General features: G+C 40.0%; 1 protein-coding gene across 2 annotated transcripts; it reads right to left on the bottom strand.

Moving 5' to 3' along the window:
* Positions 1-10069: 10069 nt before the first annotated feature.
* On the bottom strand, positions 10070-60938 carry Dipk2b (divergent protein kinase domain 2B). 2 transcript variants are annotated; one of them, XM_060374538.1, is made up of 5 exons: positions 60564-60938; positions 49074-49338; positions 17351-17524; positions 14218-14506; positions 10070-13098 (listed from the first exon to the last, which is right to left on the bottom strand). In XM_060374538.1, exons 1-5 carry the CDS (start codon positions 60797-60799, stop codon positions 12758-12760), a joined length of 1305 nt encoding a protein of 434 aa, XP_060230521.1. In that variant the 5' UTR covers positions 60800-60938; the 3' UTR covers positions 10070-12757. The 2 variants fall into 2 exon arrangements, with proteins under 2 accessions (XP_060230521.1, XP_060230522.1); XM_060374539.1 differs by having other exon boundaries at positions 10070-13094; positions 14292-14506; positions 60564-60926.
* Between the last annotated feature and the right edge of the window lie 3053 nt (positions 60939-63991).

The raw sequence follows: 63991 nt of genomic DNA, 5'->3' as shown, positions 1-63991 counted from the left end.
TTCAATTTGAATCCACAAGTCCATAGATGTGTAGATATACAAATAAAATAGTAAGTAGGGGAAACAAAAAGTTCTTTTCATACTAGGATTGTAACTAAGCAGTGGAAAAGGAAAAATAGAATTAGAAAGTCACTACTTGACAACTATTATAGTGACAGCAGATTCAGATAAGAATTATCAATGGATGCTTATATTTGTAGGTAGGAGTTTATGAATAGAGAATATTTTGATAGTTTCAAAGTATTACCTCTTAACTTCACAGTGGAGGTTTGAGAGTGGACGTCATCTTAACGACATGAACATCACCAATAATAGCATAAACTGACCTCATAAGCCACCTTATAGGAAGCAGTGAAGAAATTGCAGCTCCACTTCTGAGGTCTTCTTCAATTGAAAAACCCAAATTGAATCAGACCAACCCAATTGAACGACATTCTACAAAACAAGTAACCTTTCCACTTTAAAGACATTAAAGTCATGAAACACTTATATACAGGTAGAGAAATCATTTCAAGTTAGAGAAGTCCAGAGATATACAACAGCTATGTGCAATGTGTGGTCCAGGATTGAACTCTGAGACAGTAAAAAAAAAAAAAAAAAATGTTTGAAAGACGGTTTGGGGAAAATTGACAAAATTTGAAGAAGTGCTGGAATTGGCTAAGAGAGTTTCAGTGATATCACTCTGGTCTGGGTCCTCATACTGTAGTTATAGAAGCCTTTGGTTTTAGGATATGGACTCAAGCATGTAGGGACACATTTATAATCTCTCCAATATAGCTCAGAAAAGAGTGGGCTGTCAAAGGCAGAACACAGGCGGTCAACATTATCCAGGGAAGGAGAAAGGGAAATAGGTGAAAACAGAAGTGGCAGAAGAAAGCGAACAATGAGCAATGCAGCTGCAGGTTACCCGGAGGCATTTGGACTTTTCTATCAGCTTTTCTGAAGGCCTGAGAGAATTTCAAAATAATGTTGAGCCTCAAGACCAGAAAGAAAAGAAAAGGAGCAGGGAAACGAGGAAGATGACTGAGTGCTCTGGAAAGCCCATGGGGGTTTGTAGGATGTGACTTTTTGTTGGAGACATTACGAGTAGGTTATTCAAGGAGCTTCTGATGTCAGTTTCTGCCATTAGGTTCTGGGAACAGGGATCACTCCTATATTCTCCAGCCTTCAGGTATGGGAGAGGGTAGGGAATTTACAATCTTTGTGCATACACTTTCAGGTACTCTTTGTACTTACACTGTCTAGGGAAGGTATGTGTGATTTTTGTTGTTGTTTTTGATCTTTGAGGGCCTTGATTTTGGATCTGAAAACAAGATAGGGCAGAGATCCAATTGCTTCTAAAAGGAAACCTTAATCCAGACTCCAGCTACTTTCTGGCCCTCTTTTCTGATGTTGCCAGACCTGAACTTTTGGAGGGAAGGGATTTGTGGTAGGAACTAGGAACTGAACTGGTTCTCACATTCTTTGCTGCCAATTTAGTATCTTGTTTTTTTTTTTTTTTGGTCCTAAATTATTTGCTTTTTGGCTTCAAAAATTGTGATTCTGTTGTCTTCTCTCCCATGTTATCTTATCTTGTAGTTTTTTTTTTTTTTCAATGCAGTTTATTCAGGAACCTTGAACAATCATCCGACCCTGGGGAAAGCCAGCCTACAGCTTAAATAGCCTCTGGGTAGCCAGCCCCATCGTGCCACGTGGGCAATGCAGATAGGTCCACATACACGGAAGCAAGCCAGATCATCAGCCTTAGCCAAATATGGAGTTGTTTGTGACAGAGAGCATTCACCATCGGGAAGGTGGAAGGCGGAAACCAGCTCCATCTTTAAGGCGCAGCATTACGCAGCTCTCTACAGTTCCCCCTTTTTGTTTTAGATGCATCAGGCAAGAGTAGAGGTCTGATCTCTGATATTAGAAATAAATTGGGACTTTGTACCGATGTTCATTTAGGTGTCATCCACCCAAAGAGCATCAGACCCGTCTGATACCTTTTTCTCAGAGGCGGGACCTGGGGCATCAACCCGCATGCAATCAGACATGCTCTTCTCTGGATCGAAAGCGGCTGACCCTGAGTGCAGTGGTTAGCCTCGCATCCTGAGCATAACATTTTAGCTCCCATGCTTGGGGAGACTGTCCTGCTTCAATGGCTGTAAAGTTTATACCTATTAAAAATACCACTTAGTTCACTACATGATTTTTGCAGCTACTACTACTACTACTACTACTACACACACACACACACACACACACACACACACACACACACCTCTGCATTCTTGAAGACTTCCTTTGGATGGTATCCCAGAAGTGGAATTACTGGGTAGAGTGTGGCGTCCCTTTTACGGCTTTTTTCCTCTTTCCCCACCACTACACTTTTAAGGCTCTTGATGAACTTTGCTGAATTACTTTTCAGTGGGATGATGTTCTCACAAAGTTTCCATGACTTGCCTCTTTTCCTGAAATTTAGCCTGCCCTGGGTATGATCATTAAAAAAATAACATATTAAAATATTCATTTTTCCGCATGTAGACATCCAGTTGGTCCAGCACCATTTGTTGAAGATGCTGTCTTTTTTCCATTGAATGGTTTTGGCTTCTTTGTCAAAAATCGAGTATTCATAGGTGTGTGGGTTTATTTCTGGGTCTTCTATTCAGTTCCATTGATCCTCCTTTCTGTTTTTATGCCAATACCATGCAGTTTTTATTACTATTGCTCTGTAGTACAGCTGGAGATCAGGGATGGAGATACCTCCAGATGATCTGTTGTTGTACAGAATTGCTTTGGAGATTCTGGGTTTTTTGTTTTTCCATATGAAGCTGAGAATCATTTTTTCAAGATCTGTAAAGAATTGAGTTGGTATTTTGATGAGAATTGCGTTGAATCTGTAGATTGCTTTTGGCAGGATGGCCATTTTCACAATGTTAATCCTACCAATCCATGAGCACGGGAGATCTTTCCATCTTCTGATATCTTCTTCGATTTCTTTCTTCAGAGACTTGAAGTTTTTCTCAAACAGGTCTTTCACTTGCTTGGTTAGTGTCACCCTAAGGTACTTTATGTTATTAGTGGCTATTGTGAAGGGTGTTGTTTCCCTAATTTCTTTCTCGGCCCTTTTGTCTTTGGTATACAGGAGGGCTTCTGATTTTTTTGAGTTGATTTTGTATCCTGCCACTTTTCTGAAAGTGTTTATCAGCTGGAGGAGTTCTCTGGTTGAATTTTTGGGGTCACTCATATATACTATCATATCATCTGCGAATAGTGACACTTTGACCTCTTCCTTTCCGATTTGTATCTCCTTGATCTCCTTTAGTTGTCTTATTGCACTGGCTAGGACTTCAAGTACTATGTTGAAGAGGTATGAGAGAGTGAGCAGCCTTGTCTTGTCCTTGATTTCAGTGGGATTGCTTTAAGTTTCTCTCCATTGAGTTTGATGTTGGCTATAGGTTTGCTGTATATTGCCTTTACTATGTTTAGATATGTGCCTTGTATCCCTATCTCTTCAAGACTTTAAACATGAATGGGTGTTGGACTTTGTCAAATGCTTTTTCAGCATCTAAGGAGATGATCATGTGGTTTTTTTTCTCCTTCAGTTTGTTTATGTGATGGATTACATTGATGGATTTCCGTATGTTGAACCACCCTTGCACGCCTGGGATGAAGCCTACGTGGTCATGGTGGATGATATGTTTGATGTGTTCTTGAATTCAGTTTGCAAGTATTTTATTGAGTATTTTTGCGTCAATGTTCATAAGAGAGATAGGTCTGAAGTTCTCTTTTTTTTTTGTTGGGTCTTTGTGTGGTTTAGGTATCAGGGTGACTGTGGCTTCATAGAATGAATTTAATACTGTATCTTCTCTTTCTATTTTGTGTAATAGTTTGAGGAGAATTGGTGTTAGCACTTCTTTGAAGGTCTGGTAGAATTCGGTGCTGAAACCATCTGGCCCAGGGCCTTTTTTGGAGGGGAGACTGTGAATGACTGCTTCAATTTCCTTGGGGGATATAGGGATATTCAGTCTTTCTACCTGATCTTGATTTAATGTTGGAAGATGGAATCTATCAAGAAAATTGTCCATTTCATTTAGGTTTTCAAATTTTGTGGCATATAGGCTTTTGTAGTATGACTTAATGATTGTTTGAATTTCCTCAGTGTCTGTAGTTATGTCACCCTTTTCATTTCTGATTTTGCTGATTTGGGTAGATTCTCTCTGCTTTCTGGTTAGTTTGGCTAAGGGTTTGTCTATCTTGTTGATTTTCTCAAAGAACCAGCTTTTTGGTTCATTGATTCTTTGAATAGTTTTATGTTTTTCACCCTGCACAAAACTGAAGTCCAAGTGGATCAAAGACCTCAACATAAAACCAGATACTCTAAATCTGTTAGAAGAAAAAGTGGGGAATACTCATTGGCACAGGAGACAACTTCCTGAACAGAACACCAACAGCACAGGCTCTAAGAGCAACAATCAATAAATGGGACCTCATGAAACTGAAAAGCTTCTGTAAAGCAAAGGACACTGTCATCAAAACAAAACGACTGCCTACAGATTGGGAAAGAATCTTCACTAACCCTTTATCTGACAGAGGACTAATATCCAGTATATACAAAGAACTAAAGAAGCTGAAAAGCAACAAACCAAGTAATCCACTTAAAAAATGGGGAACAGAGCTAAACACAGAATTCTTGACAGAGGAATATCGAATGTCAGAGAAACACCTAAAGAAATGCTCAACCTCATTAGCCATCAGGGAAATGGAAATCAAAACGACACTGAGATTTCACCTCACACCCATCAGAATGGCCAAGATGAAAATCTCAAGTGACAACACATGCTGGAGAGGTTGTGGAGAAAGGGGAACCTTCCTCCACTGCTGGTAGGAATGTAAACTGGTACAACCACTTTGGAAATCTATCTGGAGCTTTCTCAGACAATTAGGACTAGTGCTTCCTCAAGACCCAGCTATACCACTGCTAGGTATATATCCAAAGTTTGCTCAAGTATACAAAAGGGAGACTTGCTCAACCATGTTTATAGCAGCTTTATTTGTAATAGCCAGAACCTGGAAACAAACCAGATGTCCATCAACGGAGGAATGGATAAAGAAATTGTGGTAGTTTTACACAATGGAATACTACTCTGCAATTAAAAATGAGGAAATGATTAAATCTGCAAGCAAATGGTGAGATCTAGAAAAGATCATTCTGAGTGAAATATCCCAGAAGGAGAAAGACAAACACGGTATATACTCACTTATATAGACCTATAAGATATGATAAATATAATGAAATCTATACACCAAAAAAGATAATCAAGAGAGCGGATATAGGGCAAGTTGATCAATCCTCGTTTAGAAAGACAGATGGGATGTGCATTGAACGTATGACAGGAGTCTACTGAGGGCATCTGAAAGACTCTAACTAGCAGTGTTGTCAAAGCAGATATAAAGACATGACCAAACCCTCGGCAGAGTACAGGGAATCATATGAAAGAAGGGGAGTTAGTATGATGAGGAAAGGATAGGAGCTCCACAAGGACCAAATATATCTGGGCACAGGGTCTTTTCTGAGACTGACATTCAACCAAGGACCGTGTATGGATATAACCTAGAACCTCTGCTCGGATGTAGCCTGTGGTAGCTCAATAACCAATTGGTTTCCCATAGTGAGGGGAACAAGGACTATTTCTAACAGGAACTCAATGGCTGGCTCTTTGACCTCCTCACCCCCCAAGGGAGGAGCAGTCCTGTTAGGCCACAGAAGAGGGCTTTGCAGCCAGTCCTGAAGATACCTGATAAAACAGGATTGGATGAATGGGGAGGAGGCTCCCCTATCAGTGGACTTGGAAAGCGGTAGAGAGGAGCTGAGGGAGGGAGCGTGGGATTGGGAGGCAATAAGGGAGCGGGATACAACTGGGATACAGAGTTAATAAAATGTATCTGATAAGAAAAAATAAATTTAAAAAAAAAATAAAATATTCATTGACAAGCCAAATACTACTGACTTACTTTTGGCACAATTCCCCTTAAAGAGTGATTTTCTTTTCTTGAGAATTGTTATAGGTACAGGCAAGATTGAAACAGACAGATTTGACTAAATGATGACAGTGGAGATGACAGGGTGGGGAGGTGGGAGTACGTTAAGCTGTGCTTGGCAGCTGCTCTCCAAGGGGCACTATGGTTTGTTAATATCAAGAAAATGATCTGGAGTGTGTATAGGGAAGCTCCAAGTCTCTGCTACCTTCAACTGTGGAACAAGCAGCCTTGGTGCAAGGATGGACATGTTCACATAAACAGATTAGATCAAAGAGATCCAGTAGCAATGGAAATGGAGTAGTAATGTTTCTATGCAATGAATAGTGCCCTATACTATACCTCCTGTGAAAGACCCAACTCCACTTATGATGCCAGTTTAGTTTCCATGTGTTTCTCATAGTTAGGGCCATTTTGTCACACAGATAATGCTTTGGCATTTTGAGATATGTTTTTTTTTTGTTTTTTTTTTTTTTTTTTTTTTTTTTTTTTTTGAGCAGCACAATCCTGATATGCAAGCCAACCTCTCTACATGGCGCTGAATTAATTTCTGCTCCAGAAAAGTAAGGTTTGAAAATAAAATAAAGTAAAATTAAAAAAACCTTTTGAGCCAAGAAGATGGCTCAGAAAGTAAAGGTTCCTGCTACCAAGGCTGACAACCTGAGTTTGATTCTAAAGGAGCCACACAGTAGGAGGAAAGAATTGATATCAACCTAATGTTGTGGTACACAAACACACACACACACAAACACACACACATCCCACAGGATTAACTAATAAATATTTTTGGAAACACTTTTTTTATTTTGGAATAATTTTATAGTTATAATAAAACTACAAATAGAATGCAGAATCCATTTATACTGTTCATTCAGGTTCCTCATATTAACACTTAACTGAAATCTTTACTGATACTCAGAAATAAATGTTGATAACAGCCTTATTTATAGACTTCTAGACCTTATTTGAATTCTACTAATTGTCCTACAGAGAAGGAGATAAGCTCCCTAGAGAGGTGGAGTTGGATTGGCAAGATCAACTAGGCCTTAGCCACAGTGTTGCCCATAGCTGGCTTGGCCAGAACAGTATAGCCCTTGTGTTCTTCTTAGACATAAACAATTTCTCAGATTGTCGATATCAAACAAGGCCCCTCTTTGACTAAGATGGATCAAGACAAAACAAGGACACTCTGTACTCATGTCTTAACACAACAGCATGAACATTGTGCAGACAAAATGACCAAGCATCTCGTGCTCCCACTAGGACCATGAAGAATCTATTTTCCTAATGGAACTCCAAGAACAGTTCATGCATTAAGACATACAATGAAATAGTTACTCCCAGTTCCTTATAGTATCAAGTTTAGAATGTTTCAGGTGAGCAGACATGTAAGTGGGTTTTTACATCTCTTCTTTTCTGCTCAAAAATTAGCCTTCTATAAATAGCTGTGGTGCTTTTCATCATGTGAGTTGGAGCGTATCATCATCCCTCTGCACAGAGTGTGGCATTCCATTGTTTGGATTACATTGTAGTTCATTCTGCCTCTGTCCTGTGTAGCCACCTTTATGATGCTTCCAACATTTGGCAATTCTAGTGCATAACTGTTTATTTGTCACAAATGATGTGCTTATTACTTGATTGTCACAAATATCATTCCTGCAAAGAATAACTTTCATATTTTGCAAGTGACTGTGGCAGGATCCAAAGGGGTACATGCTTTCTCCCAGAGCCAATTTTCCCTTGGGGTTGTCATGCTGGTATTAGGATCATAGTCCAGGCCTAAAGACATTTGGTCATCTGAGTGTAACAGACATGTTTTTGTCTTCTTCTTGCCTCTTTAAAGAGCTCTAATGTATGGGTCACTTGCATAGCATGCCTTTGCTGAACAATGCCTCCAACCTGCAACCTGTTTTTTTTTTTTTTGTTGTTGTTGTTTTTTGTTTGTTTGTTTTTGTTTTTAGAGAACTGTTTTATCTGCAAATGCTCTTGTCCCCTACTTAGGTGTAACCTTTTCCTTTGGCTTAAAGTTCCTTCAAGAGGGGCAAGCTGATAAGAGAATATCTTATGCTCCTGTGAGCTCAGCTGGGCCAATGTATATGGGCAACAGGGGTAAAGTAGGTGGAGAGCCATATCACCATGAACCAGCTAGGAGTCTGGTGCTCACTAGGCTAACATGCCCTCATTTTTCTTCACATAATGAGGACAGGTGGACTTGGAAAGGCTCCCCATACCACATTTTCTGGAAGAGTCCCTTCTGAGTTCACTGGAGGATTAAGAGGGAGGGAAGGAGGAAGGGATATAGGTTGCCCAGCTGTCTTTCATCAGTACTCCAGGGTCTGGACTGGAGAAACACTAAAAATGGTCACAGTCAGATTGTCTAATAGCCAGAGGTATTGTGGGGGTTCCCTGGGTAAGAATCAGGATTTTCTCCAAGATGGCACTGCATTCTTTATGGATAAAGCTCCGTTTTTTTTTTCTTCTTACATTTGCCTTCAAATAAAGGCATCACATCACTTAAAGGGGATACTATTTCTGCAAGAAATATTCCTCCCTATTTTATACACACAGAAAGTAAGTCCTGGAAAATGTAAACCAACATGGCCAAAGTTCCCCAGTAACAGGATAGTCATGACTTGATAAAAGCTCAGTCTGTTTCCAGAGATCAGAACTTTCCCCAAATTGCTCAGCTTCAACAAAGCATTTTTTTTTAATTCCAGAGAAGATGTTCAGGCTGAGGGGATCACCTGTATGCAGAAGCCAGATGTTGCAAGATCACAGGCAGGAGACTTTTTTTTTTTAAATAGAACACACATTTTCCATTTTATTTAAAACATTTTTACACACACAATACAATTTCTTACTTTCTCTATACTTTAAGACAACCAACATCAACCTGTAAACCTGGTTACACATTAGAATACAAGATTCCTTTTTAAAATATATATTTTGAGTGGGTTTGCTAGTAAGTGGTACAGGGGCTGTCTCTGACATGAACTCAGTGGCCTGCTCTTTGATGACCTCCTCAAGGGGGGGCGGTGCAGCCTTGCCAGGCCACAGAGGAAGGTGATGCATAGGCAGGAGACTTAACAACTGTCACACTTTACAAACCACTGAAAACAGCATTCTCCTGTTCAGACACGTTGGGCAGTTGTTATATACTTCTGATAACTGCAGCTGTCTGAGTCTGATCTCATATGCCTTTGGCATAGTATATTTCACTCGTGTCCAACACTTACTCCCCTTGGGTGTGGAGGAAAATGAGTCCCCAGTAAATTCCAGCAACACTCAATGCCAAGTGTAAGGAGAACCTGTATCTACAGTCCCTCCCCTTGGCCAGTGTGGTGAGCCTGTGACCTACACAGTAGAGGGCCACAGCTTAGCTTTGCTATCTCATCTTGCAACTTTTAGTTGTTTATGAATAGATTCAGCTCACATTTCCATTTTTCTTTGGGTCTCATAAATCATATAGAATGTGTAGCTTATATAACCTGGCAAAAAGCCTCCTCTCAAATCCCAGGGTGTAGAAAATAACTCTATATAATTTCATTCTGGTTGAAGTCTCTAGAGTATTGATTCACCTGTCTCTTGGCTATTAAGGAGTGGCTCTATCTGACTGGTAGTCAGTATAGTGTGTGAACAATGTATGGAAGGGCTGAAGAAGACAGTCATTGTTCTCCCTAGGAACACTTCCTTATTTCTGCTGTGTCCAGCCCTCCCTTGTTATGGTAAACACAACGTTCACCACATCACCCCCAGACTCAGGAAGCTCTGAGCTGGATGGCAAGCAAGACATAGATCTTCCTGAAATTACACTCAGATGAGGCATAAACATGTGGACAGATTCATCTCTGGTGGCTAGCAAATCAAGAAAGCCTCTGCATAAACATAAGACTGAGCAGTGTCTAGAGCTTCAGAGGAAGGAAGCCCTCAACCCTGATTTGTATACACCCTATACTTTCTTGTGCCAGGCCATGTTTTTGCTGTATTGGGGACTGAAACCAAAGCCCCAAGCATGCTAGGCAAGTGCTGTACTGGTGCACTGCATCCTCAGCTTCACTATCACTTTCCATTTACACACAGAGGTTAAATGTTGTAGGTGGAGCTCTCTGGAAGGTGCTACTCAACAGACTTGAGTGCATATTGGATTCCTACAAGTGCTAAAATAAACTTGAAGAATGTGGTGCAAACCAATAGAATTGCATTCTTTCACAGCTCTTGGGGCTTGCTGGGTTTAAACTTGGGTATCATGAGGGCCATATTCTTTTTGGGGGATCAGGCAGAAGGATTTGTTCCTTGTGTCTTTCCACTTCTAGTGACTGCTTGAGTGCCTTGGCTTATAGTTTCATCATTCAGTCCTCATCTCTGTGTTCGCATCACTGGTTCTTCTTTTTCAAAAGTCCCTCTGCCTCCCTCTTAAGAGGACTCATGGGCTGACACTTAGGACCTACCTAGATAATCCTGCAAGGTCCCAGGATCCTTAACCACATCTTTTCCCATGTGAAGTAATTGTCACAGCCTCTGAGGACTAAAATGTTAACATACTTTTCTGGAACCACCATTTTGGTCTCTCACTGGTACAAGTAGTTTAGTCAATACCTGTAGAAAAAAGTTCAGAGGGAAAGGAGGAGCAATGGAAATTAGACTATGATGCAGAGCCAGAAGTATGTTGGTCTGATGTGTGGAGAAATTTGGAATAACAATCGTCCATCAGAGTTGTAGCTAAGGGGGCCAAATTGGTCAAGGCATTATATCTTTCCAAGCCCAGTGACTCGGCATGGGCATGCTTTAGGACAGATGTGGCTTAGAGTGAAGCCACAGAGTGACCAAAGTAGAGTCCAAAGGGCCGACAGTCAGTGCCTCTTGCCAATGACACTCCTCTCCTTAGGAAAGATGTGTCCCTTATGAAGGGAAGCCTGGTTCCTCTGTTGCATGTCTACTCCAGATAGGTTGTAGCAGAAACAAAAGATGGCATGGAGCTGAGAGGATGTCATGTGGAGATAGCACCTAAGTCTGTAATCATGATGATGAGAACAAGTCTGCTTTGTCCTCAAAATGTGTGAGAAAGGGGACTTTTCAACCTCCTGACCTTGCAGTAAGTCACTAGATGGGGAGCCATTTCCAGACCACTCCAAAGTGTTATGCCCTGCTTAATGGTTATCTGTCCTCCTTTGGCCTGCACTGCAGATGTGCACACAGCTGCACAAAAACAGCATTTGCTTTCAAAAGGCAAAATCAGAAGGCTACTCAGTATACCACAAGACAGGATCCTTGGGGTTAAACTTTAAATATGTGAATGAAATTAGAATTGTAAAGTCTAAGATGAGAGTCTGAGACTGATGAGGAAGGCACCAGGGGAATGGATTGGTAGGGAAGGTTTTAGCAGTATACCAGCAAATCACTGCTTCCCTGAGTCTCTGTTTCCCTATGTGTATAGCGAGGCTTGTTAAGCCAGGTGTTCTGAATTCCAAGGTGCTGAAATAGAGGTAGAAAATAGGAGGTAGACTGAACAATCTCCAGGAGTAGAAGTCTTGCTGGGAGGCTAGGCAAAGGTCTTAGGCTAAATGATATCATGCATAGAGCCCTATAAACCATGTAGTTAAATATTTCAAAGGAATATCAAAGCAGTTGTTGAGTAAACTGTATTCCATTGGTTGACTTTGAAAAAAAAAAGTTGTTTCTATAATGACTTTTAAGGCTACATTTAGATGAGAGTTTTAGGACTCCTCATGTGGTAGGAAGAGAGCAGGCCATAGTCCCAGGTTGCAGGTACAATGAGCAATGGAACCTGTCCAGTGCCTCAGGATGCTGTGCCCTGAAATTGGTCTTTACAAGTAAGCTGTAGCCGCACTTGCTGCAGCCTGTTCTGGCTATCTCTGAACACACAGGGATAGTAAAACAGATCTATTCATGGGAGATATGAGGCTCCTTTAGTGTATGCCTCCATTTTGGTCTTGTAGACACCCAGACAGTCTTTCTTGCATTGCCTATCTTTTGAGGGTCAGACCACAGCATGAGTTGACCTTTTAGCTTTTCCTGTTTCTCTTCTTGCCTTGCCCATATGCATGTCCTCTAAAAAAAAACTCAGGTAATTGTGCTTTACACTTGCCTTTTAGAGGACCTGAGCAAGCACATTGACCCCAGTTGCCCTTGCTCACTTTTTACCTTTAGTGCCTTACCAGTTCTTGTGGTGATTCACTTCCACACATGTATAAGGAGTCCCTGGTACCTACAGGGTACAGTAGCTGCTCGTGTGTGAGCACATCCCTCTGGCTTATAGTATCTTCTCATAGATGCAAGAGAGTAGGACCTTAAGTTCCAGCAGCCTAAAGTCCTGACTTCAAAAAGCCTTCTACCTATAGCAACCTCACAACACGTGGAACTTTCTCACTTGCCTACCTGTGTATGCTTCTGGAACATGCTTTGTGGGATGCAACTGTATTTCTGTGCCCTTCATATCTCTATTTTCTTTAACTTGCGACAGTCTAACGGAGGTTCAAAGACATTGAGTGTTCACACCTGGGTCTTCCTATGTCTACCTCCTGACTCTGCCATGGTGTACTAGCCAGTGATACCAGTCATGTAGTGTCAGGGGTTCTCTCACTAGTTTTGAGTGTTTCTTAGGAAATGAATGTACTTAAATATTTAAAATTGAATGGCTTTTTACAATTTGGCAGCAACTCAACCAAGGACATGGAAGAGCTTATGGATTGTCCCTTCAGGCTAGTGAGGCCCCAGTCACTCAAAACCTGTCATTGTATTTGCAGTCTGGGTAACGGTAAGCAAATCTAGGATCACAGGTTCTCAGAGGTCTCAAGATGTCCTTCAGCCGACTGGTGGCTTCGAGAACTTCCAGGTCTGTGCTGGAATCCTTGCTACACAGGCTGAGAGCAGAGTCTATTTCCTCTTGCACAGGGGAGGGAAACTTTCCCCGAAGAAGTTGAGGCAGCAACTGCTGACATGCCAGCACTTGGCTTTGCTTCTCAGGGATAGTGTCACAGGAGGACATCTGGCCCTGGTAACCAGAAACCAGGCAGCTAAAAATGTCTTCGTTCTCTCCAGTCCTAGCAGCTGCTTGGCTGCCTAGAAAAGAAATCAAAAATATCAGATACTGTACAACCTATTCGTTTGTGTGTGTGTGTGTGTGTGTTAGGATGGGGTGTGACACTGCCAACTAGAATTGCTGAGTGAAATGGTTTAGTCTCGAAGTATTACTCTATCAGTGGAAGATTTAGGGATCAGAAACATAATAGCCCCTTCAGAGAAGAGCATTGAGTAACACTCTCCCACAATTAGGCGAAGGTCCAAGCTTGGGAAAACCACTGTTCCTGGGGAGCTGGACTCTAATTGCAGAAATCATAACCACATTGTTATTTTCCTATTATTACTAAATTAGGGAAGTAGGGATGGTATTAAGATTGGTTTGATTGCACATTTAGAATAAAAATTTGTGTGTGTGTGTGGGGGGGGGTCATGCCATCCAGAATATGCAATGGGACTGATCTTTGCATAGCTTGAATACTCTGTGATCAACCTTCCTTCTAATTTGATTCTTCTTAATAAAGGTAAAACAGGAAGAAAAGAGGTTTGGTTTCTTTGTTTTTGCTGAATTTGTTAAAAAAAAAGTGTCACAAACTGGAAAAAAAATCTTTTTTTTCCTATTATTGTATTATTGTGCTCTGCAAACTTGGTCACCTTGAGAAACTCTTGGTTAATAGACTCAAGAGCATTGGCTGAACCTTTGTAAACATTGAGAAACATTACTTTCTCACATATCTCATTTGCTTCTTTGTTTTTGTAATTTTCAAACATTACAAAGTGAGTGTGTCAACACTGCAAAGTGTACTAGTGTATCCGGCCAGGAATTATGTTTTAGGTTAGGGCTAAGAACATCTGAGGAGAAAAGCTTGAGGGAGAAAAGCTTGTGACTTGTGTGTGTGTGAGTGAAATAGAGAACTGCCCTGGGAGGGTTCACCTAGGTTTATACCACCATGGACAATGTTTGTCACAAGCAAGGCTATGTTCCCTTTTCCTTCAGAAATGAAGATGAAAAGAAATTGAAAAAGGGGTGAGGGGACATTGTTCTATGACCAATACTATTTCCAAAACCTGGATTAAGTGTGACCCTAGATCACTTCTCCTTAGCGTTGGTCACCCTGACATCCCCCTTGACAGCTGCTCTGTGAAGCTCATGCTGAGTACCTTCCTGCTTGTCGATGATGCCTAGTGCACTGGCATCCCGGATGAACAGATGCCCATTGTCAAAGATGCCAAACATGCCTGCATCAACATGGGTGAAGTAGAAGAAATAGTTTAAATCATTGCTCCTCAGGGATTCCAGGACCCCAAGGAGTTGGTAGGCAAGGTCAGCAGCTTGCTCTGGAGGTGCATCATAAAATTCTTGCAGTGGCCTGGTGCGGGTACTGATCAGGAATCTACCACAGGAGCCCAGGTACTTGGGCATTGGCCAGCCTTCTGCCCCAGGGAAGATCTGCCAAGCCAGAAGAAACAGGCATTAGACACAGAAAGAGAAATCTCATAGAGGCAGCTTTCTACTTTCACCCACAGCCCACATAAGTAACTTTTATTGCCAGCATGGATCTCAAAACATGCTGGCAAAACATTTCTTCAACTTTTTAATACCTTTTGGAACATGGTAAAGCTCCCACCCTTCTCCTACTTTTGTAGTGCATTGCTGATGGAAGAATTCAGGAAGGAGGCTGCTCTCATCTGTGCTGTGGATCAGATTTCACAACTTTCTCTAAGTAGGACCTGAGAATGCTAACCAACCTTCAGTAATTTTCAGTGGTACCCAGGATTCAGCAAGTATGTTTCTTTTAAGTTGTGTCATTTAAAAAATTTGACTAGTCTGCAATTTTCAAGATTTCATTGCTTAGAAGCCAAGGAAAAATAATTAAAGATCAACTTCAGGGTTAACTGCAAGACAAATAATAATAATAATAATAGTAATAATAATAACTATTACAAGCAAGGTATCATGTGTGTTTATAGTCCTAGCTGTTCAGGAAGCTGATACAGGAGGATTGAGGCCAGTTTGCTCAACAGAGCTCACGAATAAATAGAACAATGCAAGTACTTAGCTCTGGAAGAGGACAGGTATCATGCAGATGCCTGTCCCTTTGCTGTCCCCACTGCTAGGTTGAGCAAATCTGACTAGTTCAGGAAACTACAGGCTCAAAAATTCTTCTCAAATGGAGGGAAGCTTCTAGACAGACTAGCACTGATCTGGGAAAGTGTAGCCCATCCTGTCTCCTTGTAAGAGCACTCAACTTGTGGATTTGGGAGATGGAAAGTGAGGAGGGAATAGTAGCTGGATTTTTCTTGGCCATTTTGAAAAGTTTGGTTTTTTACACTTAATAAATGAGCTGCATCTCCATCATTACCACCCATCCATTTTTCCTCTACTTCCTCCTCTGTCCCCCTTCTTTCTCCAAAATTTATGCTCTAGTCTTTATTATTGCTACACATAGATACATATATTTATATACATATATCTTCATACATGTATATATAACCTACAGAGTTCATTTAGTGTTATTCATATGCATATGTGACCAGAGCTGACCATTTGCAATTGGACAGTCTATGTGGGATTTTGTCCAGAAAAAGACTTATTTTCCCTCTCTTAGTAGCCATTGACCACCTGTAGCTCTTTATCTCAGGCTAGGACCATGTGGAATACTCCATGTCCATGTTAGGATTTCAATTGTTGATCATTTTTTAAAATGAATCTAGAACTAGAAATGATAACAATAATTACAAATACCGCTCTACCCTTTGTTTACCTTCTTAAGTAAACAAAGTCTGGGTGATGCATCTTAGTAGCAGACTGCTTAGCTAGGCCCTTGGTCTCATCCCCAGCATGACAGAAAACAAAACAAAAAGTAGACATGATAGCACTCTCTCTGTGTCTGTCTGTCTCTCCCTCTCTCTGACAATTTTCTGCTATCTTCTACCCCCTTTAAGTCATGTTATAAAGAACTCATGCTCTTTGCTTTTTGAATTTTCTCTGTCTCAGAGGGACATCCTGGACTTACTGACCTTGTATAAATGTGTAAAGTCACACCTGGGTCCCATACCACATTCTTTTTGGGTAAAGCCCAGGATTATGTGTAGTGTCTCAGCCCCATGGTCACAGGCCAGGTTTCTCAGGAGCCAAGCCTTAGGATAACCAAGGTGGCAACAAAAGCTAGTATTGTGGGTAAAAGGCCTCCAAGAAGACCCCTGAGCATGCAGGGCAAATGGCAGCTCCTTCTCTGTCATTAGAATGTTTAGTGACAAAGATACTAGGCAGGTTTTAGCAGGAAGAGTACAGCTTCTGATGTCTCTGATGATAGACACCTTTAGGATTAGGTTTCATGGCTGACACTTTTTTTTTTTTTTATCTAAGCCCAAGCGGAGACAAAAATAACATTCTGGGGGGATTTCACAATGAGCACTAACTGATGGTGACTGCAAGTCTTCAGTACAACATCTGGCATGTAGCAAGAATCCAATAGTCTGCATTGTGTAGCCAGCCATTAGTTTTTTGGCTAATATTTAGGAACTGTCTTTGTTGTGGCTCCCTTCTTCTCTACCTGTATCTTTATATTATGGTACTTTAAAAATGGTCTCATTCTGTCACTATGTCCTGCTTTTCTTTCTTTTTTTTTTCCTCCTCCTTCCCTCCCTTCTGCCCTCTTACTACTCTTTCTCCTCTCCCACCCATCCCCCACCTTTAACTTGTCTTTCATTCCCCTTTCTTCCCCTTCAACCTCTGGTATCCTTTCTGTCTGTTATGGCATTTAGATGTCCTTACCCTTTGTCAGGGGGATTTAGCTGCACAAATTCTGTGGATGCCTCTTAACATGGTAAGTGTCTCTTTTTCACTAAGTGTCCCCAGGCCCCAGTACATCCATATTAATTTGACTGCTCTTCAGTTATGTCACTTCTAGTTTTTTCTTTTCTCTTCTCCAAACATAGCCACAGGGTGCATCTCTGGGTGGCTGTTTCACCAGACCCTGAGCTTGCTCAAATCTTACTTATCTTGGTGGCAGAGATAAATTTGCCTTCCTTCACAAAGCCCTTCTTGGCTGCCTCAACTTTTGAAGTTGGCTACTGTTCCCTGCTACCCACACCCTCAGCCCTACCCTCCCATACCTCTTTCCTCACTAGCTGCCAAGGCTGGCAAACATTTACCTGATGTTGTAAATGTACTGGTACAGATTCATGGCCCTAAGATATGCAGCAAGAAGGGGAGAAAAATCAACTTAAGGGAGGTGTCTGAGAGTCCAAGGTAGTAACAAAACTTGGGAGCTTGTGGGAGTCACAGTACCTGCAGAATGATGGGGTGTGCATTGACAGCCAGCGTGTAGAGGAGACGCAGCTTGTCACGGTCGGTGAAGTGGTCCATGAAAATGCTGCCAGCATCAGCCACTTCAGCATAGCGTCGAACCACACGATCCAAGAGTCTTTGTGAAGGGCAACGCAGGAAGGGACTTGGCAGGCCCTGCAGACACATGAGAGAGACCAAAGATGGAGAGGAGTTGCTGGATTCTTGTAAGTGATGTAGACACTGGAATGAGAGCCCAGGTGAGCGGTGCAGTAGAGATCCATGGATGGTTGAGAAAGATGTTAACCAAGAGGGTGGAGACCCCTGGGTGGGACACAGGAGACATAATGCTCCTGTAGGTTGGGGCAGGAGAAGGCATAGAAGGCTACACAGGAATGGGAGCACTGGGGGCAGGGAGGCCAGCTTTGCTTACTTGAAAGCTGAGCTTTCTACACCCTCATCCCCATAGCAAAGATAGCTTCAAAAGAGAATCAACAATACCAGACATACTGCTGTCCATGTGCTTCCAGTGAAAGCTCTTTTTCCATGACTGCCTCCTTAGAGAAGTAGGATAAAGCTGTCTTTGATGGATATAGAATGCCCAGTGTACGGACACCTCCTAATGGGGCAGTTGATAAAGTTAGCTCATTATCCAAATTCCCCCCAAGGATTTAGATTTGGAGATCTATCTGAAAGAGAGGGTATATGACAGAGCTATGAAGAAAGTACAAGATTCTATGAACCAAAGTGACTGGAGACTTAAAGAAATTTAGAGCAAAACAAAATAAATGAAACCAAACCCAACCCAACCCAAACCAAACCAAAACCAACCAGCCAAACAACCAAAGACACAAACAAAAAAATCCAAACAAGCCTCCGCTCCAAATAACAACAACAACAAAAATCACAATTGCTTCATTCCAGAGCTCAGGCTATAAGCTGCATGGTAAATTCTAAGTCAGGGATGGTGCTACAATTTGCCATTGTCCCTCAAATTTCATGACTGGAACTTTAATTCCCAAAGTCATATGCTAATGGTATTTGGAGGTGGGATCTTAGAGTAGTAATGAAAATTGAATAAAAAGTATAATCCCAATACTGGCATTAGTGGCTTTTTAAGAAGAGGAAGAGAAACCTAAGCTAGCCTGCTTGTTTTGTTTTATCATGTGATGCCTCTGCCTGGTTATGATACAGGATAAAAGCCCACACCAGATGCTAGTATCAAATTCTTGGACAAATTCTTTCCAGCCTCAAAAACCATTAGTGAAACAAATAGCCATTCTTTAAAAATTGGGCTGTGCTGTTCATGTATAGCAATAGAAAACAGACTAAGAAAGCATCACCACAAATTCCTTTTCCAGAGAGTAGGATCACTGACTCTTTGTTCACAGTCCCAGGGAAGCCAAGCAGCTTTACCAACCCAAGGAAATGTGGCTTTTCTGAGGCACTGAAGGAAACATAGTAGGTTAGAATAGGGAGTCCTGAACCTACTGAAACTTAACCTTTGCATCAGAGGGATAGTGGTAGCTTTATTTCATCTCTCAGCAATGAACCTTCAAAAATTCTTTTAAAGTGTTCAGCATCCTGGGTTCCAGAAAATCATATCATGTTTAAGCTAATTTATGTATTAATCACCCAAGGTGCTCCGAATGACTTTTGATGTTTCCAAAGCAAACTTTGCCCGAAAGGTAAAGATTTGTCACTGTTGAACACATCTAAGTATTTGTTTTGATAGCCATATAAATGTATAAGAGAACACAAGTTATTCTCAGAAAGAAAATCTAAGACCAGAGGTGTGGCTTTTTATCCTAAGACTAGGAGTTGGCTTTTCTTGGTAAAGTCACTTCCAACAACTGGGTTTGGAATGTTAAAAGAAATGTCCAACAAATAAAGTTTTATTCTGTGTGAACCTAGCTGTTCTTAAGCTCGCTTAGCTTCCAGGAGAAGAAGAGACAACTTTAATTTTAATAAACCTACTTCCAGTTAAACACTTGAACACCTTTTATATGATTTTGCTGTTAAGGATGCTTGTAAAACAGAGCTGAGGTTAATCATGCATCACAGTTAATCAGTGGGCTATCACTAAGACAATGACAATTTAATAATTGCCTCCTCTTTTGTTTTGTGAAGAAAAATAACTGACAGTTTTGTGCCTACTCTAATTTTGTTCTTTTACTATAGTACTTTTGGGTACTCCTCTGAAGTGCCAATACAACAGGAAGTGTTTTGATGTGTCAATTTCTATCTATAAGTATCTGCTAACATAGTGATGGTTTTGAAGTAACCACATGGATGATTTTAAATATTTAGAAATCTAAGAACATCCTTGTTACAGCTCACGCAGAGCTCATCATCTTAGCTCACTGTTACATGTAATAGAGGAGGGAGAGGAAGCTGTAAATCATTTCAATTCTGCTTTGAAGTCCATAAGTTAGGGCTGGCTTAAAATAGGTGTCTTTCCCCTTAGGAAGTTGCTCTGTGCTACTTAGGCTGATCAAACCAGATTCCTTGAAATTAAGTCACTGGTACAAAGTCAACTGCAAAGGATAAGTGCAGAAGAGGGAATGAGACCAGTGCTAGTGTCTAATTTGGAGTTTGTCTTAGATCATGTTAGAGTGGATAGCATACCCAGGACAGTTGAGTAGACGTTAACGTTGTATTCAAACACCTGAATGACTTGGGATGGGGTAAATAATATGGGAAGTATTCCTAACATTACAAGTTCAGTCTCTCAAAGATGTAGTTTCTATGGAGACGGGTCCTCTCATTTCTGATGACATCTTTTCCATAGGCAGGGTTTCTGTTTGTTTAGGTTGTTGGTGCTTTGCAGAGACTCTAAGTTGAACCCTGATAGAGTGTCCCATGAAGAGCTGAACTTCTGTTCCATTTTGGTTTCTGGGGAGGGTTCACAGGAGAGGAGTCACAAGGAGACACTTGAATGTGTGGAGTTGCATGGTGGATTTATCCTTTTTCCTGCTTCAATCAGAGCCTTCTAACACATTTTTGTTTTACTGTTGACTGGCCAGTTCCTGTTTGACCTTGCCCTCCACTGACCTGAAGAGGGATTTCTTTTGTTGTTGTTGTTTTTTCTTTAAGATTTATTTATTTTACTAAGTATAAAATGTTCTGCCTGCATGTATACCTGAACACCAGAAGAGGGCACCATATTTTATTATAGATGGTTGTAAGCCACCATGTGGTTGCTGGGAATTGAACTCAGGACCTCTGGAAGAGCAAGCAGTGTTCTTAACCTCTGAGCCATCTCTCCAGCCCAAGGAGGGATTTCTTCTTGGATGGGTAGACAACATTCACTTCAAGCTTGGCTTTTCAGAATGCAATATGATAAATAGTTACAAGCACATTTTTTTTACAGCCAAGCTGCTGGGGCTCAAATTCCAGATTTGTCACTTAACAACTGTATAGTTTGGGAGAAATTCTTCATTTTAAATGTAACTGAAAATTAATTATTAAGGGGATTATTTCTTTTTAAAATTAATTTATTTCTTTTATAAATTACAGTTTATTCACTTTGTATCCCAGCTGTAGCCACTTCCCTCCTCCCATACCAATCCCACCATCCTTTCCTCATCTACACCCATGAACCTCCCCAAGTCCACTGATATGGGAGGTCCTCCTCCCCCTCCCTTAGACCCTAGCTTATCAGATTTCATCAGGACTTGCTGCATTGTCATCCTCTGTGGCCTGGTAAAGCTGCTCCCCTATCAGGGGGAGGAGGTGGTCTAAGAGCCAGCCTCTGAGTTCATGTCAGAGACAGTCCCCATTTCCCTTACTAGGTAAACCACTTGGAGACTGAGCTGCAGAGGATCTAGGTTATCTCCATGCATGGTCCTTGGTTGGAATATCAGTCTCAGATTTTTTGGTTCTGTTTCTCTCCTTGTGGAGCTCCTGACCCCTCCAGGTCTTTGTATCTCCCCCTTCTTTCATAAAATTCCCTGCACTCCTCCCCACCTCCCAAGGGAGGAACAGTACTGTTAGGCCACAGAGGAGGACTTTGCAGCCAGTCTTGAAAATACCTGACAAAAGGGAGTCATATGTAAGGGGAGGAGGTCCTCCCCTACTAGTGGACTTGGAAAGGGGCAGGGAGGAGATGAGGGAGGGAGGGTGGGATTGGGGAGGGAATGAGGGATACAGCTGGGATACAGAATTAACAAAATGTAACTAATGAGAAAAATAAAATTATGGAAAAGAAAAAAAATCCCTGCACTCTGCACCAAGGCTGGCTCAGCATCTGCTTTGATACCTTGCTGGGTAGAGTCTTTCAAAGGACCTCTGTGGTAGGCTCCTGTCTTGTTCCCTGTTTTCTCTTCCAATGGCAGTCCCATTTGCCCTTCTGAGTGAGGATTGATAATCTTACCCAGGGTCTTCCTAATTGCTTAGCTTTTTTGGGTGAAAAGATTTTAGTATGTTTATCTTATAATATATGTCTAATATCCACTTAGAAGTGAGAATAAATGGTGTGTGTCTTTCTGCTTCTGGGATACCTGAGTCAGGATGATATTTTCTAGTTCCCAACATTTGCCTGTAAATTTCATTATTTCCTTGTTTTTAATTGCTGAGTAGTATTCCATTGTGCAAATGTACCACAATTCCTGTATCCATTCCTCAGTTGAGGGACATCTGGGTCGTTTCCAGGTTCTGGCTATTACAAATAAAGCTTCTTCGAGAATGGTTGAACAAATGTCCATGTTGTATACTTGAACATATTTTGGATTTATACTTAGTAGTGGTATAACTGGTTCTGGAGGAAGCACTGTCCTAATTGTCTGAGAAAACACCATATTGATTTCCAAAGTGGTTGTAAAAATTTACATTCCCACCAGCAATGGAGGAAGGTTCCTCTTTCTCCTCATCCTCTCCATCATGTGTTGTCACTTGAGTTTTTGGTCTTAGTCATTCTGATGGGTGTAAAGTAAAATCTCAGGGTCATTTTGATTTGCATTTTCCTGATGGCTAAGGATGTTCTTTGAGTGTTTCTCTGACATTCAATATTCCTCTATTGAGAATTCTCTGTTTAGCTCTGTACTCCATTTTTTTAATTGGATTGCTGGCTTTATTGCTGTTTAACTTCTTAGTTCTTTATGTATTCTGGATATTAGCTCTCTGTCAGATATAGGGTTGATGAAGATTCTTTCCCAGTCTGTAGGCTGTCATTTCTTTTCTTTACAGAAGCTTTTCAGTTTCATGAGGTCCCATTTATTTTTTCTTTTTTTATTTTTTATTAATTACACTTTATTCACTTTGTATTCCCCCTGTGGTTCCCTCCCTCTTCCTGTCCCAATCCCTCCCTTCCTCCACCCTCTGCATGCATGCCCCTCCCCAAGTTCACTGATAGGGGAGGTCTTCTTTTCCTTCCTTCTGATCCTAGTCAATTAGGTCTCATCAGGAGTGGCTGCACTGTTTTCTTCTGTGGCCTGGTAATGCTACTTCCCCTCAGGGGGAGGTAATTAAAGAGCAGGCCAATCAGTTAATGTCAGAGACAGTCCCTGTTCCTAATACAATGGAACCAACTTGGATACTCAATTGCTATGGGCTACATCTGTGCAGGAGTCTTAGGTTATCTCCATGCATAGTCCTTGGTTGGAGTATTAGTCTCAGGAAAGACCCCTGTACTCAGAACTTTTGGTTCTGTTGCTCTCCTTGTGGAGTTCCTGTCCTCTCCAAGATCTTATTGTTTCCCACTTCTTTCATAAGATTGCCTGCACTCTGCCCAAGGTTGCCCATAAGTCTCAGCATCTGCATTGATAGTCTGAAGGGCAGAGCCTTTCAGAGGTCCTCTGTGTCAGGATCCTGACTTGTTCCCTTTTTTCTCCTCCTTCTGATGTCCATCCTCTTTGCTTTTCTCGATAGGAATTAAGCATGTTAGCAAGAGTCCTCCCTCTTGATTAGTTTCTTTAGGTGTACAGATTTTAGTAGGTTTATCCTATACTATATGTCTATATGAGTGAGTATATACTGTGTGTGTCTTTCTGCTTCTGGGATAGCTCACTCAGGATGATCTTTTCCAGATCCCACCATTTACCTGAAAATTTCATGATTTCCTTGTTTTTCATTGCTGAGTAATATTCCATTGTGTAGATATACCACAATTTGTGCATTCATTCATCCACTGAGGGGCACCTGAGCTGTTTCCAGCTCCGGCTATTACAAATAAGGTTGCTACAAGCATGGTTGAGCAAATGTCCTTTTTGTTTACTTGAGACTCTTTTGGGTATATGCCTAGGAGTGGTATGGCTGGATCTTGAGGAAGTGCTATTCCTAGTTGTCTGAGAAAGCACCAGATTGCTTTCCAGAGTGGTTGTACAAGTTTACATTCCCACCAGCAGTGGAGGAGGGTTCCACTTTCTCCACAACCTCTCCAGCATGTGTTGTCTCTTGAGTTTTTTTGTTTTATTAATTACACTTTATTCACTTTGTATCCCCCCATAAGTCCCTTCCTCCTCCCCTCCCGATCCCACCCTCCCTCCCCTTTCTTCATGCATGTCCCTCCCCAAGTCCACTGATAGGGGAGGTCTTCTTTTCCTTCCTTCTGATCTTAGCCTATTAGATCACATCAGGAGTGGCTGTATTGTCATCTTCTGTGGCCTGGTAGGACTGCTCCCCCCTCAGGGGGAGGTGATCAAAGAGCAGGCCAATCAGATTATGTCAGAGGCAGTCCCTCTGCCCATTACTATGTAACCCATTTGGGCACTTAACTGCCATGTGCTACTTTTGTGCAGGGGTTCTAGGTTATCTCCATGAATAGTACTTGGTTGGAGTATGAGTCCCTGGGAAGTTCCCTGTGTTCAAAATTTCTGGTTCTGTTGCTGTCCTTGTGGGGTTACCGTCCTCTCCAGATCTTACTAGTTCCCACTTATTACATAAGATTCCATGCATTCTGCCCAACAGTTGGCCATAAGTCTCAGTGTCTGCTTTGTCTGCAGGGCAGAGGATTTCAGAGGTCTTCTGTGGCAGGTTTCTAGGTTGTTTCCTGTTTTCTTCTTCTGATGTCCAACCTCTTTGCCTTTCATGATGGGGATTGACCATTTTAGTCAGGGTCCTCTCTCTTGATTAATTTCTTTAGATGTGCAGATTTTACTAGGTTTATCCTATTTTATATGTCTTTATGAGTGAGTATATACTGTGTGTGTCTTTCTGCTTCTGGGACAGCTCACTCAGGATGATCCTTTCCAGGTCCCACCATTTACCTGCAAATTTCATGATTTCCTTATTTTTCATTGCTGAGTAATACTCCATTGTATAGATGTACCACAATTTTTGCATCCATTCTTCAGTTGGGGGGCATCTGGGTTGTTTCCAGCTTCTGGCTATTACAAATAAAGCTGCTACAAACATGGTTGAACAAATGTCTTCATTGTGTACTTGAGCCTCTTTTGGATATATGCCTAGGAGTGGTATGGCTGGATCTTGAGGAAGTGCTATTCCTAGTTGTCTGAGAAAGCACCAGATTGCTTTCCAGAGTGGTTGTACAAGTTTACATTCCCACCAGCAGTGGAGGAGGGTTCTCCTTTCTCCACAACCTCTCCAGCATGTGTTGTCTCCTGAGTTTTTGATCTTAGCCAGTCTGATGGGTGTAAGGTGAAATCTCGGGGTTGTTTTGATTTGCATTTCCCTAATGGCTAGTGAGGTTGAGCATTTCTTTAAATGTTTCTCTGCCATTCGATATTCCTCTATTGAGAATTCTCTGTTTAGCTCTGGACTCCATTTTTTAAATGGATTACTTGATTTTTTGCTGTTTAACTTCTTTAGTTCTTTATATATACTGGATATTACTCCTCTGTCAGATATAGGGTTGGTGCAGATCCTTTCCCAATCTGTAGGCCGTCGTTTTGTTCTGAGAACATTGTCCTTTGCTTTATAGAAGCTTTTCAGTTTCATGAGTTCCCATTTCTTGATTGCTGCTCTCAGAGCCTGTGCTGTTGGTGTTCTGTTCAGAAAGTTTTCTCCTGTGTCAATGAGTTCAAGGTTCTTTCCCAATTTTTCTTCTAACGGGTTTAATATGTCTGGTTTTATAATGAGGTCTTTAATCCACTTGTACTTTAGTTTTTTTGCATGGTGATAAATATGAATTTATTTGCATTTTTCTACATGCAGACATCCAGTTAGACTAGCACCAGTTATTGAAGATGTTTTGGTTTCTTTGTCAAAAATCAAGTATCTGTAGGTGTGTGGGTTTATTTATAGGTCTTCCATTCGATTCCATTGATATAGCGTTCTGTTTCTATGCCAGGACTATGCAGTTTTTATTACTGTTACTCTGTAGTACAGCTTGAGGATGGAGATACCTCCAGATGATCTGCTGTTGTACAGGATTGTTTTAGCCATTCTAGGTTTTTTGTTTTTCCATATAAAATTGAGAATTGTGCTTTCAAGTTCTGTAAAGAATTGTGTTGGTATTTTGATGGGAATTGCATTGAATCTGTAGATTGCTTTTGTCAGGATGGCCATATTCACTATGGTTATCCTACTGAGCCATGAGCGTGGGAGATCTTTCCATCTTCTGATATATTCTTCTTTTTTTTTTTTTTTTTTCTGTAGAGACTTGAAGTTTTATTTAAATAGGTCTTTCACTTGCTTGGTTAGAGTCAGACCAGGTAATTTTTGTTATTAGTGCCTATTGTGAATGGTATTGATTCCCTAATGTCTTTCTCAACCTTTTTGTTTTTCATATACAAGAGGGCTACTGATTTTTTGAGTTAATTTTGTATCCAGCCAGTTTGCTGAAGGTGTTTATCAGCTGAAGGTGTTCTCTGGGTTAATTTTTGGGATCACTCATTTATGTTATCATATCATCTGCAAACAGTGATACTTTGACTACTCCCTTTCTGGTTTTATCCTTTTGATCTCCTGTAGTTGTCTTATTGCTCTAGCTAGGAGTTCAAGTACTATGTTGAAGAGATGTGGAGAGACTGGGAATCCTTGCCTTGTCTCTGATTTCAGTGGGATTGATTTAAGTTTCTCTCCATTTAGTTTGATTTTATCTACAGACTTGCTGTACATTGTCTTTACTATGTTTAGGTATGTGCCTTGTATCTCTGATCTCTCCAAGGCTTTAAACATGAATGGGTGTTGGATTTTGTCAAATGTGTTTTTGGCATCTAAGGAGATGGTCATGTGATTTTTCTCCTTCAGTTTGTTTATATGGTAGATTAAATTGATGGATTTCCATATATTGTACCATCCCTGCATGCCTGGGATGAAGCCTACTTGGTCATGGTGATTGATATCTTTTATGTGTTCTTGGATTCTGTTTGCAATTATTTAACTGAGTATTTTTGAGTCAATGTTCACAAGTGAGATAGGTCTGAAATTTTCCTTTTTTGTTGTGTCATTGTGTGACTTAGGTATCAAGGTTACCATGGCCTCATAGAATGAGTTTGGTGATGTTCTTTCTGTTTCTATTTTGTGGAATAATTTTCAGAGAATTGGAGTTAGCTCTTCTTTGAATGTCTGGCAGACTTCTGCACTGAAAATCTGGCCCTGGACTCTTTTTGGAAGGGAGATTTTGATGATTGCTTCTATTTCCTTGGGGGATATAGAACTATGTAGCATATTTACCTGAACTTGATTTAATTTTGGTAAATGGACTACATCAAGAAAATTGTCCATTTCATGTATATTTTCAAATTTTGTAGCATATAAGCTCTTGTAGTAAGACCTAATTGTTTGGATTTCCTCAGTGTCTGTTTTTATGTCCCCATTTTCATTTATGATTTTGATGATTTGAATAGTTTCTCTCTGCCTTTTAGTTAATTTGGCTAAGGATTTGTCTATCTTGTTGATTTTCTCAAAGAACCAGCTCTTGATTTCTTTGATTCTTTGAATTGTTTTCTTTGTTTGTAATTCATTGATTTCAGCTCTGAATTTGATTATTTTCAATCGTTTGCTCTTCTTGGGTGTGTCTGCTTCTTTTTTTCCTAGGGCTTTTAGGTGTTCCATTAAATTGCTTGTATGAGATGTCTCAAACTTCTTTCTGGAGGCACTTAGTATTATGAACTTTCCTCTTAGCACTGCTTTCATTGTGTTCCATAAGATTTCGTAAGTCGTGTCTTTATTTTCATTGAATTTCAGGGAGTCTCTAATTTCTTTTTTTCATTTCTTTCCTGTCTAAGCTCTCATTGAGTAGGGAGTTGTTTAGTTTCCATGTGTATGTAAGCTTTTTGTTATTTTTGTTGTTTTTGAGGTCTAGTTTTAGACCCTAGTGGTCTGATAGGATACAAGGTTTTTTCTATCTCCTTATATTTGTTGAAGTTTACTTTGTGCCCTACTATATGGTCAGTTTTTGAGAGGGTTCCATGAAGTGCTGAGAAGAAGGTATAATCTTTTGAGTTTGGGTGAAAAGTTCTGTAGACATCTATTAGGACCATTTGATTAAGGACCTTTTTTTTTCACATTTTTATATTTTATTCACAATATAATTTGGTAATCAAGTATTATAAGAAGCTCATTTTCTGAAGCATGAACTAGATATACAAATACAGATCCGTGACCTGTAACATCCAATTTCAAATCTTTTATTCGGAAACAATGTTCTAACGGGTAACTCAAAATTGAATTGTTTGCAATCAAAAATATCAGACACATAATGTGAATTTGAAAAGATTCAATCATCTTGCATAGTAAGGAAAATAATAGCTTAAATGGCTTTTAAATTCTTTTTATGCCTAAACTTGGAGCTTTAAGACCTTTAAAAACAATTTCTTTCATGGGGAGAAATAAAAAATATATTTACAGGATTCACTGTATATACTTATTGAAATTATGAATAAAATATTTTATATGTCAATTTTCTTATCTTTTTTTATTTTATTTTTCTTATTAGTTACATTTTGTTAATTCTGTATCCCAGCTGTATCCCGCTCCTTCATTCCCTCCCCAATCCCACCCTGATTAAGGACCTTTTTAAGTGTCATTATTTCCCTATTTAGTTTCTGTCTAGATGATTTGTTCCTTGGTGAGAATGGAGTTTTGAAGTCTTCCCTTATTAATGTGTCAGGATCGATGTGTGATTTAAGCTTTAATAATGTTTCATTTACAAATGCAGTTGTTCTTGTATTTGGAGTAATATATGTTCAGGATTGTGATGTCCTCCAGGTAGATTTTTTCTTTGATAAGAATGAGGTGCTCCTCATCACCTTTTTTGATTAATTTTGGTTAAATGTCTATTTTATTAGATATTAGGATAGCTTTCCCAGCTTATTTTCCTGGTCATTTTGCTTGAAAAACATTTTTATATCCCTTTACTCTGAGGTAGTGTTTATCTCTGTTGCAGAGGACTGTTTCTTGGATGCAGCAGAATGTTGGATTGTGTTTCCACAACCATTCTGTTAGTCTTTGTCTTTTTATTGGAAAGTTGAGTCCACTGATGTTGATAGATAATAGTGACCAATGAATGTTAATTCCTTTTATTGTGGAGTTGGTTGTTTTACTGTGTTTCAATGCTTGCTTTCTTTCAATTCTTTATTGTGAAGTTATCTATATCTTGTGTTTTCTTGGATGTAGTTGTTTTCATTGGATTGGAGTTTTGCTTCTAGTGTCTTCTGTAGGGCTGGGCTTCTGTGTAGATATTGTTTAAGTTTAGTTTTGACATGGAATATTTTGTTTTCTCCTTGTATACTGATTGAAAGCTTTGCTGGGTATAGTAGTCTGAGTTGTTCTGTGTGGTCTCTTTGAATCAGCATGTTATCTACCATGGCCCTTGTGGCTTTCGTAGTTTCATTTAATAAGTCTGATGTGATTCTGATACTTCTACCTTTACATGTTACTTGGCCTTTTTACCTTGCTGCTTTTAATGTTTTTTAATTTGTTCTGTAGATTTAGTATTTTGAAATTATGTGACATGTGGAGTTTCTTTTCTGGTCTAGCCTATTTGGTTTTCTGTAGGCCTCTTGTATGTTTATGGACAGCTCTTTCTTTTGGGTTGGGAAATTTTTCTTCTATGATTTTCTTGAAAATATTTTCTGGACCTTGGAGCCTGGAATCTTCTTTTTTGTCTATTCCTATTATTCTTAGATTTCATCTTTTCATGGCATCCTTGATTTCTTGAATGTTTTGTTTTTAGAACTTTTCTCATTTTACTTTATCTTTGAGAGATGTATCAGTTTTTGCAATTGTATATTCAGCACCTGAGTTCCTCTCTTCCTTTTCTTGTATTCTGTTGGTGATATTTAACTTTGTGTTTCCTGATCTGTTCTCTATGTTCTCAAGCTCCAGGGTTTTCTGTGTTTGTGTTTTATTTATTGATTATAATTCTGTTTTCATGTCTTGCACCATTTCCTTCATCTGTTTGAAAGTGGATTCCTGTCTTTCCATGATGGCATCAATTTTTTTTCTTTGTTTCCTCTCTATATGTCACTACTTGTTGCCTCTACTTGTGCCTCTATTTGTTTGGCTTTGGCTGTATTTGCCTGTATTTCTTTGAAAGCTTTGTTGTTTTCCTCTTTATGTACCTCTAATACCAGAAATTGGGAGGAAGAGGTTGGCTGATATCTGAGTTCAAGGCCAGCTTGGTGTACATAGAGAGTTACAGGTCAGCCTGGGGTTACACAGCAAAATCTTGTCTCAAAAAAATAACCAACCAACTGAATGAATGAACAAACAAAAAACAAATAAAGATCTATTACATGGTAAATTTGAGACCAGGTTTGATCCATGAGCCCCTGTATCAACCACCCCCAGTACTTTAATACCAGCAGTCAAAAGCAAAGGCAGGCAATCTCTGTAAGTTCCAGGTCAGCCTGGCCTGCAGAGTCAGATCATGTGTCTTATCTTCTTAACCAGGATGCTTTTTTGATAGTGAAAGCAGTGATTTAAAAAATTTGATTAAATAAAAAATAAATATCATACTTGTATACAATGCGTTGTGATTATATTCACCCTTATTCAGTGGACGTGTGGGTAGGAGGGATCCAATTTCTGGCTGCTAGTATGGAGGAACCCCTCCACTACCCTATCTCATACCTGTTCTACTTCTATATATTCCTTATTTTTAATTAGTCTTCCTTCTACCCCTGTGTCCTTCCATTTTTATCCTGCCCATGCAGTCAGTCACAGCTGTTGTGTGATCATGATTGCATGACTGTGGCATATCCGGAAGATGGTGCTCCACTGATTTCTTTTTTTTTTTCAATGCAGTTTATTCAGGAACCTTGAACAATCATCTGACCCTGGGGAAAGCCAGCCCACAGCTTAAATAGCCTCTGGGTAGCCAACCCCAGCATTCCACGTGGGCAATGCAGATAGGTCCACATACATGGAAGCAAGCCAGATCCTCAGCCTTAGCCAAATGTGGAGTTGTTTGTGACAGAGAGCACTCACCATCGGGAAGGTGGAAGGCGGAAACCAGCTCCATCTTTAAGGCACGGCATTACGCAGCTCTCTACAGTTCCCCCTTTTTGTTTTAGATGCATCAGGCAAGAGTAGAGGTCTGATCTCTGATATTAGAAATAAATTAGAACTTTGTACTGATGTTCATTAGGGGCTGGAGAGATGGCTCAGCCGTTAAAGGCTAGGCTCACAACCAAAAATATAAGAGCTCCACTGATTTATTTCCCATTAGTTCTCACAGTGTTTCTAGTCCTTCTTCCCCAATGTTCCATGAATTTTAAAAGGAGGGTGTCCCTTTTATATTTAAGCACTAAGCAGTCACTTATTTTTAGAGCTTTGACTGGTGATGTGTCCCTGTTTTAACTGTCACCCACTGCCAAAAGAGGCTTCTCTGACCAGAACTAGGTCCTTTTATCCCTCCACTCTTTTCTACAACTCCCTGCCCTCTGCCCAAAGTTTGGCTATGATTCTCAGCAACTGCTTTGATCCCCTGGTGGGTGGAGTCTTTCAGAGGATGTCTATGATAGGTTCCCATCCTGTTTCCTCTCTTCAACTGCTTCCAGTTTCTATTCTATTTGACCTTCTGAATGAGAATTAAGTATCCTCCCTAGAGTCTGCCTTGTTATTTAGCTTCTTTAGGTTTGTGGATTGTAGTATGGTTAACCACTTTCAACCAATGAGATTTAGTTGCCTGGTCCCATCCCCTGCCGGGCCATCACAATGTTCGCAACACCAACACAGAGATAATAGGTCAACTTCCCATAATCACACCTTATTTTCCATTGCTTTTGTGTTGCCAGCAGTAGAGCCAAGGCCATTTTCTCTACCTCATTCTTTCATTTCAGGCCACACCTCCCTCCTCCAAACAGCTTCCTGGCATTGCAACACTCTTTTTCTTTTTTCCCTTGCTTTTTGTGCCTCATAGGTCTTAGACTATCACCTCTCTCTTTAACTGTTTGGTGCCTTATGGTCATGACTTTGGATCTTCACACTTCTGTAACCTAGTAGTGTGTGGACAGCTATGAGATCTTGAGAAGTAAATCCTTGTCCACAGACTGATATGATGCAGTGCACTTACTAGGGTATATGCTCCAACTCAGAAATCCTGAGAGGCTGAGTTAGCCCACAGGTAGTTGGTACAGGAACTGTAACCTTCGGTGATGTTGGAGGAATAGGGAGCACAAGTAATATGGATGTATCAAGTTGACTCCACAGGTCATGACATTGACTTCCAGAAATGAACATATATGAGAAATGAATGGCCCTTGAAGCAGTCATACATGGACTAAAGGAAATGTCTTGCAACTTTCTGGTACCTTGGAGGCAGAGCTAGATGCATTTCCAACACATTAATTGTATTAGGTACTTTTCTCATTATCTAACACTGGCAACTAAAGGAAGAGTTTATTTCTCCCCAGAGCTTGAAGGTATAGTTCATCATGGCATTGAAGGCACTGCAGCAGGATCATGAGGCAGGTGGATACATTGTATCTGTAGTTAGGAAGCAGAGAGAGAGATGAAAGTCAGTACTCAGCTCACTTCCTTCTTCTTCTTCTTCTTCTTCTTCTTCTTCTTCTTCTTCTTCTTCTTCTTCTTCTTCTTCTTCTTCTTCTTCTTCTTCCTCTTCCTCCTCTTCTTCTTCTTTTCCTTCTTTCTTCTTCTTCTCCTCCTTTCTTCTTCTTCTCTTTCTCCTCCTCCTCCTCCTTCTTCTTCTTTAGTCCATGTCTCCAGTCCATGAGATGGTGCTACAACATTCAGGGTGGATCTTCCTTCTTCCAATGAACTTTCCTGGAAACACCCTCACAGTCACTACCTGAGGTGTGTATTTTAGGTGATTCTAAATCCTGTTAAATTAACAATCACACTAAAGAGAATGCTATCTCCTCCCTTTGGACTTTAAATGGTCTGAGTACACTTTTTGATCCTTGTAACTAACCTAATCTTAACCTTATCCCTGATTAAGATACAAACAAAAAACTGAATGTAGTGTCACACTCTTTAATCCCAGAATGGGGAAGGCTGAAGTAGGAAAACCAAATTCTAGGCCAGCCTGGAGTACAGATTGATGTCTTGTTTAAAAACACAACCACCCCATCCTGAAAGGCAAAGAGGTTGGACATCAGAAGAAGAAGAAAACAGGAAACAACCTAGGAATCTGCCACAGAGGGCCTCCAAAAGCCTCTGCCCTGCAGACTATCAAAGCAGACGCTTAGACTTATGGCCAACTGTAGGGCAGAGTACATGGAATCTTATGTAAGAAGTGGGAAATAGTAAGATCTGGAGAGGATGGTAACCCCACAAGGAGAGCAACAGAACCAGAAATTTTGAACACAGGGAACTTCCCAGGGACTCATACTCCAACCAAGGACTATTCATGGAGATAATCTAGAACCCCTGCACAAAAGTAGCACATGGCAGTTAAGTGCCCAAGTGGGTTACATAGTAATGGGCAGAGGGACTCCCTCTGACATAATCTAATTGGCCTGCTCTTTGATCACCTCCCCCTGAGGGGGGAGCAGTCCTACCAGGCCACAGAAGATGACAATGCAGCCACCCCTGATGTGATCTGATAGACTAAGATCAGAAGGAAGGAGAAGAGGACCTCCCCTATCAGTGGACTTGGAGAGGGGCATGCATGAGGAGGGGGAGGGAGGGTGGAATTGGGAGGGGAGGAGGGAGGGGTTTATGGGGGAATACAAAATGAATAAAGTGTAATTAATAGTAAAAAAGTAAACAAAACAAAACAAAACACCACCACCACCAGCACCACCACCAGCACGACCACCAGTACCACCACTACCAATTAAATCATAACTTAGCAGATTTGCCTTGTTGTGATGAAATAAAGGACTATCTTAGCTCAATATCCTACACTGTCATGCTTAGTATTTACATAGTCATAACCCCAGTCAGGCTCCTTCCCCTTTGTGTTTCCATGTTGCTTGCTGGTGAACCATTGATATTCAAAATCTCATCTGGCAAGGCTCACATAGTTGCCAACATCTTGAACTAACTGGCTGATGAAAGTCTTAGCTGGCTTTCTTTGCCTACTGGTGACTTTTTTTCCCTCCCTCCTACAATTCTGTTTTGGACTTTCCTCTATCCCAGGGCCCCTGGGGTTTTGCCAATGAAACACTTGTGGGTTGTTCAAACATTTTCACTGTGCTGAATGAAATAGTCACTGTAGCAGGCAAATTATCTGAGAGCTAGGGCAGGGAGGGCAATTGATGCAGAATGAAACACATTATTTAATGGTCTGTCATTCTGAGTCAAGTATGCTAAGGTGGATTGTAATTCTCCACTGGACCATTTCTTTCTATGGACTACTGCTTTTCTCTTTTCTTCTTCTTCAATAATAATAATAAAATAATAATAATAATAACAATAATAAAGGAAGGTAAGCATGTCTCAAAACTTTGGTCCAAGAGGTTATTGCCAGAGGAATGGTCTTGTTAGCCTAGGGGAGGGGCTGCTAGGCTTTATATCCACCCTCTCCCTGAGCCCTTCTTGTAAGATTGTACCACAAGTATCAGGTAAGTTTCAAACAGAGAGGTAGAATTATGAGATTTTTCCTTTTGGCTCTGGGGTGGTTCTCAGGGCCTTGTGCCTCTAAGCAAGTGCTCTATTTCTGAACTATAGCTCCAGCCGTTGTATCTTCTTTTCATTTTCTATCTTAACCCTATGTTTCTTCTTGTTAGTACCCCATCTCCCATGGGTATGATCTACTATGTCTTTTTTTTTATGGTGAAATGAAGAGATGTGGACAGAAAAAAGGAAGCAGCCTCTTGGAGATGAGATAGTAGCTCCAGCAGCAATGGAGAGAGAAGTCGCAGAACCAGAAACAGTCTCAGCTAAGCCCTCACCCTCTCCCTCCACCCGCCACAGAGGAATTGATAGCAGTCCAAACTCAGTATGATTGTCTCTATGTTTAATTTCAGATATTGCATATCAGATACAATCAAAGAAATATAATACTCCTCCCCAAACCTAAATAGACCACTCTAATCCTCCACATGTGTTAAGAAAATTGTGAAAGCTTCCTCTGAGGGTGTAACTAGTCATTCATTCAGCAAACTTTGTCAAAATTTATGTAAATTGTCTTACATAAAGTAGGGTCATAAAGATAAGTAAAAGATGGCCTCTACCTCTCAATAAATTGGTACCCTTTTGAACCAGAGTAACATGTCTGCCACAAAGTTCAAGGTGGGATAGAATGTGAGAAATTCTATAGGGGGTGTGGAAAGTAGAGCAATAGGGGAATCTGGACAGGCTTCACAGAACTTGTGGTGTGTGCCTGGTATTGTTGACTGAGTAGTTTTTAGGGACATGGATGTCTAATGTCAATTCATTTTGAGCAGAATGGTCAGAATTGAACAAAACTAAGAAATAGAGTTAAAGGCCATCTCTGTCCTTGAAGATACAGACATGAAGTCACTCAAGGAGAAGACTAGAAAAGCAAGCTGGAAACAGTGAGTCACTTGAATGCTATATTTAAGACTCTAGATTTTGTTTTGTAGTAACATACATAACCTTAGAGGCAAGAGTCATGGCTCACAAAGATGCTATGAGCATACTTTAAAACTTTTAGTATTCAGGGGGTGGAAAGATGGCTCAATACTTGCTCACTTTAATGCTTAGGATCCACATGATAGAATAAGAAAATCAACACCTGCAAGTTGTTCTCTGACTTCCAAACAGGATCACACACACACACACACACACACACACACACACCTCTAGTGCCTCTAGTGTAAAAATTCTAACATCCTTGTGAGCCAGCAGTTCTACTAGTGCATAATGAAGCAACAGAGAGTAAGCAGTGTTTAACATTGTCTTTTATGAAGTCAGGAAACAGTCCTATGTTCAAATCCTAGTTCCAAAACCCATTAGCTGTGGACACTTTAAATATGCATCTTAGAGTGATCACCTATATGATGGGAACAAGAATGTCTCAGGCAAAACCAGGCATGGTGGGACACACCTGTAATCCCAGCACTTGGCAAGGCAGAGGCAGGCAGATCACTGTGAATTTGAGGCCAGCCTGGTCTACAAAGTAAATCTAGGACAGCCAAGGCTACACAGAGAAATCTTGTCTTGAAGACTTCCCCTCCTCCCCCCAAAAGAAGATCTCATGTGCTGCTCTCACCAATGTGTATGAAGTGGGCTTGCTTGGCATGTAGTAGCCTTAAAAAGGAAATTTGTCTCAAGGACATAATATGACTCAGACAAAGTCTTTGCCCAACGTGTTCTTCAAAGTATAATTTTGATAAGTGAAAAAATAAAGCAATGATAGCATTCAACAATAGTAAATTAAATTGTGCTGTATCAACATGATAAAATGCTGCTCATCATTCCAACAGCAAGACGAACAGCATGAGATATGCAATTAAGCCGTAGAGGAACATTACATATAGAACTCATCTGCAGCCAAGTTATATTTAGACTAGAAAAATATAGAGGGAAGAACTTCAGTATGTTCACAGTTGTTGCCTCTGTTATAGGTGACTTTCACCTCCTTAACTTTCTAATGTTTTGTTTCATTGTTTTATGGTGGCGGATATAAAACCCAGGGCTTTGCACATGTGAAGCAAGCACTCTACCCCTGATCTACACCCCAACCCTGGTTATTAGAAATATTTAATGAGTACAGTTTTCCCTCAGTTTCCATGGTAGGTTAGGGCCAGGACTACCCTCTACATATCACAAGTCCCTTGTGTAAAATGGCAAAGAATTATGTAGAACCTAGGTATACCGTCTTCTATAGATGCTAAACCACCTCTGAATCATTTCTAATAGTGTTACTGGTTTAAATTGAAAATGCCCCTAACAGATTCATGTTTTGAACATTTGTTCTCCAAGTGGTGGCCCCATATAGGAGGGCTGTGGAACTTTTAAGAGGTGAGACCCAGCTTGTAGGTCACACTGTGTACTTCCTGCTCAGACTTTCTACCTTACAGTGAACAAAGAATGAGGGTATTATGTAGAAGGAGCACTTGGTTGGAAGAATCTTCTGCATACTGGCACTTCTATGCAGAAATAAAGAGATCAATAGAAAGCTACTTATTATACATGTATCTAATAAACAAACTGTATTAATAACATAAATATAATTTATTTAGCTTATAAAAATCAATAATAAACACAGAAAACCTTACAAAATGGACAGCTTTAGGTACTTTACCAAATATCAGAGAAGCCAATAAATATATGAAAAAGGGTCCCACGTCACAAGTTATTAAAAAAAAATGCAAGTGAGACCATGTGAGATATTGTTAGACACACACTAAAATACCTGAAGTTCAAAATTAAAAGTAGTTACTATTGATGAAGATAGGAAACAACAGTTAGTACCCACTCTTCCACTGCATATAGGTAGAAGCATATATTGCAGTCTGTGTGTGGGAAAAAATGTTTGGCATTCTCTTTATACTCTGTCCATATGTGATATTATAACCCAGGAAATCCACTTTGACATGCTTGGGTTCAACTGTAGGCACATCTAAGAATGCTGGCATGAATTTCAATTCACAATAGCCAAAACTAAATGAAACTCAAATGCTCATCAACAGCAGAATATATAGCTTGCATTATTAAATGTAAACTATTGCACTTCTTGAAAAAAGAAAACAAACTATTTATTCATATAATAACATGTATAAATACCACGACTTGATGATATTCTAATATGGTACTATTCCATTTAAATGAATTTCAAAACCAGTCAAAAATTACCTAAGGTGACTCAGCCCCGAATAGTGAACAGTTTGAGAGAAAGATAGGGTGAGCACTGTTCCAATTCGACTAGGATTAGAGGGGTTTTCTAGAATATTGTACATTCATTCAACTAAAATTAACTAGTTCTAAGCAATTTGGGATGGTTTGTCATCCTAGGAAGGGATATTTATTTATCTATTTATTTATTAGGAAAGGGACATGAAAAAGCCTTCTGAGGGGCTAGAAACATTCAGTATCTTGTTTTGGATATTGTGTTTGACTAAACCAACATATTAAATTTTACCCAATATACATAAGATCCATGTACTGATGCATGTTATTTTTACTTTAATTACAAGTTTTCAAAACTAGCTATTTGAGCTGAGTATGGTGATATATGCCCAAATCCGAGTACCCAGGAGGCCAAAGTAGGAAGATTGTGCATTTAAGGCTAGCCTGAGATACATAGCAAGACCTTGTCCCCCCAAAAAAACCCAAAATGAAACAAAACTAAAAAAACACACACACACCCAAACAAACAAAAAAGCAAATCTAAAACCTAATCAAACAACACTAATGCTTGGCATTATTACAGAGTTTTTTTGTTTTTTGCTTTTTTTTTTTTTTTTAGCAAAAGCTTTTTGAATAGGGTCAAGAATTTTGGTGACCAACAAATTGAAAGCTCTGCTTTTGTTTAATGTTTGACTGTCTTTTTTGACAGAGTATGAGACTTTGATCAGAAAAGAGTGGAACAAAATACACTGAACAGGAATGGATTGCCAGCTGCACCAAACAGGCTTGTATTATTATGAACAAGTACCTGGCGCAAAAACTCACAGAGACTTTGTAAACAGTATTTCTGAACCATAGGTAGTGGATGCAGAGATCTGAAAAGACTAAAAAACTCGTTTTTGATGTACAGAAGGATCAAGGGGTGGATTAGTGAAATCATTGACTAATGGGCTTATCCTAAATCATGGTAAACATCCTAAAGTAAGTTTTTAGTGGGATGATTTGAAAAGAAAACAAGCAATGAAACAGGGTTAGATCATCGACTCCATTACAAAAGGAACTAACATGCATTGGTCACTATTACCTATCAATATCAATGGACTCAACTCACCAATAAAAAGACACAGGCTAACAGAATGGTTAAGGAAACAGGATCCAACATTCTGTTGCATCCAAGAAACACACCTATGCAACAAAGACAAACACTACCTCAGAGTAAAGGGCTGGAAAACTGTTTTTCAAGCAAATGGTTCCAGAAAACAAGCTGGAGTAGCCATCCTAATATCTAATAAAATAGACTTTCAACCCAAGTTAATCAAAAAAAGATAAGGAGGGCCACTATATTCTCATCAAAGGAAAAATCCACCAAGAGGACATCACAATCTTGAATATCTATGCCCCAAATACAAGAGCACCGACATTCGTAAATGAAACATTATTAAAGCTTAAATCATACATTGATCCTAATACCTTAATAGTGGGAGACTTCAACACTCCACTCTCACCAAGGGACAGATCAACTAGACAGACACCAAATAGGGAAATAAAAGCACTCACAGAATCCCTAAATCAAATGGACCTAATAGACGTCTACAGATCATTTCACCCAAACTCAAAAGAGTACACCTTCTTTTCAGCACCGCATGGAACCTTTTCCAAAATAGACCATATAGTGGGTCACAAAGCAAGCCTCAACAGATACAAAACGATTGAAATAATCCCTTGTATACTATCTGACCACCATGGACTAAAGCTAGACATCAACAACAACAGAAACAACAAAAAGCCGACACGCACATGGAAACTGAACAACTTACTACTCAATGACAGCTGGGTTAAGGAAGAAATAAAGAAAGAAATTAAAGACTTCCTAGAATTCAATGAAAAGGAAGGCACAACATACCCAAATTTATGGAACACATTGAAAGCAGTGCTCAGAGGAAAATTTATAGCACTAAGTGCCTGCAAGAAGAAATTCGTAACATCACATACAAACAACTTAATGCCCCAACTGTAAACCCTAGAAAAAAAAAGAAGCAGATACACCCAAGAGGAGCAGACGGCTGGAAATAATCAAACTAAGGGCTGAAATCAATCAACTAGAAACAAATAAAACTATCCAAAGAATCAATGAAACAAAAAGCTGGTTCTTTGAGAAAATCAACAAGATAGACAAACCCTTAGCCAAACTAACTAAAAAGCAGAGAGAAACTATCCAGATCAGCAAAATCAGAAATGAAAATGGGGACATAACCACAGACATTGAGGAAATCCAAACAATTATTAGGTCATACTACAAAATCCTATATGCCACAAAATTTGAGAATCTAAATGAAATGGATAATTTTCTTGAAAGATTCCATCTACCAAAACTAAATCAAGATCAGGTAGAAAGACTGAATAGCCCTATATCTCCCAAGGAAATCGAAGCAGTCATCAACAGTCTCCCCTCCAAAAAAAGCCCTGGACCAGATGGCTTCAGCGCAGAATTCTACAAGACTTTCAAAGAAGTGCTAACTCCAATTCTCCTCAAGCTATTCCACAAAATAGAAACAGAAGGAACACTACCAAACTCATTCTATGAAGCCACAGTCACCTTAATACCTAAACCACACAAAGACCCAACAAAAAAAGAGAACTTCAGGCCTATCTCTCTTATGAACATTGACGCAAAAATACTCAATAAAATACTTGCAAACCGAATCCAAGAACACAACAAAGATATCATCTGCCATGACCAAGTAGGCTTCATCCCAGGCATGCAAGGGTGGTTCAACATACGGAAATCCATCAATGTAATCCACTACATAAACAAACTGAAGGAGAAAAACGACATGATCATCTCCTTAGATGCTGAAAAAGCATTTGACAAAGTCCAACACCCATTCATGTTTAAAGTCTTGGAGAGATCAGGGATACAAGGCACATACCTAAACATAGTAAAGGTAATATATAGCAAGCCTACAGCTAACATCAAACTCAATGGAGAGAAACTTAAATCAATCCCACTGAAATCAGGGACAAGACAAGGCTGTCCATTGTCCCCATATCTCTTCAACATAGTACTTGAAGTCCTAGCCAGAGCAATAAGACAACTAAAGGAGATCAAGGGGATACAAATCGGAAAGGAAGAGGTCAAAGTGTCACTATTTGCAGATGATATGATAGTATACATGAGCGACCCCAAAAATTCAACCAGAGAACTCCTTCAGCTGATAAACACCTTCAGCAAAGTGGCAGGATACAAAATAAACTCAAAAAAATCAGAAGCCCTCCTATATACCAAAGACAAAAAGGCTGAGAAAGAAATTAGGGAAACAACACCGTTCACAATAGCCACTAATAACATAAAGTACCTTGGTGTGACTCTAACCAAGCAAGTGAAAGACCTGTTTGAGAAAAACTTCAAGTCTCTGAAGAAAGAAATCGAAGAAGATATCAGAAGATGGAAAGATCTCCCATGCTCATGGACTGGTAGGATTAACATTGTGAAAATGGCCATACTGCCAAAAGCAATCTACAGATTCAATGCAATTCCCATCAAAATACCAACTCAATTCTTTACAGACCTTGAAAAAAAGATTCTCAGCTTCATATGGAGAAACAAAAAACCCAGAATCTCCAAAATGATCCTGTACAACAACAGATCATCTGGAGGTATCTCCATTCCTGATCTCAAGCTGTACTACAGGGCAACAGTAATAAAAACTGCATGGTATTGGCATAGAAACAGAAAGGAGGATCAATGGAACCGCATAGAAGACCCAGAAATAAATCCACACACCTATGAATACTCGATATTTGACAAAGAAGCCAAATCCATTCAATGGAAAAAAGACAGCATCTTCAACAAATGGTGCTGGACCAACTGGATGTCTACATGCAGAAAAATGAAAATAGATCCATATTTATCACCCTGCACAAAACTAAAGTCAAAGTGGATCAAGGACCTCAACATAAAACTAGATACCCTAAATCAATTGGAAAAAAAAGTGGGGAACAGCCTAGAACTCATTGGCACAGGAGACAACTTCCTGAACAGAACACCAACAGCACAGGCTCTAAGAGCAACAATCAATAAATGGGACCTCATGAAACTGAAAAGTTTCTGTAAAGCAAAGGATACCGTCATCAAAACAAAACGACTGCCTAGAGATTGGGAAAGAATTTTCACTAACCCTTTATCTGACAGAGGACTAATATCCAGTATATACAAAGAACTAAAGAAGCTGAAAAGCAGCAATCCAAGCAATCCACTTAAAAAATGGGGAACAGAGCTAAACAGAGAATTCTCGATAGAGGAATATCGAATGGCAGAAAAACACTTAAAGAAATGCTCATCCTCATTAGCCATCAGGGAAATGCAAATCAAAACGACCCTGAGATATCACCTTACACCCATCAGAATGGCCAAGATGAAGAACTCAAGCGATATCACATGCTGGAGAGGTTGTGGAGAAAGGGAAACCCTCCACCACTGCTGGTGGGAATGTAAACTGGTACAACCATTCTGGAAAGCTATCTGGCGCTTTCTAAGACAATAGGAATAGTGCTTCCTCCAGACCCAGCTATACCACTGCTAGGTATATACCCAAAGTTTTTTCAAGTACACAAAAAGGACACTTGCTCAACCATGTTTATAGCAGCTCTATTTGTAATATCCAGAACCTGGAAACAACCCAGATGTCCATCAACGGTGGAATGGGTACAGAAATTGTGGTATTTTTATACAATGGAATACTACTCAGCAATCAAAAAGGAGGAAATCATGAAATTTGCAGGCAAATGATGAGATCTAGAAAAGATCATTCTGAGTGAAATATCCCAGAAGGAGAAAGACAAACATGGGATATACTCACTTATACAGACCTAGAAGATATGATAAACATAATGAAATCTATACACCTAAAAAAGATAATCAATTGAGCGGACATGGGGTAAGATGATCAATCCTCATTTAGAAAGACAGATGGGATGTGCATTGAACGTATGACAGGAGTCTCCTGAGCGCATCTGAAAGACTCTAACTAGCAGTGTTTTCAAAGCAAAGACTCATGACCAAACCTTTGGCAGTGTACAGGGAATCATAAGAAAGAAGGGGAGTTAGTCTGATGGGGAAAGGATAGGAGCTCCACAAGGACCAAATATATCTGGGCACAGGGTCTTTTCTGAGATGAACATTTAACCAAGGACCATGTATGGATATAACCTAGAATTTCCACTCAGATGTAGCCTGTGGTAGCTCAGTAACCAATTGGTTTCCCAAAGTGAGGGGAACAAGGACTATTTCTAACAGGAACTCAATGACTGGCTCTTTGGTCTCCCCATCCCCAAAGGGAGGAGCAGTCCTGTTAGGCCACACAGGAGGGCTTTGCAGCCAGTCCTGAAGATACCTGATAAAACAGTATCAGATGAATGGGGAGGAGGTCCCCCCTATCAGTGGACTTGGAAAGGGGCACGGTGGAGATGAGGGAGGGAGGGAGGGACTGGGAGGGAATGAGGGATTGGGACACGGCTAGGATACAGAGTTAATAAAATGTAACTGATAAAAAAAAAAAAAGAAAATTTGAACACAGGGAACCTCCTAGAGACTCATACTCCAACCAAGGACTATTCATGGAGATAACCTAGAACCCTGACAATGCAGCCACTTCTGATGAGAACTGATAGACTAAGATCAGAAAGAAGGACAGGAGGACCTCCCTTATCATGGACTTGGGGAGGGGCATGCATGCAGAAAGGGGGAGGTGGGACCGGGAGGGGAGGAGGGAAGGGCTTATGGGGGGATACAAAATGAATAAAGTGTAATTAATAAAAGTTAAAGAAAAAAAATAAAATAAAAAACATAAAAAAGAACAAAATAAATATTAGTTTACTGTGAAAAATAAAATAAAATAAACTCTTATGCAAAAAAAAAAAAAAGAACTAAAGAAGCTGAAAAGCAGCAAACCAAGTAATCCACTTAAAAAATGGGGAACAGAGCTAAATAAAGAATTCTCTGTAGAGGAATATCGAATGGCAGAGAAGCACTTAAAGAAATGCTCAACCTCATTAGCCATTAGGGAAATGCAAATCAAAACAGCCCTGAGATTTCACCTTACACCCATCAGAATGACCAAGACCAAAACCTCAAGTGACAGCACATGCTGGAGAGGTTGTGGAGAAAGGGGAATCCTTCTCCACTGCTGGTGGGAATGTAAACTTGTACAACCACTCTGGAAAGCAATCTGGCACTTTCTCAGACAACTAGGAATAGCGCTTCCTCAAGATCCAGCCATACCACTCCTAGGCATATACCCAAAAGAGGCTCAAGTATACAAAAAGAACATTTGCTCAACCATGTTTGCTCAACCAGCTTTATTTGTAATAGCCAGAAGCTGGAAACAGCCCAGATGCCCCTCAACTGAAGAATGGATGCAGAAACTGTGGTACATCTCTACAATGGAGTATTACTCAGCAATGAAAAATAAGTAAATCATGAAATTTGCAGGTAAATGGTGGGACCTGGAAAGGATCATCCTGAGTGAGCTGTCCCAGAAGCAAAAAGACACACACGGTATATACTCACTCATGTAAACATACAACATAGAATAAACCCACTAAAACCTGTGCATCTAAACATACTAAGCAAAAGAGAGGACCCTAACTAAAATGTTCAATCCCCATTCTGAAAGGCAAAGAGGATGGACATCAGAAGAAAAAGAAAACAAGAAACAACCTCAGAACCTGCCACAGAGGGCCTCTGAAAGCCTCTGCCATGCAAACTGTGAAAGCAGATGCTGAGCCTGATGGCCAAGTGACGGGCAGAGTGAATGGAATTTTATGTAAGAACTGGGAAATAGTAAGAGCTGGAGAGGACAGGAACTCCACAAGGAGAGCAAGAGAACAAGAAAATTTGAACACAGGGAACTTCCCAGAGACTCATACTCCAACCAAGGACTATTCATGGAGATAACCTAGAACCCTGAAAATGCAGCCACTCTGATGAGAACTGATAGACTAAGATCAGAAAGAAGGAGAGGAGGACCTCCCCTATCAGTGGACATGGGGAGGGGCATGCATGCAGAAGGGGAGGAGGGTGGGACTGGGAGGGGAGGGAGGGGCTTATGGGGGGATACAAAATGAATAAAGTGTAATTAATAAAAGTTAAATAAAAAATTAAAAAAATAAAGTACACAAACCTTTAAATTAAATAATAATAATAATAATAATTATAATAATAATCGGCTAACTGAACTTGCCTAAAATCAAACAGAAAAATTTCCACGAAACAATAGGCTTTATGTTTGGCCTTTTCCTGTGTAACAATTTTAATAGCAATAGTAAATAACTAAAGTTTTGTTAATTAAAACTGAGGATGATGTGTACTTGGGATGATAGTGGTATGAGAAAAAAATCAGAATCAAGAGGCTGGAAATATAGCTCAGCTGTTAAAAGCATTAGCTGTTCTTTGGGAGGACCCAGGTTCAGTTCCCAGTACTCACATGGTGGCTCATAACTACGTGGATTCCAGGGTGTCAAAGACTTTCTTCTGTTTTTTTGTGAGCAATAGTACACATGTGGTATACACATACATGAAGGCAACATGCAAACTCACAAGATATTTATAAGTAAATGTAATTATTTTTTTGAGTCAGTCTTAAGCTCATAGGCTAGAGTAATGGATTTAATCTAAGTTCATATTTTGTGGGATAAATAAAATGTTCTGTTCTTATAAATGAAAATCTAGCCACAGAGATGTTTTTAGTTGAGATAAAGATTAATATACTTTAGTATGAGTGCAATGGGCAGACGGGAAATAGAACTGGGGTTGTTTAGACTAGAGATGCAACAATTTAGGAGGAAGGTTTAGGGGATATGAGTAGAAATGAAATACTTTATATGCATGAAAGTTACAAGAAGACAGACTGACAGTGAATTTACAGGGGATTTCTTTTGTCCAAAAAGAAAACATAGCGCTTTCTGAAGGAATGTGTTTCCTGTCCTTGTATGGTAAGGTAGAGAATCCTTTTTTTTTGTTTTTACCTTACTTTCTTTAATTGGTAAAATTTCAAGTATATTTCAAGAAATTATGGTGAACAGAAATATAGCTCCTACCTATCCCAGTGGGTATGTCATATGATGGACTGTACCCCCGAAAACTGTGCTCCCCAAATAAATTTTTTCATCCTCTCTCAAACTTTTAAATTAATAATTACTTAGTGTGTGTGTATGATGGGAGCACATGAAATGGTATGTATGTGAAGGTTGGAGGACAGCTTGCCGGAGTCAGTTCTTTTCTACCACATGGGTTCCTGGGATTGAATTTAGACTGTGAGGCTTGCTGGCACATACTTTTACATACTGAGTCATCTTACTGGCCTCAGAGATCTATTTTAATCTTCCTTCGTGGTCTGCTGCCATATATAAACTGGGAGTAAATTTATTTCTTAATAGACTGGAAAGGTTTATGAATCATGCCTTCCCCAGAAATCTAGATAATATTTAGAGAAGAGAATTAACATAGTTGGAAAAATTATGTCTACTGTAAGTGGCCCTGACTTTGGACTGAACTCCGATTCATTTTTGTATCTTTTTGTATTATTCTTTCACATTAAGGATTAAACTCATATTGATGGCTTCCCAGTACAACACTGCATTTATTTCTGATTTTCCTCTGAACAGTGATTTAGCAAAGGCTAATCAATCATGTACATAATGGTAATATAGAATTTTCCTCATTGTCATTTTCTCCGTATTACAATTTCTGTTCTTTGCTCTGTGCTCTAATGATAATGTTGTTAAATCCTTGTATTTTTTCCTTTGTCTTTTTATTTTTTTGTCTGCTACTGAATTTTTATTAGAGAAAATCGTCTTTAATATTTCTAGTTCCAAAAAGTTATTGATAGATTCTATGGCCTAATAAACATTGTTGAACATAAGTTGGTTCTATAATTTATTCTTCCATGTTACTTTCTTTACAGGAGGTATTCTATAGTCATAATGTTTAGTCTCTGCTTCCTTTATTTTATGTAAACATCACCAGACCAGAGGCTTCTAAGCCAAGTCACATTTATAGAAAAAGCATCCATTCCTTATCTGCAGGTAATTTGTTCTAAGATATTCTCTGTGTGAGAAAAACCATATATAGTTCCATCCTAAATAAACCAATTATAAATTAACTATGTTTCTCTCCATATCCAAAGAGCACTGAAAAAGTTTAATTTATATATTAGTCACAGCAAAAGATTAATGATAACTAATACTAAAATACAATAATTGTGGGGCTCAGTTAGTAAATAAAGTGCTTTCTGTGCAAGCGTGAGGGCCTGAGTTTGGATCCCCAGTGTCCATATAAAGTCTTGGGATGGTGGCATATGCCTGTAAGGGTTGGGGTGTGAAGACAGGTGGATTCTGGGAGCTCATTGGTCATCCAGTCTAGCCAAAGTGGTAAGCTCTAGGTTCAATGAGACACACTATCTCACAAAAAAGAAAACATAGTCTTAGTTAGGGCTTTATCACTGTGAAAAGACCACCATGACCAAGACAACTCCTATAAAGGAAAGCATTTAATTGGGGCTGGCTTACAGTTTCAAATATCTAGTCATGGCAGGAAGCATGGCAGGGTACAGGTAGACATGGTGTTGAAGGAGCTGAGAGTTCTACGTCTTGATTCATAGGCACCAGATAGAGACTGTGTACAACACTGGGCATAGTTTGAGCATAGCAGACCTCAAAGCCCACCTCCACAGTTACACACTTCCTCCAACAAATCCACACACACCTCCTAATATTGCCAGTCCATGTGGGCCAAGCATTCAAACATATGAGTCTATGGAGGGCATTCTTATTCAAACCATCACACACAGAGATATGCTTAAAGGACATCCTGATGCCAATTAAATAAAATATATAATACTTAAAATGTCATACTATAATAAGAGTTACTTCAAAGCTATTAGTTGCTTGTTTCTGCAATTTTCTATTTAATATTCTGAACCATAGTTGACTGTGGATAAGGGGAACTGTACAATGGAATGGCAAATACAGGGAAGGGCTACTGTACATCAGAACAGGAGTAGTGAGATCTCAAAGGAAGACTTTCACAGAAAAAATGGAAGATAGTTTGATGTCTTTTGAGGGGGCTTGGTTCACTATTATGTAAAAAAAAATGCTAGAAAACTTCAAAGCTCTATAATGACAAGCTTCTCTTGCATGGTATGTCTTGACTGTTCAGACTTTAGTTACACTTTGAGTAGGGCCCTCCTCTATTCTGCATTTGAGTACCATGTAGGCAGGCCTTAGTAACCTGTCTTATGTCTACTTTTCCCCTAGTCTTCTCTTGTTCCCCCTTTATGCTTAAACCTGTCCATGGGGAAACCTTTTACCATGCTTTGTTTTGTCTTCATTCGTGAGATTCATAAAGAAAGATTTAGGGGTCATTTTATTGGACTGAATGGGTGACCTACTTGTGTCCCCCCCCCCTTTTTTTTGTAAATCCACAATGAAATGAAGGCCTGAAAATTAGTAGATCAAGTGTCTTAGTAAGTGTTCTCTTGCTGTGATAAGACACTATGACCAAGGCAACTTATATAAGCATTTGGGTTGGGCTCATGGCTTTAAAGAGTTAGAATCCTTGATAGTTGAGCAAAGAAATAGCAGCAAAAACAAACAGCTGAGAGCTTACATTCTGATCTGCAAGAGGAGTCAGAGAAAGGCAGTGTGAAAGAGTGAGGAAGATAGAGACAGACAGAAATATGATAGATAGATAGATAGATAGATAGATAGATAGATAGATAGATAGATAGATAGATGGATGGATGGATGGATGGATAGATAGATAGATAGATAGATAGATAGATAAGAATGGGAATAGCAGTCTTTTGAAATGTCAAATCACCTCATTTAGCCTCCAATAAAACACCTCCTTTTATGAGCTTCCTAGTCCTTCTCAAACTGTTCTACCAGCTGGGGACCAAGTCATCAAACATATGAGCATATGGGGCTATTTTTGTTCAAACCACCAGTTATATTCCAAATAATTTCTTTGATACGAATTGAGTAGCCTAAACCTCAATGATTCTAACACCAAACAGATTCCATTATTTAAAATGTTAGTTGTTTCAACTTTCAGTAATTCCATGGTTGGCAGGAGAAATCACACTGTGGAGACACTTAATTCATCCCATAGCACCTCTCCAGTGAACCTTCAAAACTACTGGGGCAACACACATTACAGTGATTACTTCCCAAGGGACCCTGGAAGCAAGATCTCACAATGTAGTCACCATGTGCCTCTGATGCGGTTCTAATTTGAAAGATTGTTCAGCAAAGAGCATGCAAGAAACAAAATTGTCCCATGTGCCATGTGTTCTTGGCAAGAGACTTTTGGTAGCATGACTTTTCTTGTCCACTAATGATCATTTCCTTTGTTTCTATTTTATATAGTGTTTCACTATATAGCCTAGGCTGGCTCTCCACTTGCCTCAGCCTCCCAAATGCTAGGATAGCAGATGTACCTATTGTGCCAGGGTAGTCATTTCAATTTTGACTCCAATGTTAGGCAAGTGTGAAATGATATAGCCAGCAGTGAGCTCCTGTGTTCTGAGGCGAGAAATACAGAAGTACGAATGGATATCTCTTGCCACCCCTAACTCCACTCATGGCCTGTACTCACCTGGACCAGGTCAGGTGTGAGGCGCTTGGCCTGCAGCCATTTCTGGAACCTCCCTGTTTTCCGAAGGATGCGATCAATGCTGCAGGTCTTTGGAGTTGATGCAGAGGCACAGATCCTTCTGTCAGAGATATCACTTCGGTATTTACTGACTAGTCGAGAAATCTCCACAGGGCGCCAGGTTTTAGAATCATCTGTGTAATTCGCAGCATAAGATACCAAGTCCTGAGAAGGCAGTCCCAGGTGGGAAGCCAGTGAGTTGTCAAATCTGTGGAAAGCATAGGATAAACCTGTGAAAAAGAGGTCAACAGAGTCGAGAGGCAGGAAAACAGGACAACAGCCTGTCTGATCATTCCTTTTACTTTGATTTGTTCTAAACTCCTTTTACAAGAGGATTACTTTGGCCAGACTTAGAAGTATACATATGATGTCACATAAGAGGTCACAAAAACTGTCCTCTTCTCCCAATGTACAGAAGGGACAACTATAGCTCCTTGAACTTCAGCCCATTTTTTTAAGACGATAGCTTTATGGTTTTGGTTTTTTTCATACCCCATTCTCACCATACAGGTATGGAAACTAAGGCTTACAGACTTTAAGTATCTTGCTCAAAATCCTACACAATGTTGACAATGAGGGTTATAAACCCCCAACTATTTTGCTTTACATACTCTATTTGTCCAAACCATTCATCCTTTGACCAATGCTTAGGTCTTGGAAACATATCTCCAAGAGGATCTTGGGCCTGAACTTGAGAGACCACCACGCTCCCATATCCAACCTCAAGGAGCCCCATCCACGTTGAAATAAGTCATCAGCATCAAGTGATTTTCAAGCACCCATGGCTGCTTAATATGCATCAATTTTGAAGCCATGTGGCTCCAGCAGGTGTGTGATTGAGCACCATGGCTTGGTCAGCTGTTAATCCTCCTCATGGGAGAGGCATTGACCTACTGTCATCTGCTGATTTCCTAGGCACCACCATAACACTTTCTAACAGAGTCACTTCTCCAGCTGTTTGCTGACATTTCCATTAGGGAAAAATGTTGAATCTGCTTTTGATTTTTGTCAAAAAAATTACTCAAAAAATCTGCCTTTATTATTATTTACTGAAGGTCATACTGCAAGTGAAAATCAGACTATATCAAATATTGAAGTTAAATGGGAGTTTTAAATTCTTGTTATTTAGTACTGTTGGGAAGCCCATGGTAACGGGTTTTGGCTAGTATATTTTTGATGAATTAGCATTTTGATGAACCTTAACTGTATATTGTTTTGCTTTCTTATTCACACAATTCAGCTTTGCTCACAGATTGTTTATTATTTGGAGTTCTGGGGCCAGAGCTCAGGGCTTTGGGTATGCTACTACCCAAATGTGCTATAAATGAACCATACCACCAGTTCATTCCTAGTATTTTGATAGCGAGGCAAGCTATAAGAAAATTTAAAGGTAAAAAGGTCAAGATCAAGAACAACAGCAGGAGAGACCAAGTCACTAAGTCCCTTCTGTATAAAGAGCTCCAGCCACTCACAGTTGGAAAAGTACTGTCAGCAAGCTGCTTCTGCAGTGCAATGCTGCAAACTGCAATGGATGCAAACACAGTGGTTCTGTTTAGAACTTTGCCACAGGGATATTGAAGAAGATGAACTTGAAAAGAGTTTGAAAAAAGTCATTTTTAACAAGAAAGAGGACCCGGGGTAAGATGATCAATTCTCACTTAGAAAGACAAATGGGATGGTCATGGAAAGTAGGAGAAAACAAGAAACAGGACAGGAGCCTACCGCAGAAGGCCTCTGAAAGACTCTACCTAGCAGCATATCAAAGCAGATACTAAGACTCATAACCAAACCTTTGGTAGAGTGCAGAGAATCATATGATAAAAGGGGAAGTTAGTATGACTGGGAGAAGACAGGAGCTCCACAAGGACAAAATATATCAGGGCACGGGGGTCCTCTATGAGACCGTTTCTCCAACCAAGGACCATGCATGGATATAACCTAGAACCCCTACTCGGATATAGCCCATGGTAGCTCAGTATCCAAGTGGGTTTTCCTAATAAGGGGAACAGGAACTATTTCTGACACGAACTCAATGACTGGCTCCTTTACCTCCTATCGACCCCCAAAGGAGGAACAGCATTGCTAGACCACAGAGAAGGACACTGCAGCCTGTCCTGATAAGCTAGGGTCAGATGGAAGGGGAGGAGGACCTCCCCTAGCAGTGTTTTTGGAAAGGTACAGGGAGGAGATGAGGGAGGGAGGGAGGGTGGGATTGTGAGGGAATGAGGAAGGAAGCTACGGCTAGCATACAAAGTAAATAACCTTGATTAATATTAAAAAAAATAAAAATTAAAAAAGTCACTTTTACCAGAAGTTTCAGGACAACTGTGGGGACTCATTTTCCTTTCTAAAAAGGACTAAAAAGGACCCAGGGCTCAGGGCCCAGAGGTAGTCCTCCTTCCAGTAACTTCTCTTAGTCATAAAGTTCCAGCCCAATAAAGGTCCTGGAACTTAGGATTTACAATGAGGTGATAATAATAGTAACACACATTTATGAAACCTTTGACTATGTCAACCTCTTTGTTAATTTATTTAATCTTTTTGTGTGTGTGTTTGACACTAAAATTGCTCCCAGGATATCAAACATGCTGGGCAAATGCTCTACTATAGACCTACATCTCCAGCACATAATCCTTTCAATATACCTATGAGGTTGAGAGCATTATGAATTGTACAGATGAGGACCCTGAGACATGGAATGGTTACATTATTTTTCCAAAGACATGTGATCAGAAATTGAAAGAAATAGCATTCAAGGCTACAGAGCTTGCAACCTTCACTAGATTACCATTGTTTATTCCTATAGAATCCATTTTATGAATTAGCTCTTGGGAGCAGGTCAATAATATTACTAAAGGTTAGAACTGGCAAATCCTGAAAGCTTATTCTCTCCTTGTCCCATCTTCATCTGTTTTGTGGATGAGACAAGTGAAGACAGATTATATGTGACTTTTCTGAGGAATCATAGACAATTAGTTAGAAAGGGAAATAGCTCTTAGGGATTCCATTCAACCAACTGGTAGAGTTGAGGGGAGAGAGACTTGCTGTTCTGTGGGACAAGGTCATTGTCCTTTTTTTCTGTTGTCATTTGCTGAGAGGCTCTTATGACAGCATGTCTTGGTAGGTGATATGCAGGTTCAGTGATGTTCAAGAAAATTCCATAATGATTGTGATAGAAAAACAGACCTGCTTTCTTCCATTCAAAATGGTGTGACATAATAGTGCTGCGAAGTGTGTATCTCACAGTGTTGTCTGCCTATGTCACTGACTAGCAGAATGTCAGTGAAAACATGGCCCTGCTCTTCATTTACTAAAATGCCAATATTCTGTAGTTTAGAAAATCAAAAATCTTTCTTTCTTTCTTTCTTTCTTTCTTTCTTTCTTTCTTTCTTTCTTTCTTTCTTTCTTTCTTTCTTTCTTTCTTTCTTTTCTTCCTTCCTTCCTTCCTTCCTTCCTTCCTTCCTTCCTTTCTTTCTTTCTTTCTTTCTTTCTTTCTTTCTTTCTTTCTTTCTTTCTTTCTTTCTTTCTTTCGCCACTGAACTTTTAATTTCTGCTACCGGTGAAGAGCAAGAATTTAAAAGTTTTAAAGTGATATTTTTTACAGCATTAAAGAGTTTGAAAACCACAACTATCCTGTCACAGATCTGTTATATTTCTCCAGAGACTCAGTTAAGTATAGTCTCTAGATCACAACTTTTCTTAAATCCACATCAAGCTAAATATATTGTGGGAGGAACAAATTAGGGGAATTTATTTAAGCAAGTTAATTTAGCGGAAATTAAATAACATGAAGGAGATAATTAAATGTAGGTGTGACGCCCACAGCACAGTTTTAAAACACTAAATGATTGATAGATTCAACATCTTATACATCCACTCTAGGACATTACATTAAGCAGTGTCTTAGAAAAGGCATACATAGCAGCTGTAGTTTCTGTCTTCATGCAAGAGATTCTCTGGAGTTTTTGGTCTGGGTTTAATGTAACTTAGTAACATTTTACTGTCACAAAGGCTTGATAGGATTCTACTGTGTACATGTTTTCTTCGACAACATGTCAGACAGTGTGGGAGAGCACCTCCAATGGAAAATATTATAACTTTAACATTATCCATACACTAAGTGCTTCAGGATTCTTTCTTGGAGAATTTCTCTCTTTATAATCATACTCGAAACAGGCGTCCTAACAAAAGCTGAAAGATTCTTTTCTGAGCCTTTTTCTTTTTTAAAATTAATTACAGTTTATTCATTTTGTATTCCGGCTGTAGTCCCATCCCTCCTACCTCCCAATCCCACATTTCCTCTTTCTTCTCCTCCCATGCCCCTCTCCCAGTCCACTGATAAGGGAGGTCCTCCTCTCCTTCCATCTGACCCTAGCCTATCAAGTCTCATCAGGACTGGCTGCATTTTCTTCCTCTACTCTTTTTTTAAATTTAATTTTTATTTTTTAATATTAATTACAGTTTATTCACTTTGTGTCCCAGATGTAGCCCCCTTCCTCCTTCCCTCCCAACCCCACTCTCCCTCCCTCATCTCCTCCCATTCCCCTCTCCAAGTCCACTGATAAGGGTCTTCCTCTACTCTTTCTTTTGAATTGAGATCATGGGTATGACTGAGGTGAGGCTGGCCAAATTTCTGCTGCATGAAAGGTAGGCCATCAGGACCATACTTCCTCAGAACTGAAGAGAAACATCAGAATGATTATGGAAGGTATGTGTTTAGTAGTGATGGGGGGGGCAGAACTAGAACTAGGATGAAATTTTCTCATCTACTGTGTTTACACATGCCTTCTTAAGTATTACTTGCCCCTCTTCTCATCTCTCAACTCTATACTGAACCCTAAAACCATCTATCTTCTTTAAAAAAAAACAAAACAAAACAAAACAAAAAACCTCTCAGGACACAGTCACAGTCATTAGTACCATCCACAATGATATTCCAAAGCTTATCACCTGCTGTTCATTTTCCTTATAAGCTTGCATTGTTCTCATTAAATTACTGGTTACTCTTGGATAATGTAATCCTTTCAGATCCCTGACATGCCCTTCATTTTGTTGGAAACACTTTCTTCTTTTTTCTTCTCTGGATAACATCTACTTAACCTTTTAAATCCCAGACAGGTACCACTCCTTCTGATCTTCATTTGTTTTACTCTCAGTTGAGGTAGGTTTCTTTCTACATGTTCCCATGTCACTCTTCATTGGACATTTATACATCGTGCTTTAGCCATTACTTACTTCTCTGTTTTCTCAATAAAAAGATCCTACAGGGCAAAGATATGGTCTCTTTCTTTCAACTTTATTACTCAAGAGTTTAGCAGTATGCTTCTTATTAAGGTAGTACTCAATACCTTGTAGTTAGATGAATGAATGTTTGGACATAGAAATGAACCATGGTGGATATTTGGATGTAAGATGCATATGTGAGGAGAAAGATGCTCAAAGGATAGGATCATAGAATCCACAAAATGATGGTGGGGTAGAAGAACGAATGGGAGGACTGCCTGGATGAATGAGCATCAAGACATTAGATGAATGGGCACATGGATGAATTGAGGAATGGCAGATTGTATAGGTCTCAGAGCTGCTAAGGTTCTGAATTAGGGTCAGAAAATGAATTAAAGTAATAATTACTTCCCTCTTTTGTAAGAGGTAATTTCCACTCTCAGCTTGAATGGATTCCGTATTACGTGAGATGTACCTCTGGGAATGCCTTTGAGGGGCTTTCTAGAGAGGTTGGACTGAGACACAAAGACCCATCCTGAATGTGAATGGCACCATCCCATGTACTAGGCCTCTGGGCTGAATAAAAGGGGAAAAATGAGGAAGCCAGCTATGCTCAGCATGCATTCTTTTCTGCTTCCTGACTGCCATTGCTATACTGCCAGCTGTTGTTCCCTCCTCTGGCCACAGAGCTGCCAAGTCTTCCCTGGCATACCTTCCCTGCCATGATATTGGATTGCTCTGAAACTATAAGACACAATAAACCCTCCCTTCATTAGCGTTCTGTTCTTTTTTTTTTTTTTTCTTGTCATCTATTTGATCACAGATACAAGAAAAGGAATTACCAAATTTTTTGTGAAGAGGACAACAAAAAGGCTAGGGAGAAGGAAAGATAAAAAACAAACAACCCAATTTAATAATTTGTTTTCTGGAAAGCCCTTCACTAGTCAGTAGGCGGTGTTTGAACATTCTTTAAGGCTTAGGGATTGGGGATGTTAAGCAAATCACATGTAGTCAGGAGATCCCAAGAACTCCTAGGAAAGATTTTGCTTCCCAGAATATTTCCTGTCTCTCTTTTCTCTTTTACTTGTCATTGCATCATACTGATTCCTTAAACCATTCACCATCTTCCCAAAGCCCTTCTCCTTGTATATACAATATGGGCCAAACAGATCATAGTGGATTCTCCTGGTTGGTGGTATGCAGTGTTTCTTGTCTAAGTATATTTTCAGTAGAAGGATCATATCAGTCAGGCCCACCTAATTTCCTTACAACCTTTTTATTTCAAATTTAGAATGCAACTTTTGGATATATGCCCAGGAGTGGTATAGCTGGATCTTGAAGTAGCACTATTCCTAATTTTCTGAGAAAGTGCCAGATTTATCTCCAAAGTGGTTGTACAAGGTTACATTCCCACCAGCAATGGAGGAGGGTTCCCTTTTCCCCACAGCTTCTCCAGCATGCATCATCCTTTGAGTTTTTGATCTTAGCCATTTGGATGTGTGTGAAGTGGAATCTCATGGTCATTTTGATTTGCATTTCTCTGGTGATTAAAGAAGTGATACTAACCCTAAAACAAGGACATTTTCTCAACTATGTTCAGAGCAGCGTTATTCTTAATAGCCAGAACTTGGAAACAACCTAGATGTCCCTTAACTGAAGAATGGATACAGAAATTGTGGTACACTTACACAGTGGAACACTACTCAGCAACTAAAAACAAGAAAATCATGAAATTTGCAGGCAAATGGTAGGGACTAGAAAAGATCATAGTGGGTGAGGTAACCCAGAAACAGAAAGACACATATGGTATATTTGTGGATATTAGCCATATAATATAGGATAAACATACTAAAATCTAAGTCCTAAAGAAGTGAAACAACAAGGAGGACCCTAGGGAAGAGGCTGAAACCTCACACAGAAGGACAAACAGGATAAACATTGGAAGTAAGAGAAGCCAAAGAACAGGACAGGAACCTTACACAGGAGGCCTCTGAATGACTCTACCTATCAGTGTATCAGAGGAGATGCTGAGACTCACAGTCAAACTGGAGAAGTTCAGGGAACCTTCTGGAAGAAGAGGGAGATAGAAAGATTTGGAGGGCATAGGAGCTCCACAAGGAGAGCAAAAGAGCCAAAAAAACCTGGGCCCAGGGTGGCCTGCAGAGACTAATATTCCAACCAAGCACCATGCATGGAGAGACCCCCTGCTCAGAGGAAGGCCATAGCTGCTCAGTTTCCAAGTGGGTTTCCTAGTAAGGGGACAGGGGCTGTCCCTGACATGAACTCAGTGGCTGACTCTTTGATCACCTATCCCTGGGGAGCATGCAGCCTTGCCAGCCCACAGAGGAAGATGATACTGCCAACCCTGATGAGACCTGATAGGCTAAGGTCAGATAGAAGAGGGGGAGGTCCTCCCTTTTCAGTGGACTAGGGAAGGGGCATAGAGGGAGAAGAGGGAGGGTGAGTGGTACCAGGAAGAGATGAGGGAGGGGTGTACACATGGGATACAAAGTGAATAAATTGTAATAAATAAATAAATAAATAAATAAATAAATAAATTTTAGGATGCAAAAGTCAACATAGATTGAACAGAAAAATTGGTTAGATCACATTCCAGTTGTGCTTTTTTTTAAATTTTTTTTGGAGACTAGGCTTCTCTGTGTAGCCCTGGCTGACCTGGACTCACTCTGTACACACAGCTGGCCTCCAACTCAAAGCTCCACTTAATGTTAAGCTGATTTTTTTCAGGATTATTGGTCCGTTTTGTTTTTTCTTTTACCTCTTCTCTCTCTCTCTCTCTCTCTCTCTCTCTCTCTCTCTCTCTCTCTCTCTCTCTTTTCCCTCCCTCCCTCCCTCCCTCTATTGATTGCTTGCTTATTTTGGTGCTGAGGATGGAGCCAGGGGTCTTGGCATGCTCAACTCATGCTCTATCTCCAGTCTCATCGTATAGTTGTTCATCTTGGTCTTGTTTATCTACTCTCCAAACATTTCACTGCTTTTACAAATATTCTCATTGTGCCTCAGAAGAAAACCCATCTAAGGCTCTCAGAAGTGTGATTGTAATTATCTAGGCTGGTCCTTATGTGGACATTACAGCCCTGGTCTTCATTCAGGACTGGACAATGCTGGGATGCAAATGACAGACAAGCTTCCTAGGCTAGCTGGGTAAACTCGAGAGCCACAATTGGCAAAACAAACAAACAAACAAAAAAACCAAAAAACTTTACCATCTCTATCTGTCCTTTGTAAGGATGCTAGTGATACACCAGGGGCTTCCCATGCTCAACAACTGTAAATTGAAAATTAGAATGTGTCCCAGAAGTAGTGGTACACATCTTTAATTCCCATACTCAAGAGGCAGAGGTGGGTGTAATAAAATATAAATTACACACTGCCTGTCTCTGCCTTTCCAACACTAAGATTATATTTGTTTGCTTTAACAGGACCTCTGTGGATTCATCTGTTTCTACTTCCCACTTCTGGAGTTATGAGCCCATGTACCCATGTCCAGTTTTTTATGGGGGTGCTGGCAATCCAAGTTCATAGCAAGCATTTTACCCATGTATCCATCTCTCTAGCCCACTTCAGAATAAATTATATGATTTTTATTTTGAAAATTTCTTAACCAACATTTCTAAAATAAGCAACTACTATGCTTATAATGAAAGAAAATTATTTATAAGGTGGCAAGAAAGATGATAAGCAGGACCATACCCTCAGTTCCTCTCTGTCTCTTTCTGTTGAGGTTAAGCATTCTCAGCACAGAGCACTGTAACCTCACAAAACTGCCCTGTCTAATGTTTTCCTGTGTGCAACTACACATGTCCTCTTTAGGTGCACATGAATGTCTTGAACTCTAATGAAACAGTGTTACGAGAAAAACATCTTTTACTTGATTAGGGAGGCTTGGAATTCTTCAGTTTCTTTCTCTACCAAATTAAACTATACCCATATCCTCATTGCTACTTTCTCTGAGTAATCAGCACATTTCATCATATTCTCAGTTCTCTGAATCCTACTTCCAAGGTGGGAAGCTCTGAGTTCAAATTCAACACCTCCATATTTATATGACTTCCTTTCATATTGTGTCAATCAACAAAATGAACATAGAGATGAACCCAGGTGTATCTTTTCTGCCTTCTTTTGTCCAGAATGACCTCTCTTCTGGTTCTTCAGTCCCTGAGAATAACCCCAGGCCACCCTGCCTACAATTTTTTATGAGATCGACCTGAAATAGGGATTTTTATCTCCCAGTTAACACCCTCACTTTTGTCTGCTACAGAGCAGACTTACTTAGCAATCCTTCAACTTTGCAACCTTTACAAAGGGTTTACAAAAGGCTTGATAGAAAGTAGCTCAGTGGTAGAATATTTGGCTAACATTTGAGAGGCCCTGCCTGGAGTTTCGTTTCATCATCAGGAAGACTAAACTAGAAACCAAAGATTCCTAATAGCAAATGTCCACATAAACTCTCTAAAACATCTAAAATTTAAAAAAAAAAGTGTAATAGATCTTAGAGAGGTAGTTTATTGGTTAAGAATACTATTACAGAGTACCCAGATTGGATTTCCAGGACCCAAACGGTAGCTCATAACTGTCAGTAACTCTAGTCCCAGGGGATCTGACACTAACTTTTGGCTTCAAGACCAGCATACATTTGATGGAAAACACCATATACATGAAATAAAACATATAAAAATGAAGTTTAATGTTTTCTGTCACAATACACACTCAGAGTTTTATTCAGCCATAAAGAATTACAAAAGTGTGTAATTTTTAGGAAAATGAATAGAATTGAAGGTCATGATATTAAATGGAGTAAGGTAGACTCAGAAAAACAAATATCACAATTTTCTTATATGTGAAATATAGATTTTTTAAATATATGAAATGAAAATAAAGAGGGATTATTTGAGAAAAGAAAGGGTATTGGGAGGAAGGAGCAAGAAAAATAATGGAATAAACACTATTAAGACACATAATATATACGCATAAAAATGTTATAAAGAAGCCCATCATTTTGAGCAATGAATATGTAGTAATAAAAAAACAAGCAAAAAAATTAAAAAAAAAGAAGTTTAACATTTCTGATTGGGCTTTTCTACTTATTGTTTCTTTTTAGTAACCTAATGGAACAGCCACAGGCATCATTGTTTATGCTATTTTTTTTTTTTTTTTGTCAGACTCTTACAACCATAAGGTTAGGTTTTGGCAGAGGGAGGAGAAATGGTGTAGGTCAAAAGGTCTTTAGTGCTGAAAATAACTGGGAACCACTGGTTCACCGGCTAAGTCCCCCATTTCTAGGCCCAGCATTCAAGGGTCTGTGCCTCATATGACCTTCCAGGCTTCTTGTCTGTCCATATCCACTTATACCTAGGACTTCAGCTATCAGCACCTATTCCCTTGCCTCCAACTTGTTTAAGATACTTCTTCTGTCTCAATCCTTTCCTTTCCAAAAACCTTCAGTTCATCCTGTAAGACCTTGCTCACAAATCCTCTCTTCAGAAAAGCCCTCTCTTGAATCAGTGTCCCCTGTCTAGTGCTCTTGTACTCTAGTGTGCATCAGACCAAAGCTCACTGTTATTTGAATTTTGTCCTTTCTTTCTGACCACCTAGAAGGTAAGAAACAGAGCTGTGGTGGCTGTTCCCATTTGGTACTTGCTAGTTCCTAGCCTTGTTAAATGGTCCATGACTGGGTTGTTGATAGGCATGGATGCTATTTTTGGTGAGAGTGACATGCATTGCCATGAACTGAACTTTGACTTTTCTCAGATCAGTGTTCACAATAGAAAATAAGCCTTGAAATGTTGGAGCAAATTGTCTTTGTATCCCAGTTCTGCCTTGGGCAAGTTCCTTAATCCTGCCATGTCTACTTACTGTTGAATAATGGGTGCAACTTGGGATAGCTTAAAATGTCTGCTACATAGTAGTGTCCTATATATTTCATTCCTCCCGTTATGAGGAGTGAGTAGAAAAACTCAACAGTGCCAGGCTAGTACAGTCATAGAAAATAATTTTCACCTTTAAGTTTCAAAAGAAGCCTTTGATTTTAGCATTTAGGGCTGCAATTTGGTTTCTACCCTTGCCCTCCTATGTCAACCCATTACCGCTGTTAAATGCCTTCCTCTAAGTTCCCACCCCAAAATTAGAAAGCTTCACACTAAGAGAAGCTCAATTTGCCCTTTAGAGGCATTTGATGATGGTTCTGACCTTATTTCTTCTTTAAAGAACTTCTTACAAATGGATGTCCCGATGCAGGCATTGCATTTATCAAGACCGAGGAACGTCCTTCCCAGAGTGTAGCTGCTTCTGACTCGGGGTACCAGAGAAGGAGGGAGAGAAGCTGGAGAGGAGAAAGAACAACTCAGAGTTGAGACCCACAGCAGGACCTGGGCTGGCCAGCGTTGGTGAAATGTGGCAGTTGCAGCCCCGTGTCGGGGCTCCATCCTGTGCTTTGTGCTGCGTCTGGCTGTGGTGATCCGCGGTACACTCAGAGTTGCACAGAGGTTAGGCTTGACCAGAAAGGAAACTGTCAAAAGCAGCAGGCTTCAGGATGCTGACCCTGTCCCAGCCTCTGAAGTTTCTGTATGAGGATGCTGAGGAGCTAGCAGCTAATGGGGCTGGGCAGGAGGTGAGGAAATCTATGGAGGATGCTGATAACGCATTTCCAAAGTCACTCTTCCTCTGCTAAGGGCGGCTGCCTCAGCCTGGGGAGGGGCACACTGGCAGATTTCGGAAAGGACAATGGCTATGGCTTCCCTGTGTAGTCCTTTCGACAAACACAGGATATCCCAGCTGGGCAGGAAAGGTCCATGCAGGATGTGTGTTGGACCTAGGTTCCACCTGGGAGTTTCAAGGAATCCTGAAGGCCTCCACCCTCCACTGTTTTCTTTCTGGGTATATCTGTCTCTGTGGAACACACACACACACACACACACACACACACACCTTACACCACATACACATAAACTTTATACCACATCCATGTGTACCCCACAACACACACATACATAGAGTTTAAAACACACCACACCCCTACCCTCATCCTCCACAACACACACACACACCATCCCAAGACACACACATACCACCCCATATCACACAAAAATTCCACAGAATATATATTTCACAACACAAACTCTATAACCAGACATACATACATAGACTCTACCATACTACCATAAGAACAGATATATACAGAGTTACACACACACACACACACTCCCATCCTTGTCTTCCACAACACACACACATACACATATCACCCCACATCTTTCTCTCTCTCTTTCTCTTCCCCCCCACAGCTCATACCACATATACATACACCCTACAACACAAACCCTGTAACACATGCACACACACACACACACAAGCAAGCACAGAGTCTAACACACACCACCACCACCAACCACTACCACCACTACCACCACCCCACACCAACTTTTCCCTTCTCTGCACTGGATAATCTGTCATACACTTAACCAGACATTCTCCCTGGCTTTCACCAATTTCCATAGTGAAATAATTAGAAGTTAGTTTGCTGGCCATTAAGCAATACATTTTTTTTATTTTGCCCTTTTTTTTTAAAAAAAAAAAATCTTTATTAATTACACTTTATTCACTTTGTATCCCCCCTGTGGTTCTCTCCCTCCTCCCGTCCCAATCCCTCCCTTCCTCCACCCTCTGCATGCATGCCCCTCCCCAAGTCCACTGATAGGGGAGGACTTCTAAGCAACACATTTAAAACAGAGTTGAAAGCTTTTTGCTGCTTAAGGAATAGAAAACCCCCAGATTAGTATATTTATTGCTGATCTGAGAACAAGTGAGGAAAGAAGCTGGTGGTCTCTGTAGCTTGATAAGGGCAGTAGCAGAAGGAACCCTGTTGTACTCAGCTCTGCTTGGCCCTCTTTGTAGCCTGAAAGCCCCTCTTTTCTTTACCGCTTTGCCTCATTTCTCAGCGGCTGCCTGACTTGAGTGGATTTAAGTGTCCAGGATTAGCTTCCTCTGGATACTAAGATGAAGTTCACAGCATGGAGTAGATGGGAATAGTCTTTCAGGACCAAATCAGGTTGCTCCACTCTGCACAAGGATTGGGAGTACCTTACCAGGCTCCTGTGCACAGGAGGACAGGACTGCGGGAGGGGAAAAGGAAATTGAGAGGGAATGGGAATGGAGTCAGGGAGGTGATGAGTTTGGTTAAACAGTAATGAGAAGGGCTGGCTAAGGGCAGCTCTCTGGGGATTAAGCATGTACTTATTAGTTATCTTTGTGTTGTTGGTGAAGTGTTTTATCATGTTTGTTATTGTTGGTTTTAAAATTTATTCATTTATTTTTGTGTATGTGTACAATATTATATATTCTCTGCCATAGTGCACATGTGGAGGTCAGGAGACAAGCTTTGGGGGTGGGATTGGTCCTCTTTTTCTATCTTGTTGAGAAATGATCTCCCTCCCTCCTCTCTCCTTCCTTTTTTTCCTCCTTCCCTTTCATTTTGAAATAGCTCTCGTTGTTTATAGCCCAGGATGGTCTGGAACTAATAGTATTCCTCCTATAGCCTTCTAAATTCTGGGGTTACAGCAGTATGAGCCCTACATCCAGCTTCTGATTGGTACAGTTTCTGATTTTACTGGAATGCTTACATTAGGTTTTGGTTTGTTTATGTAGGAATTTAAAATGCTAGAGTGCCTTCAGTCTCATAGGCTTCAGTTCCATTTTTTTGTTAAGTGTAAAATTCTGCTAAAGTTAAGGCCAGCGGGATGGTTCAGTGGGTAAGGATGATTGCTGCTAAACAAGATGCCCTGAGTTTGCTTCCCAGAAACTACATGGTGGAAGAAGAGAAGGAACTTCTGCAAATGGTTCTCCGATCTCCCCAAACTTACAGTGGTGCTGCAAGAACATGTGCACACAAGTACATGTCAAAAAATAACCTAGAACCCTTGCACAGATACCTGATAGACTAAGGTCGGATGGAAGGGGAGGAGGACCTCCCCTATCATTGGATTGGGGGAAGGGCATAGGAGAAAAGGGAAGGAGGGTGACATTGGGAGGGGATGGAGGAGGGGACTACAGCTGGGATACAAAATGAATAAAAATAGTAGTTAATATAAATAAAAATAAAAAATAAAAATAATTTTTGTTGAGTCCTGTGTTCTAAAGATCTAAAGATATTCTGTGCCTAATTATACATGCTCATAGTTTTACATTTTATATTGAAATCTACAATGCATTTTGAGTTCATTTTTTCCATAGAACAAGGTTTATATCTGTGCTTGTGGATGTTCAATTATTCTAGCACCATCTAGTGAAACTGTCTTTTCGCCATTGATACTGCTACTGTACCCTTGTAAAAATCTAGTCGTCCATACTTGTAAGTGGCTGTGCCTGAGTCCCTATTCCATTGAGCCACCTGTCTACCTATTGATACCATAGTAATAATGACTTCCATAATGATGTAACAAATCTTGAAACTCTGTAGAGTGATTCTTCATACTTTGTTCTTTTTCAAAAGTCTATCAGCTCTTCTTCTTTACCTGGCTTCTTAAATACATTTTAGAACAATCTTGTCTGTATCACCAAAGACTTTGCAGAGGTTTTTAGGTTAAATATGTATATCAGCCTGTCTTTTCTCTCAGTTCTCA

This window comes from Meriones unguiculatus, chromosome X (genome assembly GCF_030254825.1).
Source record: "Meriones unguiculatus strain TT.TT164.6M chromosome X, Bangor_MerUng_6.1, whole genome shotgun sequence".
NCBI classification, from domain to species: Eukaryota; Metazoa; Chordata; class Mammalia; order Rodentia; family Muridae; genus Meriones; species Meriones unguiculatus.
The sequence above is the reverse complement of the archived record's forward strand: the minus strand, read 5'-3'. Positions and strand labels throughout refer to the sequence as shown.

What these genes read in the sequence shown, in the direction of transcription:
- Dipk2b (XM_060374538.1), bottom strand. Translation starts at nt 60,799, where the DNA reads ATGGAGCCCCGACACGGGGCTGCAACTGCCACATTTCACCAACGCTGG. An exon ending in TTCTTTAAAGAAGAAATAAG is followed by an intron (nt 49,339 to 60,563) that starts GTCAGAACCATC and finishes TGCTTTCCACAG; the next exon opens with ATTTGACAACTCACTGGCTT. An exon ending in TCACACCTGACCTGGTCCAG is followed by an intron (nt 17,525 to 49,073) that starts GTGAGTACAGGC and finishes ATGTGTCTGCAG; the next exon opens with GGCCTGCCAAGTCCCTTCCT.